Here is a 72,089-nt window from a genome sequence, read left to right on the forward strand (position 1 = left end):
TTATGGAAGGGGAGAATGGATGTGAAAGAGCACAATATTTGCAGTGACATTACCTCTGGGTTGATGTCAATAAGAGCTCTGTATCTTCAGATTAAGTCTAATGCAGAAGTTGACAAAACTCAAAAGGGAACCTGAAGAGACAGAATCCCATCAAAAGAGGGCATAGAATTTCTTACCAGAAAGGTGATGCCATCTGTGGAGTGTTAAAGGAAATTACAGAGGCTGCAATGGTGAAAAGCCCAACAATTAAAGGCTCCATGATGATGACATCCTACTGCTGTATGACATTTAAACAAAGATAACACTTTTAGATAACACATTCACACCAGCATATGGAAGACTACTATGAGGTAAAATAAACCTTTCAAAAGGTGTAAGTTACAGTAAAATGGAAAACAGAGAAAAAGAAACTTGGGAAACCATATGTAAAATACAGTGAAGCAAGGCAATATATATCTCAGGGAAAAAAAAGGCTGCAAGACATAAAAACAAATAATAAACCCTTTTTCAAATGTATCAGGAATGAGAATATGAAAGTGTCTGTATGGCTAATAACGAAGGTGTAAAAGGTGATTTCAAAGCAAACAAGACCATGGCAGATAATTGAGTACTTTGCATCTGGGTGCGCCATGGAGGAGGTCAGGGAGGTTTCTACGCTAGAATCCTCTCTGTGCACACATAGGTGATGTGCCACAGCATCTCTCTGACTTAAATATCTGCTAAGTTGGTAGGAGAGTTTTCAATCAGTAGTAAATTGCCAAAAGCAGAAAATTCTCATCTAAAAGGTTGAAAAAATTAAAGCTGTGATTTTGCAATAACTCTAGCATGACTTTGCTGACAGAGAGGGCCTGTAAAAAAACCCAAAATTTATTTCTGTGTACAGGTTTCTGTACAATGGGAGAGAAAATTATGTTTTTATTTAAAATAGCTTCCTGGATGGAATTCAGTCTTCCTTCAAAACAGATGTGTTTCAGTGTTAACAAGACTGTTACGAATTATGCAAATATTCTGAGATTTTAAAAGTCCAGCCAGGATCACAAATTGCCTTCCAGCTCTAAACTCTCATGGGGGAGCATATCCTGGACACAGAGAAAGCCCTAGCTTTGCTCAGGAAATTTACTTGTCAAAATTAAACCAGCCATAAAGCAGCCAGGTGCCATTGATTCTGGAAGAGAAAGAAAACCATTAGCTCTGCAAGTAAAGCTGGCAACAGCTCTGAAAGCAGAAGCAAAAGTTCTATTTCCACTTGTGGAAATAATGGTCCAGATGTTATTCTCCACCAAGAAGGGGAAAAGTAAAGTGTTAAAAATCACTTGTTTTCATCCTTCACAGTGATGAGGTTGTGCTGTACTGGTTGGAGTCTCCAAAAGACACTTCTTTTCTGGCTGACACCACTTTGGCACTCATACTCTAGATTGCGGGGTAGGGTAATGACTGAAATGAAACGTGTTTTGTTTTCTCACCTTATGATTTCCATTGCTCAATGATTTCTTCAAAGGATCAGGTTCAAAGGAGATAATTATGCATAAAACCATCATTTACACATATCTGTAAAAACTGGGATTTAAAGGAGGGAATCAGAGACTAGAAGAAACAGAAATGGAGTATTAATACGATATATTCCAAGGGTATTACATAGATGTGATTTGGGAAGAGACTACATCACAAGAGACTTTGCTGGCAAAATTAAGTTGTCATTATTCTTAGGTAAACAGAAAAGAAAGGGACTGCCAGAGAAAGTGGTCTTCCAAGGATTTATGGAAAGAAAGGACAAGAAGAGTATGGTTAAAAATCACAGGGGAGACAACTGAGCAAGCAAGTTGAGTCACAGACATTAACTTTGCTTTCAAACCCCGCATCAAGGATGGTTGATATTCCTGTCACAGATGATCGTAAGGAGAATATTACACTTTGAAGGTATCTGGGTCAGATGGGCTAAAGTGCAAATGAAATGAACTTCATAAAAGGTATCACTGCAAGAACAAAACACATTTAGTTATTTACCTCATTAAAATACTGACCACTGAATCTGAAATTAATTTATAAATACATAGAACAACATAAGTTACAGTAAATCCTAGAACTTATCATATGCAGTAGTGGTGGTGGCTAGGACCCAGTTGTATTCTATTGTCTTCAGAATGTCAAATTTTTTTATTAAAAATATCAGCTTGGGCTCCCCACTAATGTCTTCAAGATGAGATTTACCTTGGAAGTTTTGTGTAAATACCTGATCTGTCAGTGATACGCCATATAGAGGGTCCATTACTGACATGGTTCATATGATCTCAGAGAAAGCTGTGCTTGTGCCAAAGTGGGCAGAATGCTTGGAAAACTGCTGGAAATGAAAGTCAGGCATGAAAATGTGAATGAGAGGTTGCCAGTAAATAATGTTTGCTGGAAATAGATTCTACTTAGGAATTCAACACATCAGTAAGAAACAAGGCCAAGTAATTTTGCTAGGGTTATGTAAGGCCAGAGGAATGCCTCAGCCCTTCTGCTGATCTCACTGCTCTTCACTAGGCAACTCTGTATAATACTGTATTTGTCCTTTAATGACAATTCAAAATACTATATTGGTCTTACCATAGCACAAAGTGCAGAGCTGAAATCTTTGTAATGCTTCATTATATAGTCCACCACAGACATTTAGCACCTGAAACAATCCAGAATCATCCATCTAGAAAGAGAATATAAAGAAAGCAAGTAAGTACCACTGAGTAAGTGCTCTATGACCTCTTGCTGTTGTTGAAGTGTAAATTTACTGCATAAACTTGGCTCAGAAGACCCACTGGTGGGGAGGACAGGGATACACCGTAGACACTGCACATAGCCTAGCTGTGGTAATCTCATATAGAATTGTTCCTCATTAAGCTCTAAAATGAGATAAAATATTTTCTAGTGTCTTGTGAAACAAACAAAATATGTCATATCGGTGTCTATGCTAGATCCTCAGTTGACAGATCCCAGTGGAAATTCTGCATTCTCAGAGTTTGATAAAATGCATGACATATAGAGATTTTAATATGTAAAATCAGGTCAAATAAAAAAGCTTCAGCTAGAAAAATCTAGCTGAAAATCTATCTACAGAAAAAGCAAGCTAAGCAATCTGAGTTGATGGCTGTCTCTCTGACATGCAGTGACCCCTTGCAAAGTTGGTACCCATCTAAAACACTACCAAGGGTTTCTGATACCAGGTTTCTTGTCCTCTTTAAAATATCACTTCAACACTATGATTCAAGGCTGTTTCTTCTCAGAAGTACTTTAAAAGTTACCGATGGACACAAAAGGAAATGAAATCACATTATTGACAAAAATCTTACATATTTCATAAACATTTATCCATGTGTTTAGATATATAAACTTATACGTATACATTGTTTCCACACATTATTACATATTACTAAACTGTGAATAAACTCTCTCAAAATCTGCCAGTGAAGTCTGCCATGAAGCAACCTGCCTTCCTTTCCTTCTTTCCTTTCCGTCCTTCCTTCCTCACTTCCTTTTTCTTTTTTTCTTCCTCCCTCCCTTCCTTTCCCCCTATCTGTGATTACAGTTCACCTTTCAGGAGTTACCACAACAAGTCTTCTCTTCAGAATAAACAAAGGGAAGATTTTCGAGTTCAGTCATAAATACAGGGAACGTAATGACCAGAATATCAATTGTCTGGGTCAAACCCCCTGGGAGACTTCCAGGTAATTTGGTACCAGCTTTTTGGATCACTTTCATCCTTGCTTATGAACTTCATGTCCAGACATCTGTTATTTGTCCTTACAGAAAAAGCTGAAACAGAAAAACTAGTTCTTTGGTTTTGCCAGTGCCTTGTCTTGAATTTGCCCTCTCACACCACTTTCTCTGCTTTAACAGATGCTACTTGAAATTCACTTCCTCACATTTACAGGAGCAAGAAAGACAGCAAACTTCCTATCTGCCTAGGATGTAACTCCTCACACAGAGGAAGAAGCAGCAATGATCACTGGCACCTGGTGATCTGCAAGGTGAACAAAGTTTAAATCTGTGCTAGATCCCAGAGTACATATACCTTAACCAAACTACATAATCTTTTATAGCTACATTTTAAAGTGATTTTTTAAATCCACTTGTTTTAGAAAGAGGTCACACCTTTTTGGATAAAGACAATGAATGCTTTAGGAAATACATAAAATCTAAAAATCTGAAAGAAGTGGCAGGTCAGATCCGGCTGGGCTTGCTCTCAAGAGGAGGCCCAAGGCATATGCACAAGAACAGAGATAGTCAGTAAGCTTCAGTTTCTCACCTGTAAACCTCTAAGCTGAGCATGACACTTGAGGAAAAGGAAGAGTTTTCCATTTCAGACAACTCATCTGCAATAGTAACCACAGGAATGGGATTAAATAATTCAATCTTAATGAGAAACACTGTCTCCCTTTGGGGTTTTCCATGAGTCCTAATGTACCTAATGTAGTCCTTTAATAGACTATGCATGACATGGAAGTCTTTTTCCCAGATAACATTAATTATGCAAGTCAGAATAAAAACCTAATAGGCTAAAACGATCTTGGACATGGCTCCATGAGTTTCAACTGCATGTCAGAGAAACACAACCTAATAAATTTTTTTAAAAAACAGTCTTACTTTACAAGGTAGGGAAGAATGGAAGAAATATATCCATTAAATTCATAAAATCCTTCCTATGCAACAGTATAATAATTTCTGCAAGGTCATAAATTATTTTTGGTGAATGTTAATGCAATATAAATCAATAACTCCATTTTCTTAATGTAAAAATCTTCCATTTCTGGCTGATAATTATTTTTCATATATCCCTTCTCTCATTCCTTATCAGACAGAAAAATAATTTACTCTCAACACAAAATTTATAGTTATTGTACAATCTTTTCTACATTATTCCATAGAAATACACCCTCACTCCATAATATACTCTTTAATGCCAAGTATATGTCACTGAATTCGGAACTTTCTTGGACATTAATAATACACAAATTACATTTCCCTGTAAGACCACTTGGCAGTATTAAATTGGGTGCTACAGTTATAAAATACTTTCTAATATTTCTTTATAGCAAGTATATATACCAGAGTATATCATCCTTTCAGAAAGTAAACGTCAGAATAATAAAAATTAATCCCTACTATACTGTACTTGCAGTAATAGCAATTTATTTTAGAAGATAAAGTCTACCTGCTGTACTTGTACAAAATGCCTTACTAAGAGCGATGTGACTACTAACTATTTTGAGTCTTATTACTTAAAATACAAGAAAAAGGCAGAACACCTCAGAACATGTTTTAAATTTTCATTAGCTGCTCAATGGGAACCATTGATTCACCTCATACTTTGCAAGAGAAACAGTGTGTTGGCTTAAGGATTTTGAAGTCACCCGTGTCATCTACCTTAATAACATAACTCTAATACAGTTATTGCAACAATGGATAGGAGAGATTTGCAATGTGGATCACAACATCCAGCCGAGTAGCCAGGCTACTCAGCTGAACTATGTCTTCCAGCTCCAAAGACCTTCTATGCTCACGCTGTTCCAGTTTTTCCTTTGTGAAAACAGTGCATGAATTTTGTCAGATGCATTGCCTCACAGTATGTCTTTTCCCAGCATCCCTTCCCTGCACCGTGCTCCTAAGGCAAGATCACAGAAGCCCAGTTATCAGCCTTTCATCCATTTTCTTTAGAAAGGTGTCAGAGAAAGGGCAATAAGATCACAAGCAGAAAGCACATCAGGTGGGAATGTTCTCATGTGCTTGTGAACTTATTTTGTAAAGTGAATGTGCATTCACTCATAGGTAAAAGTAGGACAGACACATCTACTTATAAGAACATTGCTCTGCACCAGAACAGACAAGCAGAGACATTTTACATTTTTTCTCTTGAAGCAGAAGCTCCACACCATTCCTTCTTCACTCAGTTCCTCATTACAAGGAACCTCATCCAATATGAGGCAGCACAAAGCAAAACAGGACACCTAGCAGACATGCAGCCTTGAGACAGAGTACCCTCTTAACAGTTTTTTCAAAATGATACCTCATACGTTCAACTTCCCAGAAGCCCATGAAAGCAGCAGCAAGGGAAGGACTTAGCACCATTCTTGATCATGAACACCTTCACAAATGATAAGATGATGCTAGATAGAAATGTACCTTCAAGATGCACATCTCCACATATCATGAACACTGGCCTGTTTTATACATTTTGTGTTTAAACATCCACCTAGGGGTCTTTGGCAAGACAGTGTTAGTATTGTGATTTAACCTCAGCCAGCAACTAAGTACCACACAGTTGCTCAGTCCCTCCCTTCCCCTCCCCCATTGGGATGGGGGAGAGATTTGGAAAAGTGAGAAAACTCATGCATTGAGATAAAGACAGTTTAACACAACACAAAAGGAAGAAAATAATAATAGAGAAAATAATTTCCTTATGATTCCTCTTTCAGTTTTAACTTTACTCTTTTTTCTCCAGGTAGGCCATATCCAAAAGCACCACCTTCTCACTGTAAACAGACCATTTTTATGTTAGTATTTGCATTTATACTCTTCTTGCCTCTATCTGCACCTTTTTTCACTAACTGGGTGTTAATTTATATGCCTTGGAGTACAGGAATCACAGTAAGTCTGATGTAAGAAAAGGGAATACATTGGGGAGGAGCAAGATGACTTCTACTCTGTTTCACTTCATACATATGCAAACTGTGCCCCTGAACCGATCCCAAAAGAAGACAAATCTTTGCAGTCCATGGGAAGTAAGGTCTGAAAAGCAAACACAAGGGTGGAATTTAGTTCTGGTTTGATGCACAAACAGGAGGAATGGTGGGAATATGTACAACATTGTCTCCAAAGCTGGCTGAGTCTAACATAAGGGAAAGTATTACACGTAGAGGAGAAACTCAAGCCCACAAACAAACAAACAAACAAAAACCCCAAAAAAGCCCCTCCTGCAATAATTGACTACTCTGAAAATACTACTGCACTGTCTCTAACTGTACCTCAGAGCAAATATTTAGAAAATCTAGCCTCAAAAGCATTTTTATACTACTACTCGAAATTGATCAAACTCTCGTTTATGCTGTCTTCACAATCAGCAAAATTAGAACCAAAATTACAAAGTATCAGAGACACAAAGATTCAAATTCAAAACCTAAAACCACATGGTCATTCTCTATTTACTAACTCAAATGATATTTCTTCCCAATACTATTAATAGAAATATTGTGATATTACAGTAGAATGTACCAAAGGTTTAGGGTCATATCTGCAGTTGTAATTCACACTTGTATTCATTCAGAATTAATATAATTGTTAGGAGACTCAGAGCAAAAAGTAGTTCAAAATTTATATTATCTCAGTTATTCTGAAAGAAAAAAAATCTATATTCTCTCTGTTATTACACTTGATATCAGGCCTTAATTGACCAAACTGAAATTCTTCTTGAGTTACATGTCTTTTAGGACAGGGCAGAACTCCTGCTTTAGGCCTGGTGTAGCCAAAATAAGCAGCATAAAGATGAAAAAAGAAAGTACAAACTTGCCTTCCACACAAACCATATGGACCTCTTTTTCCTTTGGGTCCTGGATCAATTGGTTGTCCCAATTAAAAAAAAAAAATTGAGCAAACCATCCCCATGCTCATTTGAGTCATGCTTATTTAAAGGGATACTGTGAATTTCAAAATGAGGTTCTACTAAGGAAACCTGAATTAATGTATTGAACGTCCTTCTTCAATTCTCTACATACAGACTGAAAGGAAGATTTTCACAATATGGGCAACTAGGTTTTTCAAACAATATATGAATTCCAAACCAAAGAACAAAATATTTCTAGTATCAGGTCAAACAGCCTCTATTAAAGGATGAGAAATCATGAGTATTGAAGGGGTAAAATCACTGGCTCCAAACAGTCAGCTTACAGTCTCACAATCCAATTCCAAAGGCATGGAAGAATTTCCTTCATCCTTTGGAATAACTAGCTGACCATACCAGTTGACAAACTTCACACACTCATCCACAAATATGAAAGGATTTGCTAATCTGAAAGAAAGAAGATAAACCAACACTATTACCTTCAAGCTACTTACGATTTATAAAATCAGATAAGCAGCCTTAAACCCAACTTCTGTGTTAAAACTTTGTATTTATCCTTTACTTAGATGTGCAAATGCTAGACTGAGTGATCTTACCCAAAGGAAGTTTGTGTATATCCTGAGACACCTGAATTTATGCCTATGAAAATTATGATTGTTTACTTTTGAGATCTCCTATGCAGCCTAAAATGCAGCAATAAAGCATTTCAAATATCTTACACTTCCACCATAAAGATTGCTACTTTTAATTTTGTCAGGTGTTTGTCTTTTGGATTCTTGGCTTATCATGATTCTGAAAGTTGGAGTTAAAAGACAACACTGAAACGTTACTATGATACTTCTATTGGAATTCTTCAGGTCTCTGGTTATGTGAAGCTTTCCCCCACACCCTTTAATAGCTATTTTAGTCTGGCACAGAGCTTACCATTTTTTTTCAGGAGGAGTAGATCAAATAAACATGAACTGGTTAGGTCCTGAGGGAAGAACTACACAACACAACACGGTTTACCATGCAAATGATACCAGCCTTAAACAGCATTTACAAAGACTTTATCAATTTACAGAATGACCAACTATCCAGGGGGGTAAAAGTTACATCTAAAGGTAACAGATTAAACAAAATTAATATAAAACTTTGCTTTCCTGAACTTTCTGGTCCACACTTTGGCAGAAAGAGGCTTTTCAAATAAGTCCAGACCTAAAAAGCTTACACTCTTGAAAAGCTCTGTGCAGTGTGGTCAGAGCCATTACTAACATGCACACTTTGCTGGTTGTGCTTTCCGAGTTCTTTTTCAACAGAATTTAAGTACCATACAAACTGCAATCCAAAAAGGAATGATAAAGCTTATTTAAACTTCAATACTCCATTGCTACTCAGATCAAGAGAAGGATCCTGCAGGCATCCCTTGAACCTTTGCCTGGGAAACAGGTCAAGATGTGGATTCCAGGAACAGAATTGACAAGCTATTTTTAAATCAACAACATTAAAAGAGGGAATTAAACAAAATTAATACAGTAATTTAACTAAGGAAGCCTTATTTTAATTCCTGCTTTCCCAGGAGCTCTGGGAGTTCCTGCCAGACCCAAAGCTCCTGGTTCATTCTGAAATAAACGAAAGGAGACAAACACTACAATGTAAATTAAGAAAACAGAGAAATCAAACAGATTCTTTCTCAGGCTGGACTTACATTTTATAAAAATTGACTAATGCCATAAAATTTGTAGGCTACATAACCACTATTTATGCCTCCTTTGTGCCCTCCCCTAGAAAGGAGCTCTCAAGGTTCCAGGAAAAATTCTCATCTTCCGGATAACACACAAGATGACGTATCAATAAGATCAGCTTCTACCTCCACTTCAAGCTTCCTGTTTGATTCTGGGATTCATCTGCAATCCACAGTTGAACAGAATTACTAAGAAACTAAACTGGAGGAAACTAAATGGAAGAAAACTGTAGGTGCTAATCTATTACTTAATAGAATAATTTGGCCTTTTTTTTTTAAGTTAAGGACACTGATAGAATTTGTCTTGAAAGTAGGTCAGAGAACACGACCCTATTTTCTTCAGGACTTCAATCCAACGTAGGTATTTTTGATATAACAAGAGTTTTAGCTTACGCAAACTGCCACATCCTTTAATGCCCTTTCCCTGAAATATCTGGCTGCAGAATGACAATAATTAACTCATATAATACCAACTAAATGCTTTCCTCCATGCATTTGGCAGGGATTAGTCAACCAGTGTGGACAAAACTTAGCTTCCTAGTTGTGAAATAGCACACTCCTTCCTTTCCCCTCCTTTAAATAGCAGAAGCTTTAAAAACATAGAGAACATTATTACTTTCATTGGGATAGCGCATTTTTTGTAGTCTTCATCATGCCAATCTTTTATTCTGTCAGTTCCAAACAAGTGCTATTATTTGTCCTTATAGTCTATATTTAGCAAAAATATCTTAGCAAAATTGCTAGCAGCTGTCCATCAACATAGCCATTCAAAAACCTGCAGGGCAAAATACTGATCGCTATTACAGGAAAGCCTCAATGGGAACTTGGCTTGAGCAAGCCGGGTTAGCATCTTGGCCTCCTATTTGCAACCAAAGAACAGCTGCCACCTTATTCTAAAGAAAGCCATAGTATTCTAAAGGTATTCTGAGGAAAATCAACACATGTGGGGTTTGGATGATACCTCAGAGCAAAGGCAGATCTACCCTCCCAGCCCTTCACAGCTGGCTTCTAGAAGCTGTCACCGATGCCTTCTCTTACTGAGCGTGACCACGGACCTTTGTACGTAACAGAACTCAAAGGTCAAAACTAATGTATTTCTGAAGAAGCACATGCCTTTTTTTCATTTTTTTTAAACAGGTGTAGAAAATGCATAGACAGGAAGACAGAGTCCACTCCATTTCTTTGGCATCTTTTTAGACAAACAAGTCTTATTACAGGGTAATGAGGAAAAGTATTCTTCTGTGTTCTCTTTACAATGGACACAGTGACAAGCACAATTTTCACTATACAGGACATATACTTGGAGATTTCTATCATCTCTCAGCGTATTTACAAATGCACGGAGTGTGGCTGGAAATTGGTTTGACTATATGCTAAGTAAGGCTTACACTAGTGAGAGTACTGCATCTAGGGATACTACCCATAAAGCTGTCAAACAGCTGTAGTAACTTTATTTCTTTTACAACAGCAATAAGGAAAACCCAGCAACACAGAGTGGTGTTCAGTGGATGTAGGTGAGGTTGGAATGGTGTGAATTAAATATTTGCATTCTAAAACACAGAGTAAAAATATCAAAAATTCTCTGTATCTTGCAGATCACCGAGTTCCTCAGGTAAGGGACATGAGAATGGGCAATGTCTCTCCAACACCCAGACCAGCATATCACATAATATGTGACACAGAAATGAAAACTATAACAGTTAACTTGAGTGAAAAGATTAAATGACCATAGACTGGAATTTCAGATAATAATGTCATGAAAATAGAAGAATAAAATGTCTTTCCGTAATATCAGATTGTGTTTTCAACTGAAATGCATCAAATGACATGACATCTAGTATGCAATATTTTAGATTATAAGGAAATTGAGTAGTTTATTTCCAAACAAAAGTGACTTGATATGGTCAGATAATAAAAGTATTATTGACAACAAACAGCTTTGTAGATATAAGGAACTGTGTAACCATGTGAAATTCATTCCTGGGGGGAAAATGATATTACCAGAACAAGAGGCAGTTTCCTTGTGGCGAATTACAGCAGGAAAGAAAGTGGGACCAAACAAGGTCTAATGGATTAAGCAATCTGACTAGGCCTTTGCTCTTAATGTGGTTCTGTGACCTGCTCTGTGCTCCTGGGAACGTCTACCATTGGCTTTCTGCTTCTGCCTCTCCTTCTTCTGCTGCTGATTAGCCTGGGACTAACTATTTGGATCTCAGATGTTTTTCTTTCTAACAGGGTGCACCTCCACTTCCTAGAATACTGGCAATTCTGCTATAGAGGGAGGAGAGGAGTCACTAGAGTCATCATTAAGAACACAACAGCAGTCCTCAGTGTCATATACCAACACACAATGTATTGTATAAAAATATTCTGAGACAAGATTTCTTTAAGAAAAGGTTTTCACATACTAGGCCAGGAAAAGAAGTGGTCAGACATGATTCTTAGTCACTAGCTGGTGGTTGTGATCCATCTCACACAGCATGACGATTTGAGTGCTAATTGGAAGACAGGAAATCAATTCCCTTTTTGGTCACTGAACACCACATTTGCCAATAAACACCTACACAGCATGTTCAATCAAAATGCCTAGCACTGGTTGCAAAACACTGAAGACAATGAGAAAACTGGACACCTTTGGACAGAACCGACAAAAATAAGTGCAATTCAATCACGACATGCTTCGTAAGTCAAAATGAAGCCTCCTCAGCTCACTGTTGGCAGAGGAAGATAAAGATAAGGAGTTGGCTCCCATGGTAACTGTTTGCTGGGAAACATATCTTTAAATAAGACTGCATATAAAAAATTAATTAACTGTCACATCAAGGAAGAATTCAAGATATCTTTCCAAAATAACAGCAAGCATTCCATGCCTGCAGAAAATTCTGCTGCAACAGCCTTGTTTTCAAGACAAAAGGACACTATTTTTATGCATAAGCACACAACAGAAAAAATATTATCCAGACTTAAATGTTGAATGGCCCCTGAAAAAAACAAGTGAAAACAGTTTTTCTTTTCCATGACAATCTTGGAATTTGGCACCAGAATAGCAAATAGGACATATGTGAGTGGTGTATAGGACATTTACAGTTCAAAAAAGTCTGTTGCAAAGTTTGTGTCCACATCAGAAGCAGAGTAGGGCACAATAGTCCCAGTGTATTGTATTTGTTTCTAAAAAAGCTTTATGGAAACTGTGACTTTGCAGCACCAAAGTTGTCCACAACTAAAATTCAGCTTCAAATTCTATAGGATGAAGTTCTAAAAAAATCAGGTGTTAATTTTGTAGAAAACACAGAAATATTAGCTAGAGAGCAGCCTTCTGCTCTCATCAATACAACCCCTTCCATTCATGTAATCATATTTTCAACACTGAAGTCTCAGGGAACAATGTTACAATGAAAACAAGACTCATCCTCTATAAACCAGTAATCAAATGGCATTCAAACAGACTGGAGCCACGTAAGAAATTTAGCTTGTACTGCCTCATACAGAGCAAAAGACACCAAGTAATAGCAAAGTGAGGGACAGAGGGAGATCTGGGAAGGCTGCCATGGGTGACAGCTCAGCATTGTCCTCCTAGCGTACCAGACAGCTGCTGATCAGGAAAGGGGAAAATTTCTATAGGCGAGGGCTACGCTGTACAGATGAGCTGGGTGAAAAAAATGCCTTCAGAGAGTAACATTCTTCACCCCTCTCCTGCTTTCTACCCAGTAGCCCTGCCAGTGACTTCGGAGTAAGGGCAATCGGACCAGAAAGCAGGAGGGTGACTTGGTTTCATGGCCATTAATCTGTTCAGTACAAAAGACAGAAGGTATATATACTTCCCTTGCTCCACATCCCTCTCAAAATGTCTGAAGTACAAGGGAAGGGAGCTCATGAAAACATATGGCTGTGTGGGAGGTGGGAAATGTTTGGCAGTTGACAGAGGAGAGAATCATAGTTTCAGAAGAAGAAGGGAATGAGCAAGGGACTCTCCAGGGATTTGAGTGTTACTGGGAAGCCTATCACCAGGACGACAATAAGAGGGCTTATGGGAACACACACTTGAGAGGTATTAGTTCATATATATTACTTAATGTGTTTAACCACCAAATTTTAGTCTGTCTTGGCCAAATTATTTTACTCTATTGTGAAAATCAGTCTGTCTGCTTTTGAACTGAAGTATTCGACTACAACTAAACAGATCAGTTGACAATGCACAGGGGGTTGTAGGAAGTCAGAGCATGACAAAAAGGTTAATACACTCATAACAAAACATCCATACCATCACTGCTCTTGAATGCAAGCCCTTATGAAAAAAAAACATTCCATTCAGACAGGGTTCAAATTATAGCCAGGACATATGCCAGCCTTGTTACAAAATGTAAAATTTACCCCTTACATATTTTAGATGAGCCAGTCTCCTTTCTCATTAGAAAAGCTGGCCAATTTACCTGTCAGATATACAGCCAAATTCTGCAATGGGAGCTATAAAATAACACAGAACCAGAAAGCTGGATCTTTTCCCTCAAACATGCTTCAGATCTTTTTCCTAACACTATCTGGCCCAATTAAATTAATTATGATATGTATCACTAGATCTAATTAATATAAAATGCAATCTGAAACCTTTTAAAAATTAGTACTAGCTTATGGGCATTTTCACATCATTGTAACCCTTATAACAAAAAATAACCAAGGGCGTTAAATATACTCACTTTCATTCAGCAGAGCTCACAGGCAGTGTTTTGGTCCCAGGGACATCTGTTGTCTGTTGATCACCTTCCTTTTCAGAGGACTGGGCCTCAGAATTCAGCTACACTGGATCACAAAACTTGAAATATATGCATTTGGACTAACATATGGCAGTAGCAGTATTAAGTTTAGTAGATTACCGTCTTTTAATTTTTAAACTGCAAATCATCTTAACTAAGGCCCTCACCAGCATAAACATCACACACAGTTTACTGTGGCAAAACTAAATTGCTCCCTAAACAGATTTATAAGTGTGTCGCTTGATTCTCTAAATACAGCTCTGACAACACCCATAGAAAAGCCACTTCCTTGTTACTACTAAGAGGGTCACGTTTCTTTTATAGTTTGGGGGGAATTTAAGACTGAGCAGGGGGAGGCTGTTAATTCACTCAGCTGAGCAGTGGGCACATCTTCAGAAGACTGCTTTCATTAGAGGAGAGAATGTTGTCTCATGGCAGACAGCCATACCCCAGTTTCTACTCTTAATGGACAGCTATTCCTACATTAATTAATTTGTCTTTAAAACACAGGGTTTATTAGCACTGGCACAAAGGTCTTGAGCTATGGGGTTTAAATTGCTTTGAAATTGCAGCCAGCTGCAGGAGAAGACATATGGTAGCACAGGCTTTGTAAAGGCACCTGGGGAACAGAGTGGGAGGAAGGGCATGTCCTGACCCAAATAGATCACTACGGGCCACACCATACGCTAGAGATCTTTGAACAATCGCACCATCCGTTTACACCATAGCCATTCAAAAGAATGCTAAGGGTTCAAAAAAAAGGTTCTAGGTACTCCATTACCTACAGCAATGTTCTGAAGTTTAAGCACCCACAGCACCAAAAGTACAGTATCAACCCAGACAACGTATGAAATTCAGCACCTAGATTCCTCACAAAAGCCTGTTAAGTGCCTAGAAGCAGCAAGACTTGAATTTTTCACTGGTACTAGAATTAAACATTTCAGAAAAATATTCTACCATCTGCTGAATGCTGATGTTTCACAACTCAGTAAAACACAGCAGTCAGAGAAGTCTGGTCAGTTGCCCACAAAATAGTTCTTTTCATATGTTACCTCGTGAAACTGATCTAAATTCCTATAGTATTCCATATGTCTGGAGGGAAAAAAACCCAAAACACAGACCCAAACAAAGAAAACCCAACCAAAATAATTCCTGAAAATGCTGCTCACTGGAGCATTTGACACAACTAGAAGGATGAGAGAGGCGTTAAGACAACAAATCCCTATGCATCCTATGGTAGCTTGCATATTCCTCCCTCTGGAAAAGAGTCCAGTAGATTTATGCTAGGGATGAAAGCAGAAGGGAAAACAGGTAAGGAGGCTTTGAGAATCATTCTTCAAGGTGGGGACAGCTGGTCGGTCTTATCCTGCATTGTTCCAGAAAGAGGATCATCAGCTAGCCTGTCTGAAGTAATGAGGTGGAAGATGTGTGTGTAGAAAGCCAGTCAGTCCACACAGACATATACATTTCTACTTATCAAGGAGAGAGGATTCCATACACTGGGAGTCTTCCCTCATTGAAAAACAAGGATTTTAAGCCAGCAGCAAGACTAGCCCCAGATAACAAGAGCCAACTGAAAGGAAGAGATGGATTGCAGGCAGCTGAGATTCATCAGGGGACTCCATATCCTCTGGGCCAAAGAGAATCCAAGATAACAAAATTGCTTCTGCTACGAGACCAGAAATGTTTGATTTTTTACTTTTATCTTCTAAGCAAAAGAATTGTTTACTTATCTGAACAAAATGAAATTAGGGTATCAAACTTTGTCCAAAAGAAAATAGGATATCAAACTGCCAAGCTGCTCTGTCTTAGAGACAAGATTTCTGCAAGTCTCATGTAAAAAATCACCTAGTCCTCCAAAAAAGGCAAACTCCCTTCTCATGTACACCAGTCTTAAGGGAAGGGAGCCATTGATTTTGAAAGAGGAAACTACTGCCAACTGGCAGCATCTGTGGAGAAACACCTATTAGACAGACAACAGCATTTTACAAATATAGATATTGAAAACTCAGATTTAAAAACATCATACATATTGCAGTAAAAATCAAACCCAGGTTCAATTTATTGCTTCACAAAATGAATAGACCAGCTCTAGCCACCAAACAGACAGCAAGTGCCCTCCTTAAGTATGATTTCCCAGTCACAAATGTAGAAAAAGATCAGAAGAGAGTGGAGTATTTCCCACTCCATGGCAGTCCCATTCTGTCACTTGCAAGAAAATCCAAAGGTGAAAGACTAATGGCTTCATAAACTCACCTGTCCCCAACTCAGAGTTTGGGTCAGTAGCAGTAACCCATGAGACATTTTGACCCTTCCTCAGCTGAGCTAACGGTGGCTCTGTCACCTTTAGCATTGAGTTGCTCAGCATTATTGTAGTCCTGAGGCTGGCAGAGCATCACCAAGAGTCCGGTCTGTTCAGTCACTGTTCACAGTAGATTCCCTCTGGGTGAGCCAAAAGCAACAGACTCTGGAAAACCAAGTTCATATATGTTCCTTAAAAGTTTGTTGAGGATCTCCTGGCCAGCACTCCATGAAAACTTATTAGAGATATTTTCTCTATCCTTTTGTAGACAAATACAGGGAAGAAAATTCGAGGTGAGTACAGCCATCTCTACAAATAGTGGCCCGAGGTGGCAAAGTTAGATGCACCATGACTTCTACAGATATAAAATGGGCAACAGTAGAGTTTGGGTAAGTCAGCAGAACGTGAATGCTCAGCTAAGTTCCACCCTTCTGCAGGGCACTGCATTTATTATCTTTAATCAGAATGTATCCTCGGGATTTTTTCTTTCCCTCAAAAGCAACCACAAAAATCTAACGTTTGAAAATGAATACAGTTGTCTAACCTTTGGTAACAAGAGAAATGGACCAATGCTTATTTACGTATGAGATGCCACACTATGAGAATACACTTCTATTTGTTTTAACAGCTAATAGCAGAAGTGAAATATTTGAGAATGGTTGTTTTTATTCACACGTTGGATTATTCAGAAAAGAATTAAGAAGCCAAGAATGATTCTATGGTAGAAAATCCTCTAAATCAAAGTGAAGTAAATTCTAGTAAGTTTATGACATTTGAGAGTTAAATGCTTTGTGGTATTTTCTATAAGCAGGATAAATGCAACTAAATGTATCAAAAGCATTTGACACTAGTGTCTTGCATCCAATGTTATTTCATTAAAATCTCTAATGTGTTGTTTTATTTATTCAGTACATTTTGAAAGAGCACATTTTGGTGTTTATGGAAGAAAATCAAGTTTCAATACTTTTATCCCTTTTAAACAACACAATGTTGACTAAAGAAGTTTCTCAGCACTCAATATGTTATATCAGATCAATTGATAAATACTTTTGATTTTATTTTCACTATTAAGTTACTATCTAGTAACTTCACAATCAAGTATTTCTTTCAACTGAAATGGAGGAGCCGAGTGGCTACGTAAACCTTTCTCTTTCAATTCCTTTTTCCCATCACCCTGGTAGTATAACTGAAGAATTAAAGTAATTTGAGAGTATCTGCACTAGGAAGACTCTATACACAAGAATCCACATTCTTCTTGTGTTTCAAATCTGTTTTTACTGCCTCCATAGCCCCCGTACCAGAACTGACCACACATTTTCTGCTCTTTGTCATCGTACCACTTCAGGACATAATTCTGACATTCTCCACTATCTTGAACAAGGTCACATGCCTCTGGAAAAGGGAAATAAGAGACAGATTTAATGAAAGGAAGAAACATCCTTCTCAGCATTGTTAATTTCAGGGAAAAGTAACATTCTTTGCAAACTGGCAGATGACAGAGGTAGTCAGTGTTCAAGGTCTTACAAAGATTCATAGAGTATTCATCCACAAACCCACAGTGCTAGAGTGGTCTGAAGCCTCTCTTCTTATGATTGATTTAATCAGAAAATGTCTAAACCAATTAGATTTTCAGTGGCATAAGCAGGAGGAATGCTAAAAGGTCTTTAGTCTTCCAACATGGATTTCTTACTAAAATTATTGTTAAATGATTATAACTGGTCTATAGGGACAAGGTAAATAAAGCTTTTCAGAATGTCCCTCTTCTTGATTCCAACTTGTTATACTGGTATCCATTAGTAAAATTTCATAGATGAACATACATAGATGGTTAAATTATCCATTACAGTCTCTTAGCCAAATCCTGGAATAATATAGATCTAAATTGCATAAATTAGCCCCAAAGTAAGTGAGAGTAGCATACTTTGTAGCAATCTGGTATCCAGTAAGTACAGATCTAATCAGCTTTTTCCAAAGTAAATTCCGAGTTACTGAAATGAATCCAGAAGAGCAGCTCTAGACTTTGGTATCTGTACGACATCCAAGGGGAAGCACTGAAAACTAAAGCAAAATACTGATAATGCTATGCAACCTAAAGATTTGAAAGGACATAACCTTCTCCTCCTAATCAACTGAAAAACAATAATCTCAAGCCATAGATCAATATATAGCACATCTCTCAAAAGGCAAGTTCAGGAACTGTGCTACATGTTTTTGGAAGTAAACTGCTAGGTTACTGATTACAAGTCAAGATTGGGAATAGCAGTTCATATGTCTCCCATAAGCAGCTTAGGTCACTGCTCACATCAGTGCAATGACCCTGACTACTTCCTTATAGGAAATCCTTTATTTGTGAAGTATAAACACTAACCTATCTTCATCCTACTCAATTCTCTGTGTGACCACAGAGTTCATGAACTGTTCAATGGGAGCACTGATTCAAGATTGTACACATGCAGTTAGGCAACAGAACCAATTCCATCTGTGCTGAGCATGTCTGTCATGCACTGTGGATGTATGGCATTCCCAGAGGTATATTTGCTCTTAATTAAAAATCCAACATTAAAACCGTTTTGCAAAAGCATTGTTCCTTTCTCATCAGGGATGGGGCTAACAGACATTCCTAGAATCATTTTTGAGTGCAGAGAGATGAAAAACAAAGGGATGGCAGCTGTAGACATGACCTACCGCATGCAGACAACATCACATTTTTTTCGCAGAAATTCTCCCCAGTTATAGTCTAAACAATAAAACATTCAACAGTGTTAAAAGAACGTTGGTGATAAATTATCTCACAATCAGTTTCCCATACCTATTGTATCAAATGGCAAGTCTGCAAAGAAAAATGCGTAATTAGGAAGCAAAGTAAAAACCATGAAGAATATCTATTTTGATAGGATACCTCTGCTAAGAGATCCTATTTTCCTACAGAAACAGACTGTAGCAGAGATATATTTAGTTCCTCCACATCAAGCTAAGTTAGCAGCAGGAGTAATCCAGTAATTATAGTGCAACTTGGGGATTTAAAACAATCAACTGTTTTAGTAAAGGGGATTAGAACTTTATATTTTATTATTACAAAAAGTTACAAATCAAAGCTAAAGTCATAATGACACCTGCAGTTCAGCCTTTAATTACAAATTCTTACTGTATAGATTTGGACTTAATACAAACATATGGTGACAAAACACTTCGGAAAATGTAATTAATGGAAATGCTTCATACTGTGTAAATATTCAGCAGAGCCCTTCACATTCTAGAGTCTTTTTACTGGATTAAAAAAGATTTTCATATTTTAAAATCATACCCTAGTCACTACAGGTAGCTCTAGTTTCTACTGTTGCCTCTAAGTTTGCCTTGTTCTTCTCGTGCGCTTCTTCATACTCCTGTGGCTTTTCTTCTCCAGCATCTTCCTCTGCAAAATACTCATTCTCCTCATAATCATATCTGATTTCTTTCTGGCATTGTATATACAGGTTCTGTGATGATCTCTTTAATATTCTCCAGGAGTCTACTTTCAGCTCTTTCAATGCTTTCTAAACCATGACTGTAACCAGTTTCATCAGTTCCAGGGAAAGGCATCCTTTCCAAGGAGAGGGGAAAAAACCTGAAGTATTTAAGCACCAGTATGGCCTTGAAAAATGCAACTGGTTCATTCCTTCTGAACCCTGTAAAAAAAAAAAAAAAAAATTGATCCTTATACTGTTTCTGTTAAAGCTACTTTGAACTACTAACCCAAAGGGAGAAAACTTATGTTCAGAGATACACACTAGAAAAGCTCAACTGGCAATTCCAAACCTTTCAATCATAGACACTTGCTGTTGTGTGTCTCCCTGATCTAAGTCTTCACACTCTTCTTGAAGTTCAGGTGAAGGATAACTGTTCGTTTCTTCTGTGGGGAAAGCACAGATACCACAGGTGAATTTGAAAGTCCTCCAAACCCCAGTATGTTTAATAACAAACACTACATGATTTTATTGTTGTGAACTGGAGTTTGCATCTCTCAATAGGTAGCAAACCATATCTAGAGTGACTGGCACTATGTCCAGGAAAATGAAAATATATTAGAGATAAGCTAGATGAGAATGACTCCTGAACCAACCTTTTATACTTTTGTCTTGCTCTGTAACACACTATTTATCCTTCTATAGAGAATTTGACATCTCTAAGTAAATGCTTCCGATGAGAATTTAAAATCAATGATTTCTTTCTTGATATTCTCTTGTTTGTATTTCAAAGCATCTAAGACCTGCTAATCTGCATAAATGTATCTTGAAAAGGAAAGTTCTTTATTCTACAGAGGAGGAATAACTGCAGTAAAGAGAAGTTAATGACAAATCTGCTAAATGTTTAAACCTGTATCTGCCCCAAAGCCCAAACAGACATAAACAGCTTAGTAGATCTGGATCTGACAATCATCAGAGGAGAAATGTAGGCCTAAATCAGGAATATAACTGTGTTCTCTTAGCTGAAGAATGGGGTTTCTTTAGTGAAAGTGGCCTCATCAAAGCCACACATTAAATACAAACTTACGGGGAAAAAACTACTTAAGACTTTGGCCTAAGGCACCATTAGAATATAATGCTGTTCTGTCACTACTTGCACTTCAATCAGTGTCCAGCATCTGCGGCAAACTAAAGATGAAAAACTGGCTAGCTAAATTATGACTAGAAACTGAATGATAGTGCATATACACTGACTACCTTTTTCTATACAGCATTTCTCTTTCTTTCCATAACTTCAGTAAATGCCATCATGTGCTACTTACGTTGTAGAAGATTCAGAAATGCCCGGCTAAACCTCTGAGCGTATACCATTTGAGGCATTGAAACCCTGCCCAATGTCAGTAAGTGCTGGTCTGTGGGGGAGCTTGACAGCTCCATCAGCTGATCATCGCTCACATCAGTGCCAAGGGCAAGAGTGAACAAGGTGAATCCTTGGCACTTGGCTCCAAGTGAAATCTCTCTCAGCTTCTCTCTGTCCCATGCGCTTGTTTTGCTTCCAACTATTGTGAATATGACCCTGTGTTTTCTTTGTCTGGGGGCTTTAAAGAATACATTTTCAACTGTCCACTGTAGGGCAGAAGCAATGGCTGATGGCCCTTCCAGTTGGTGAACAGACTCTTGAATATGCTTCTTCATCAAATCTTTATTGCTGTATGTGACTAGATCAAACTCCAAGGCCACAGGGGTCTGGTTTCTGTCAGGCAGGAAGCCCCTGGGAGCCTGCTGCACCAATGCCACTCTGATGCCTCCATACGATTCATTTGGCTGCGAGGAAACAACAAATTGATCTAGCATGTTGCTCACGAAGTCTTTGGCTCTCTGAAACTCTTCACTGCTGATGCTGCGAGAGCTGTCCATGATGTAAGTGATATCCATATCCATTAGAAGAGGGGGAGAAAAGGGTACCTCACAGTTGGTGCTTGGTTTACATTTATCTAGAGAGGAAGAGTCAATAGGCAGCAAACTATTTCACAATACAACAAAAGCAATACTTTTTTAAATTATTTTGCACCATCCTATTAATCTATTTTACTTAAATTTTGATTTTGAAAAATAAAATCAGTTTGGCAACTTGAAATCTTGTTGTTCTAGTAAGGAACAACAGATGAGTCTTGCTGAGCAAGGTTTTGAGATAACATAGGAAATTATTCATGCATGAAAGTAAAAAATGTTCACAAGGTACAACTTAACAGATAAGAGCTCCCTTGAGAAATTTTCTTCTGTCAAAATCTAAACACTGTAAAATACACTGGAAAAAATTCTATTTTTGATCTCAGACCATTGTTCAGCATTCTGAAATATTATCAACTAGTATCTTCTCCCCTCCTCACAATGTAGAATTTACAGTAAACAACCCTGGTTGCTGAGAATCATAAAGCTCTCTTAAGTGCATTTCTGTTAAAAAGGAAATGCCAAACAATAACTCATTTCACGTGGCTGATACAGCAACTAATTAAACAGCTTTTGTGGTTTTGAGAATCTAATTCTTACTATCCACTGAAGAGGAAATTCAAACTGTGAACTTCTCAGCAGCGGTAATCTGTAACCAAGGAATGATCTGGCATGGAGGGCGAGAAGGTGGGGTTAAACTGACTGGAAGCAAGAATGCCAGAGACAGAAGAACTCCCTCTAAGGGAGTGGTTTCTCTTGGTGGTGACAAGAAACAGCCACAGCACTGTCTTGTAGCCATTTTAGAATGTGAGCCCTTGGGGGGGCCACCTTTGGGCCGCAGAGCTAGGGTGAGTCATCGCACGCTGCCACTCATGCGATCAGTGCTGGTGCACGTGTATGTAAGGAATCAGCTCTTAATGCATTTCTGTTGACTCTTTGTAGAAACACTTATGGCAGTAGGACTCTGACCAATGCATTGTTTGTTAACTTTTTTTAATATATTTAAGCACAAATGTGTTTAAGGCGTACCATAAAAATTCCCCAACACCACACTGCAAAATAAAATCGATAGGATTTCTTACTGAAAGGGTAAAAAGATCAATACAACAGCTGGAATTTGTAAAATATCTTACCAAAGCAAAGAGTACAGTATGTGATGCTCTCCAAACTTTCATCCTGTTGTCTTTCCCAAACAAATAATTGAAATCTTCTAGTATCATCAACCTATGTTTTAAAGCAGACAAAAAAGTAACATTAAAAAGATAGGTAAAAGATACTGATTTTTTGTTATATACATATATACATTTTTTGTGTGTGTGTGTGTGCCAGTTAAGGGCTATCACTTTTTTTCTTTTCTGAGTAGTATGCTACAGAGAAAAGGGCAGGATCTCCTATCTCAACTCTTTCTGGGACAAAAATAAGTTCTCCACAGTGAAGATGTTTTCTTGGAAGAGAAAATGCTGTCCTCAGAAAATTCTAGCATTGGAACAACCTATGTGTTGACCATGATCAGCTGAAGAAAGACAATCTTCCCCAGCAGATTTGACTACAGAAATGTCTGAGGAACCCTGAAGAAGCTCCAACAACATCCTACAATTTGACTGACCCAACAACATCCAAATGTGATTCAAGGGAAAAAACATTTCCTTGTGGACTAAGATAAATAAAAATGGCTGTAAAAATACCATAATATTGCAGGAAATGAACCATATATAAGGATAAGCTAAAATGCTGAGGAAAAAAATAATTACTTCTTTGCATTAAAATTAAGCTTTGTGTGTGTTATACACAACACAATTAACATCTGATTAATGTCTATAAATGATGTTACAGATAGATCTCTTCAAAGGAGTTAGAATTGGCAATGACTGTTTCAGTCTCCAGACTGAGACTCCTAAAACAAACTAACCAAAGCCAGTAAGTTTCTGTGGCTACAGGCTGGTAGGATCATGAAGATCAAACAGCATCTCAACTGCAAGGGCAGAAGTCCATCTGAAAAAAAAAAAAGGGAGGTTGCATTTTCTTGGATGGTGGTGGTGAGGCCGGTTGCCTTCCCATCAGTGTAACCATAAAAGAGAGCTGGACAGTGAATTTTTTGCCTTTCCCCCTGCTAAGCAGCCTTTAAAAATTTTTCTACTCTGGAAACTGATTTATGGAAAGTTGGCACCTTTGTAAATACCAGATGTCATCATATGCATTCAGATTCATAATCTGCTTATACTAAGTAAACAGAATACTGCTGCTTGCTCCTGTTCATCCTGTAGAGCAACCCAGTAAATAAACTCTAAACTTCCTTCTCATATGCCAGCAGAAATTTTTCATTCTGCTAAATTAACATTCAGCGAGCCAAACATGTGAATTGACTAATAGATATGAGGCTGCATGATAATAAATACAAAGATTAAAGGGCTGATTTGATGCTACTAGATCAGAACTTAGATGCCACATTTTGCACTTTCTGTCATGTGTATGTAAACATAGTTTCCTTCTACAAGGATAGTTTTGAAGAAACAGCAGCTAGATGGTATTTTATTTCCAAAAAAGTTAAAACTGAGCACAGATGATATAAAAATGAATTGAAAAGCAAGAGACCATGGAATCCATATTATGAAGCCTTAAAGAATCGTAGAATTGTTTTCCTTTGGTACCTGCTAAAATGGATTGCTTATTTCTGTTTACTATCTTTTTATATTAAGTCATATTCTAAGAGAAAAGTTGTTAATTTTCTCCTGTACTAGTGGCAATACAGCTATCAAAAGGGGCTTTGCTGAATTTAATTTTCTTTTGAAAAAAAAAAAAATGGTGCACTTGAAGCCTTCTACTACTTTTTTTTCTAGAAACTAGGGCCAGTTTGTTAATTAAGTGGTTAGTACATGTCACAACACAGAAGAGAAATGGCATAGGTAACCAAATTAAATTAACACAATGTTATTGAAATTCTGTGATTTGGCCTAAAAGCACAAGTCATAAATAACTGATGTGCAGAAAGAGGTCAGATGGTGATCATTATGGTCAAGTGAATCACTGTTTCTCTGTTAAAACAGTAAGCTTTAATATACCACTTTCTAATAAGGGATTGGAGAGTTCCTGTAGAACTTACTGGCGTGAGAGAATGCTTTACTCAGATAATAGTAGATACCAAGCAAGCAGATGACTGACTCAATTTTCCATAGTCTATCTACTTACTGAGAAGGCATGTCTGACATTTGGCACTTCACTGAAGGCAATAACCACTGGAGTGATATCCAAGGCACTCAACTCAAGTACAGCTGTGCTGATGGCAACATCATCCTGCGATGGACCATGGGCAAAAAAGAGGGCAACTTTCCTTGTGAGGATGCCCTGACGAACACGTTTGAAGACATTTCTTGCAACAAATCTCATGGCTGCCCCAATATTACGTTTTCCAGTCGATCTTTCTAGCGGTATTCTCTGGACTGCTTGTAGCAGCAAGTGGCTTTTTTGGAATTCCGAGAATCGGATGAGGTAGCGCATATTTGTATTGAAAGAAACTATGGAGACACGAGCACCTGTTGGGCAATTGCTTTCACTAATCTTAATGGTTTTCAGCAATAACATAACAATGTTCCTCATTCTTTCAAATGCAGCTGGTGTAACATCTTCAGACATATCGAAGGCAAACACCACTTCAGTTGGATAAACTGGACATGTGTCTGTGTATTGAAATAAAAAATTTGTGTGAGCACCTTTCCACAACTCAAACACTGTTAGTTTTTTCTTCAAGTCTGTAAAAGACCAGACATGCAGAGGCCAGATGGGCTTACCTGATGAGCAAGCTGGAATGAAGAGATGGAGAGCAAATTTACTTTGTACTCATATTCAATTAAATACCAACATATTCACTTGCTTTCACAAAAAAGCCTGATCCAAAGCTCAAACAACTGACAGCATATGCCAGTGAGAGATGCCTCAAAAATAGTGCCATTTTACCGGATGAGAATTAAAAGAAATTGTTCCGGGTTCTGCTGAGCACACAAGTCTGAGAGAGAATGAACACACCAAACGTGGAGGGCAAGTAAAATACAAATACTGTCTTGTCTCAGAGAATTTCCCCAAAGGGGATTGGCACAATGCCAAAGAATTACTTTAATCTTAAATGAGGCAAAGAGACATTTGTTACAGGTTTTGTAATTAAGATAGGGAAAATGAGCAAAAAGCCTAAGTCTGTTTCATACACCTGCTGGAAACTCCTCACAGTTAACTACCAATCACCATCAAGCTGAACCCAGATACAAACTGCCTCTCTAAACGGTTTCCAACAGAGAATATTCTATTTAAGAAGAGTGAATAGGTGGAATCAGAGGTAAAAAACCATGCGGCTCCCTACTTACGGCAGTTTTTTCGTGTAAAATTCACAAGTTCACAAGGCTGCAGGAGCAAAACAAAAAATCAGTTAATGGCAAATCCCAGACTATCCCAGACTGGCAATCTTACTATTGCTTTGAGCTGAAGGTCATATCCCAGCTTCTGAGCTGACTCTCACTACGGTAAATCCAGAATCAGACATTCCAGTTTCTATTTCAGTGCTACAGGGGCTCTACCCCTGGTGTAGAAACTACAGGGGTTTTTTTAGACATGCTCTGTTGGCATTTAATCATGCTTTATGTAGCATTTATTAAGCAACCATTTGTTTATTCTTTTATTTTGTGTAATCATCTGATCCAGGAGACAGGCAAGAGCACTTTCATAGGAGAACAGGCATTTCAACAGCAACTCACACAGGAAGACAGAGGTCCATGAAGGAGGAGAGGACCCCATCTGGACATAGAACACATCTGCAATAGCATTGCCTGCAGGTAGGTATCCATGCAAGGGTTAGATGGAGCCTTTACTCAGCAGCGTTCATTTTACATGGGATTGGGATTCTGAAGAAATCCTGCCCTGCTATTCCCAGTGAAAATAGCTGCTGCTGAGGAAATGCCTTCCTTTACAAGAGGATGGAAAGTAACCATAAACCTGAGCTGGTGTGTAAACTGGTGTGAATGAAGAAACAGATAAAGGAATATTAACAGTCCCACAGTTTGTAAAAGTTTGGACTTGGTGTTAATCCGTATGAATAATTGTTTCTCATTCCTTCTTTATTTGCAGAACTGAAGAACTCACTGCACTGTGACAAGTATTTGAACAGCTGATTACCTGTTTTATAACAGCTAATTGTGCTCATTGCAGTCAGTGCTCATAAATAGAAGACTAAAACAGTTAATTTCATGCAGTAGGCGGTTAGCTCTAAGGTGATTACTTACCTGCATTAAAATGGTGCCCATTGGTCCCTTGGCACCCTGAAACAAACCAACACATGTCCAGAAAATCAGACCTTGATACCATATTTCCATCTATTACCCTGTAGCCCAAAGAAAATGCAGGCATACAGATGCAGGTGTCTCCCTGACAACCATTTGTGAATTTGAAATTTGAGGAGACATCAGTTACCAGCATGGATTCCTGTGAATCTATCCCAGAGTTGCAGACTACTTTTCAAAGCTCAGTCCATTTTCCTTAACATCTTTATAAACTTTCAACACTTGTTGCCCCTTAGGACCAGTATAATCCAGAATGAGATTTCTTTTCTAAACAGCAATTTCTGTGCTGTGGTTCAGTTATCTACACCTTACATCATTTTCAACATCTGGTGTGTAACAGGCTTGTCCTCTCCTCTTGCAGGGTACAATCTCCACAGTTCTAACTCAAGAGGTCCTGCAGACCATACATATATTACGACTGCTCGACCAGTAATAGCTTTGGCTTTGGCCACTAGCTTTGGCTACTCTGCACCCTTCTTGGGAGCTGTGGGCAAATGCCAGGATTCCAAGCACCTTTATTAAAAATAAAAGTATTGTTTAGCCTTCATAATAGCAATAAAATACAGGGAAAAGAACTTTTCTTCAAGGAAGCTTGAGAGTTTTCATCATGTGTGCAATTCAGATGTGTAGCAACACTACTGAAATTTTTCCCTTACAGGATCTGCAGTGAGACGCACCATAAAAATCTGAACTCCACATCCCATAATCTTTACCTTAGTCTCTCTCTTTCGTAACACTACAATTTACCAGTATCATACACTTCCTTATGTCCCCAAATTACACCCAACTCCAGATTTCTTCCTTCTCCCTCCAGTTAACTTTCCATTCCTCCATTTCCTGCCTGAGCTACCTTCCTCATCCCCTTTGCTGTCTTGCTGCTAGCACCATCACAGCTATTCCATGCCTGTATCTTCTTATGTTTCCCAGCAGGTCCCAGTTCTTCTTTGGTACTATTCAGCAACAGTTAACTGTGAATTGCCTAAGGCCCAACGAATGGCACTTGCAGCAGCTTAAGGGTGGTGACTGAGCTGTGCAGACTTGACCCATATGGATAATCATGCCATCAGATTAGGAAGGATGGATAAAACAGGCCTGTTTTGGCTAGCCCTGCCTACTACCTGTACCTCTTCCTGCATGCTTATCTCTTCCACTCCCCACAGAGTTCCCACTTCCCCATTTCACTGATGCAGTGCTACTACAGCAATCCCACCAAGCCCAGACCTCCCAAGATCCACTCTCACTTCTCTAACTCAAGAGGAGGATCTTGCGCTTGAAATCTCCCTGAAGACTTCCTGGACCATGGATTGGCAAGGCCAACAGCTATCTGGCTCATCAGCACACAAGGGCTGTCTATCTGCAATGTATGTGAGAGCCGAGCAGCAGGCAAGGCAATGCATTCCAGTTGGCACTCTTGGCTATTCTTGTGCCCAGCACCATACAATAAAGTGGGCCAGGTACATTCATTGACCAGCACAGCTTACTGACAAAAAAAAAAAAACAACACCCCCCCCCAAAAAAAACCCCCATATTGTTTTCTAATTTGCATGTATGCCATGAGCCATGTTATACAGGTAAAGATACTGTTATCAATAACATTCCACATTCAAACTAAAAGAGCAAGCTTAAGAAAATTTAACAAGAAAACAACAGTAGAGATTGTTTCTGTTCACTACTGAGCTAATTTGCAGCACTGCTGCAAGATAAAGATAGAGACATCTTCCTAACTACAATGTTAGTCCTAAATCCTACTGAAATCCACAATCCTTTCCCCTGCTTAGATAGAGAATAAAAATTTTTGTTGTATAAAATGCAGATCACAGACACTAGAAAAGTACATCAAAACATCTATTTATATATAAGGATTAACAGCTTACAGTCAATTTAAGCTTTAAGTATGTGCCTGTAATTTCAAGTCTGCTTTTAAATGGCTGTTCTTTTTAAATGAAGAAATAAATTAGCTTTCAGCAGAACAATCCAGTTCTACATTTTAGCACTCTCTTCTTCTTTAATTAGATATTTACCCAGCCTACAGACAACACCAAATACTGCGGAAGAAATTCTGCCCTGCATTGTATCGTTGCAGTTCCATTTCCAACTGCAGGTGCTCTTGTGCACATACATCCACAGGCAAGACATAACTCTATACAACTGCCAGGCTGATTAAGCATAGTTTACTACATTAAACATTATTAAATATTCCATTAATCTAACATCAAGTTTAAAAGCAATCTAAGAGTCATTTTTTTAAAATAAAGATATATTACCATGGCTCCTGATGGCCCCTGGTCCCCTGGATCTCCCAGGGAACCTGGTGTGCCAGCATTACCCTAAAAAGAGAAACACAAGTTTTATTCTTTATAATTGCACACACAGGTGCAGAATTTCAGCAGAGAAAAAACTCTAATACTATTGTGAGTTGGACCCTGCATTCGCAAAAGATATACTACTACCCCTAAGAATTATTAGCAACTAACATCTCTAAAGATTTAGACCTGCATTCTCTCAAGACCACTTGCCCAGGATATGGCAATAAAAGATCGGAGTGGGAGACAATTTTAAAAAAATTTGGTGAGGAAGCACTTAAGATATAAGGGCTTTACTTCTAGAATTCTTCATAGAGTTAATAGATTTCTAATTCTTACTCTTCTACCCCTAACTCCTTTGGGTCCTTCAGCTCCTGGAATGCCTGGGTCTCCATCTTCTCCCTGAAAAATAATGAAATCCTTAACTTTTAAGAAAGGAGAAGAGAAGAGAGACCGAAAGACATATAACCACTTCCAAACAAGAATGATGTAAAACAAGACATAAAGAAAGCAAACATGCCCATTTAATCATACCTCCAGACCAGGATATCCTATGAATCCAGATTCTCCCTGCCAAAACAAAGAGCAAAGGCTTCATAAGAATCTAGAACTTTGTGATCTGCTAAGTGTTTGATGTCTTTAAAGCAAAAACAATTTCAAAATTATTCTCAGCATTCCATCCCATTCAAGTAATAGTGGCTACTACTATGGTCTCAAATGACACCATTATAGATTAACACCTTGTTCATCTAAAGGAAGACCATTTTACAAATTTCCAACAACTTCTGAAATTTCAAGAGTATTCCATTTCTCAAATAAGTGTTTTACAAAAACTTATTTGTTTTCTAATGACATATAGTGGAATTCATGTTCAGCAATTGTAACATTCAGAACTCAGTGTTTGAACGCAGTTTCAAAATGCTGTACCCTCCATACTGAACAGTGATACCATAATATTTTGTTGGTGTATTAGAAGTCACTTCATCAACTGTTTTCAGTTACTTCAGGTTTTGGTGTGTTCTTTGCTCACATACAAGAAATATGGAAACTCTCACAAAGACCAATCAGAATTGAAGTGCATCTTTCCTTGACAACTATCAGAATTCACACTACTTATGTCCTTGTTTTAGAAGTTCCCTCCATGAAACTGGACACGCTTGCCAAACATCATATGACTTTATCATACAATTTCCAGAAAATTACATACACATAGGCCCCACATTACACCTAAGAAAGTGTAACATGACTGTGAACCTTCATAACTAATAGCAGCCTTAAGTAAAACCTATATTAAAGGCTGTTCTCTTAGCTGTCAGGGGAAACCAACTCTTCCCGGACCACTATTCTGGGGTGAACTGGGGTTTTTTTTGTTTGGTTTTATTAATTTTTTTAATTCAAGTCCTGACAAACCTCGGGCAGACATGTCATTGTATAAGAAGGGTTTTAAGTCAATCCTTTAACACAACGAATAATGACAAGAAGATTTAGCAGAAACTTTTTTCCTCATTTCTTGTAACAAAGAGGATTTTCCCTAAAATGAACATATGGGAGATTCCAAGAGATTAAAACAACTAGTCTTGCATATAACGTATGTGTAACCTGTGAAACTCTCCATCAAAGGAAAGTGTTGGGGCTAAGAAGGTAAGAAAGAGATTAGATAGTAAGAAACATCAAAAGCCATTTTAATAAAAAGCTATTTTAGAAAAGGGAGTATATCAGTTGGAGAGACTCCTGGGAAGCCTTTCATATCTTTTCTGCAGCATTCTGCTTCTCCCACAAAAAGTGAGAGTGAAACAGATTGGCCTCCAGTGAGATCCATTGGACCACTTCTGTTTCACAAGCAATTGGAAAGAATTAGTACTGTAACAATACACAAACTCTTTGAAGGGCGGACTGCAGCTGTTTCCAACATCCTGACCACTCTGCTCATAGACTGACCCATTGGTGCCATGATTGTGACCATATCCTTTCCGCATACTTTTTATTTTAGCTGGATTCTTGTGTGTTTTTAGAGAAGCAGGCATTTCACTACTATTTTTTGCAGGGCTGTGAAGGGAATGATAAGAATTTCTAAATATGTAACAATCCAGATGTGAATCCTCAGATCTTACTGCTGGCTATAGAAGCACAAGGAAGAATATTTCACATTAAAACAATGAGGATGTTTGGAGAGTATCACCCTCACCTTGGTAGTCCAGGAATCCCTCCTCTGAAAGAAAAAATAAAGGCTGGCCCAGCAATACTTGCAGCAAAAGTGGCTAGTCAAGCAGACTGAACTGGGGGAGAAAGCACTGTGTACTCCAAGAAATACAATCCTCCATATCCATATAAACACATACACACATAAAGGGAAAGAATAAGACAGAGTGGTTCTCAAAAGAATATCCTATTGAAGAATTTATCACAAGAATGGTTATGGGAAGCCTGAGCCTCTTCCTGAACCTCAGAAATGCACTGTGGCCATGTCTTGCATTTCTTTTAAATTGATATGGATGGTCATGTTTTATTTGATGCTGCAGAACAGAGACGGAGACACCCTGACTCTAAGCACTCACCTTTGCTCCTTTGCTTCCTTCAGAACCATAGGCATCTCTGCCACCCTTGCCCTGCATAGGTTGAATATACCACAAGTTAGTTTTTAGTAGAGGATTTAGATCTACATCCAATTCCATTTCAGAATAAAGACATCACATTACAATGAGTCGCTCAGCCTGTTAAGACTGGTGAAGTAGGGCAAGCTATCACAACACAGTCTAAAAACAGTAGAAAATGGTGGAAAAATCTGTAGAGAAAAAGCAAGGATTAAGGCCACAGTTCCTTTCCACTGCGTGCCCTACCTCTAGCATATTCTGAAAGAAAGCGAGGGAAAGATAATCTCTCTAGCCCTAAGTAATCTGGTGTCCATAAGGAAACTGAACACCAAATGTGAAATAGAGAAAATAGAAGGGAATGAACTATACTGATTCAGCTGGATGCATATTAAACCACAGGGGCCCTGAGCTAGGGCAGACAGACTCACAGGCATGCCTCTCAGTCCAGCTGGTCCCACTGGGCCCTTCTCTCCAGGGTCACCAGGTTCACCCTGTTATAATTGAAACATAAAAGGTAGTAGTTTGGCTCATTGAGGAGAATTCTTCTTTCTGAAGTGTATACTTGTCTGCTAGACTGAAGTGTGCTTATACATTTTATAGACTACTTAATGCTGGTTGAAAGCATTCCATTACAGACCATGTTTCATGGAAGGCTCCTTGCAGCGGAACTGGAAAGTACTTGGCAAATCAGAATATGCTAGGCATTCATACAGCTAAACCCCAAAGGCCTTTGTTCAGTAAAACTCCCATTGTTATACAGAATTATCAGTGAAAAGAGTGTTTTCTGGAAAAATTTATATTAATGGTAGCAGGACATAGCCTGGAATTCTACCAGCCTGAAGCATCTGTTGATAGATGATATTTCTCAGGCAGGCTGTTCAGACCTCTTACATGTTTTCTTTTCTTCAGTTTCTTTTTTTTGGTTTTCACTTTCTTAATGAACTTTCTTCTAATAAGAACCCCATCACAAAACCAGACTGAGAAAAAGGAATGATGGATTAAATTCCTGTGACTCTTCCCAATTTTTGCCACTTGTTTCACTGTATGTTTTCTCACAGAGACTCTTCATAGTGGTGCTCTGACCTCCTGATACCTCTCTGTCACTGGATGTCATATACTGAAGGTAGTAACCCTTTCAAAGAGACTGAAAGGCTTAGCTAGCTGGTATTACTTATGCCTTTTAGATTGAAAGATGCAACAACACCTAAAATGAGTTATGTTTATTAAAGTAATTCTCCCGTATCAACACACATCAATGAAAGTAAGGGATAACATTGATTGTAAGTGAACCATAAAGTGGGCCACCTATTGCTATAAGCCTTTCTGTTTAACTCCACGTTCATTCAGTTCTCAACATATTAATTCCTGTATAAGACATTGTAACAGTCAAGGTTGCTTGAACTTGTTAGGAATCTTTAGAACAAAAAGGTTAAAATAAGCAGCTATGCTTCATTGAGCTGGGAAGTTGGACATTAGGAAAAGGTTCTTCACTGAAAGGGTGGTCTGTCACTGGAGCAGGGTCCCCAGGGAAGTGGTCATGGCACTGAGCCTGTCAGAGTTCAAGGAGTGTCTGAACAATGCTCTTAGCCAAATTATTTAGTTTTAGGTAGTCCTGCAAGGAGCAGGGAGTTGGAATTGATGATCCTCATGGGTCCCTTCCAACTTGAGATATTCTATGATTAACTGGTATGCATTTTCAATATATTGGACAGATTCTAGGAATCATAAGACAAGCTCAAGGGCCAGCACTGCTTTATCCCTACTACATTTTATGAGAAGCCAAGCCCCATTGAGAACCACACCCAGCAATTAGAACAGCGGTCATGGCAACACTGGAAAGTATAGTTCTGACACCTGTAAGATTACCTTGAACACATCACTTGCCTTCCTATGCAATCTAAAATTGACTATAAAACTTTTCTTCACATGTTCCGTAAGAACAACACAAGTGTTAGTCCATGCTTCTTCAGTCAGATTCTTGAATGAAAGATACTGTTAGACTGCTGCAATTAGTATCTTAAAAATTCTTACCTTTGGTCCTCTTGCACCTAACTTCCCAACAGAGCCAGGTGAACCTGGGGCACCCAGACTAGCCTGTAATTATAAGTATCAGTTAAAAGGTGCACAATGAAGAAATCAACAGCTCATTTGCCCTGAACCACAGCACTGTACCGCTATATTTATACATACTGCAAGCCATGCTGTTAGTCCTGATACTATAGAACTGAGAGTGGCATCTAGAGCTAAGGCTTTTCAGTGCAATCACACAAAACCTTGGTAACACTTAAGATCCCCTCCTATTCACCCATCTAAACTTATTTTCAAGGCTGTTATTTTATCATACGGGGCTGCAAATCAGTTTCCTTATACTATACTGTAAATATATATATCTCTCTCTATATATCTCCTTATACTATACTATACTGAAAAATCCTCAGTTTCTTCAAGTTTTAAAAAAACTCTTTATAAGAATAATATCAACAGCAAGAATGAAAAGTCCTAACGCATACAGCAGAAAAATATTATTTAAAGCTAACCAGAGGTCCTGGCACGCCTTGTGGTCCTGGAGGTCCTTTGATCCCTTCTAGTCCTCTTGGGCCCTGATGTAAAAAAGCCATTGAAAAAAGTCAACTCAATGTTGATAGCCTTTCAGTGAAGATTAGATTGCTGCAATAACTAGAATCCAAATGCCTGTTTCACAAGCCTTAATGCATGTGTGAAACTTCTGGCTGTTTGGTTGTAAGGATTTGCCTGTGTGAAGCAGCTCAGAAAGTCACTGCCTGAGGGCCGCATTCAGAGAGCCACTGCAGCATCTAGGATACCAAGGAAGTCATAAGCAACCCACTATCAACTAGGCACACTTTCTCCAGATGCCTGTATCTTAAAGTTAAGAGTATGTTTAGAGCATCTAAGAGCATTTTTAAACCGGAAGGTGCTGTAAGCAGCCTATCACTATAATTGTCTTCAAAATTACTCCAACAAGCAAATTTTTAAAACACAAATCTTTCCTCACTGGTTTTGCCAATCAGTATATAATTTTCATCATTTTAATGCACCCTGGAAATACAGTACCTTCAAGAATGCAATAGATTTTCCATACTTCTTGCTAACAATTTCCAATTAATTCAGTTTGAAGATATCTGACTGGTAATATCCCATAAGCTAGAGAGGTGTTGGTTAAATTACTCATTTCTGCTATTCACTTTCCTTTTTTTCATTTCACTAGAAGATGCACCCACTTAAAGCAAAAGAGAAAATTGCCACATTTAATTCCTCAGGGTTACAGAGGAGAATTTCCAAGAAAGAATGTTATTCATAACATTCATTACTTGAAGTAAACAAAACATTCCAAAAGAAAAACAAAAGATCAAGACTGACACAGCAAACACCCTGACTATTGAGAAGTTCTTTTAGTTACCTGTGGTCCTGGAAGACCAGAGTCTCCCGGGTAACCTATTTCTCCCAGATCTCCTTTCTCACCCTGCCAGAACAAAAAGAAAAAACCCTGAACAACCAAACCAAATTAGCACCTATCATATGTACATCACAAGGTAACAATTTTGTATCTATAGAGTATCAGTTGAATGTTTTTCAATGCTCCCAAACAGCTTTCATGCACCTTCTAATTCCTGTTGAAAACTCAATTAAAAAGCAAGAGTTGAGTAGCTTCTTTTGTTGTTCAGGGTGTGCGATGACTATAAAAGCTGCAGTGCAAGAGGTCAGTTCCATCTGCTTTGCATTTTTCCAAGTGCATTTTACACCACAGTCTAAGCAATTTTCCTGTATTACTTTTGTCGTCCACTGTAGAGATTATGAGAAGTCAAGAAGTCCCACAAGGGCAGATCCTCTTCAGCCTTATCCATGGAGAACTACTCTGACAGAGAACCATGACTTCATGCACCATGGAACCATAACTAAATAGGTATACTCATATTCTTTCAAGTTACACTGATCCCTGTAAGTAGCCAAAGCATGATGCTTTCACCTTACTGGCGGATAGTATCAAAATCTTCCAGTCTATTCCTATTTGCGATATCCCAGACATTAAAAACTCTGGATTCTCAAAGTGAAATCCAGATCGGGATTTCAGAAACCAGGTGGGGCAGAGGTTTCAGCACAAGGCCTACCTGTGTATTGGATGAGGCTGGGATGTGACTGGACTGTAGTTTGGTGAACTTGCAGGACTCTCACTTCTGACTGTCATTTCCCAGTGAAAAATTAAACTGAATCATCTTAAATGTAAAAAAAATCTGTGTTACCTGGCTGCTGCACATGGGAGGACAGTAATAAAGGTATACCAAAACTCTGCTCCTCTCAATAGCAGAGGGACAGGAAGCCCAGAAATGAGAGTCAAATCAAACACTGTGCTGCTGAAGAAATATTACTGCCATTAAAGACACTCCACCCCTCACAGCAGTCTTTTTCCTTTGCTGAAACATATGTTCTATATTGCGGCATCATGGCTATGCTCACTGTTATTTATTAACATTTTACACTTGGCCTTCAGTTTAAAAAACTGTTGCTGTTGCAGAAAAAGCATTCAATCAGCGCAGGTTTTATGAAAAATCATGCACCTTTTACCAAATTAAGAACACAACAAGGACTTCAATTCACATACTGCATCCACAATTAGAAACATGAGAAACGTATCAAATCTATCAAACTCTGCAAACTATTAACAGGTGTCCTCTAATAGTATGTGCTGAACACTTTCAGATTGTGAACTTTGACAAAGGAAACAGGGCTTTGGCAGAGACTTTGAAACAATTGCTCCTTGAGGACTGAAACAAAGAGGGCATGCACTTCATCTTGTCTCCTCTTTGATACTAGGACTGCATCGGAATTACATGAGTCTGACTTGGAAAGATCATAGAATTACAGAATGGTTTGGGTTGGAAGGGACCTTAAAGATTACCTAGTTCTAACACCCCTGCCATGGGCAAAGACACTTCCAGTAGATCAGGTTGCTCAAAGCTCCATCTAACCCAGCCCTGAACATTTCCAGGGATGGGGCATCCACAATTTCTCTGAGCAACCTGTTCCAGTGTCTCACCACCCTCACAGTCAAGAATTTCTTCCCTCTATCTAACCTAAATCTACCCTCTTTCAGCTTCAAACCATTACCTCTTGTCCTACTGCTACATGCCTTTGTAAAAAGTCCCTCAGCTTTCTTGTAGGCCCCTCTAGGTACTGGAAGGCTGCTAAAAGGTCTCCCCAGAGCCTTCTCTTCTCCAGGTTGAAAAACCTCACCTCTGTCAGCCTGTCTTCATAGGAGAGGTGCTCCAGCCCTCTGATCATCTTTGTGGCCCTCCTCTAAGTTTGTTCCAACAGGTCCATGTTCTTATGTTGTGGGGCCCAGAACTGAACGCAGTAATCCAGGTGGGGTCTCATGAGAGTGAAGTAGAGGGGGAGAAGCAACCCCCTCAACCTGCTGGCCATGCTTCTTTTGATGCAGCCCAGGACATGGTTGGTTTTCTGGGTGGCAAACGCATATTGCTGGGCCATGTTCAGCTTCTCATCCACCAACACTCCAAAGCCTTTCTCCTCAGGGCTGCTCTCAATCCATTCTCTGCCCAGTATGTATTTGTGCTTGAGATTGCTCTGACCCACATGGAAGACCTTGCATTTAGCCTTGTTGAACTTCATGAGGTTTGCACAGGCCCACCTCTCAAGCCTGTCAAGATCCCTCTGGATGGCATCCCTTCCTTCCAGCATGTCAACCACCCACGCAGCTTGGTGTCGTTGGCAGACTTGCTGAGGGTGCATGCAATCCCAGTATGGACCCCTGAGGAAATCATTGGTCTCCACCTGGACAATGAGCCATTTACCACAACTTTTTGAATGTGACCATCCAGCCAATTCCTTATCCACCAAGTGGTCCATCCACCAAATCCATGTCTCTCCAGTTTAGAGACACAGATGTCACGCAGGACAGCACTAAATGCTTTGCACAAGTCCAGGCAGACGATATCATTTGCTCTTTCCTCACCCATCAACACTGGTAATCCCATCAGAGAAGGTCACCGAATTTGCCAGGTACAATTTGCCCTTAGTGAAGCCATGTCAGCTGATGGGATAAACCTGGTCTGAATTTTGCCCTGACCATGCCTGTGAGTGAAGAGTTGCATAGAACAATCACTACTCAAAACGTTGCTCTGCACATTTATTCAGAAGCTTCAACTCTCCCCATTCCCCAGACTCCAACACTGGGCAGGACTTCAAGACATACTCCATCATACAGATACTGACAGTGTCATACACAAAATTGTAATGTTTCCCTGGGTTTATATGCACTAACATAAAGGGAAAATGCTATACTAAGCCACATACCATCTTACTTATCTGTGTTAGCAACCCTGCAGAGAGACTGGGTCAGACATGAACCACTTGTACTAATCAATGTGTTTCCTGAAATGATCATATAAACTATACTCAAGAAAGCAAGCAATAGGATAGAGATAAGGGGTGTATCCTGCAAGCAGATGTATGGGAGTCATGGTTTCATATGTTCTTATAGACTCCTGCCAGGCTGACAGACAGACAAAGGAAAATGTTTATGAGAGAGAGAGGGGGTGTGGGTATGTGTGTGAAATAAAGGAAGGAAATCTGAGTCTTCTCAGGTTCCTAGAATTTAACTTTTACTTGCACTAATCCACTCTTGAATGTACCTGCTTTTAGATTTGCTTTGATAACTATTTTGTAGTTTATACCCTGCGACAAACAAGCTTCCTTTGCCAAGAACATTATTTAAAACTTCATTTCATTTAAGAGAATGGTATTGATGTCTTTACCAATTAGATGTCAGGAAGGTTTCCTTTCATTGTGGCTCCATGGGGTATAAAGGCTAGGAAAACCAGGGCTATCACCTAACATGAGAGAATTTTCTATCAGAGGATCTTTCTGGAATGATGAGTCAGCATGCATTGGTGTTGGCCTACTCCTTACATCATATACAAGCATTCAAACTACACTGTATTCCCCTAGGTAATTACTTTGGAAATTAAATTGTTTTCAAAATCTTGATTCTTGTGTATGCTTTGAGCCAATATGCAAAGCTGCAGCTAACACTCTGTTACGTTTGTGGTTTAGCCAAGCACCATTTAGAACTTACCTTATTTTTGTCTCTGCTGCATATGTGCCATGCATGTATCTCTGTGCATGCAGCAAAGGAATTAAAAACTGTGAGACTTCTGGCCTTATGTTTCAGGAATGCAGCTTGACTACTCATTCCCATCACCTTTAGTGACAGTTTCTTCTCTGTTTGCATTCCCACATTTGCCTTAATAATAAAAGTAACTGTCTTTTTACTTCAATGGAAGCTGCTTTCCAATTCTAAATCATTCAAGTCAGGAAGGCCTCTGGTACATCCACCTGAGATCCAAGGGTTGCCTTGGCTTGAAATAGACTTCTGATTGTTAAACACTTGTGTCTTGGATCACACAGAAATTTCTCCCGTAAAAGGAGCAAATGCTCAGGCTGAACTTGTAGCTGCATATAGATAGGAAGCGGTAGGGTTACCCACTCACCTTTATACCTGGAGGGCCTCTTCGACCTGTTGCACCCTAGGAAAGAATGGCATGAGAAATTAGATCCAGAACATTGAGCAATATGTGAAACAGCATCTTATAATAAAACACATTATACATACAATCAAATCAAATACAGCTTACAGAAAGCAGAGATTGTTTCCAAAGAAAGGTTTAGAGTAAAAATGAGAGAAAAGTGGACTTGGGATAGAAATTCTTACACAAGTAAGCTTTATCAGGAAAAAAGGCTTTAGACCGACCCTTAGTGACTGCAGAGGGAAGGCATCTCAACAAGGTTCCGGAAAACACTTTCCCAGTCAGCTGGCCCTTGGCAAAAATAGAGAGAACAAGACCCCTCTTTCTCTGAGCTAAGAGGTCTGCACCCTGTCCCACTGCACACTGCTCAGTATGACTTGTGAATGCTACTGTTAAATATCACATCACTGGAGGCCTTTAGGATGTTTCTGCAGCCTGACTGAGGAGGGATCATAATTCCAAATTTTGGCATCAGGCACATTTCTGACAGACTAGAAGAGGTGCCTTCAAGAGTTCCAGTCTCCAGTGGACTAAAAAGAGCAGTCACAGGGAGGAAAAAGGGATAGATTAATCTATGGTGAAATTATGAAGCAATTAAGGCTCATAGAAAAGGTTGCATTGAGTTTAAGGCTTGTGACTTCACATGAATCAGAACTAAAATTAACAGGACAGCAAAGTCCGGATTTAAAAAAAAAAAAAAAAACAACACAAAACAACACAACCACATTGCAATACACATAAGCTACTAAATTTGAAGCCAAATATGTTTCACTATGAAAACTTTAGAAGATTTTTGTTCCCTCTCATTGCAGGAGTTCTAAGTGTGGGTAAAAAGAAGAGAAAAGTTGGGTTTTCTCAATGGGAACCCCATTCTATCTTTTATCAATTACTTCCACCCTGTACTGATTACTCTTCTTACATCAGGGCCAGCATCACCCTGCTCTCCTTCAAGTCCATGTGGTCCTGGGTCTCCCTGAAAAACAAAGTAATGAACAAGCTCTTTAAATACTCTCTTTCTCTTGTACTTACACATTCTTCTTTATACTTTCCTTCTTTGTTTCTTCTCCTAAGTAATTTCATTGCAATCAGTTGTATCATGCTAAATGCTGATTCCTGTTCCCTGCAAATCATTTACAATCAAAAATTATAAACCAGAGAGATCATGCTCACTTTGGATTTCCAATCCATCAGTTACTAACAGCTGATACTTGGTCAAGGATTTTGTGAAATCATTTTTGTTAACTTCAGCTTTTCAGTCAGACTTCTTAAGATGAGAAAGTTTGATGAGGTTTGTTTCCAAAAAATCATCAAAACACAATTATTCCAAAAAGTGACCCTCACAGTTTTTATACGGCTTTCAGCACACTCTACATAGACATATATGCACACACGTCTGAACATGTGCACACAACCCTACTTGTTCAGAGAGAATAAAATTTCTGAAATGGTTCATTTTTCTCACATGTTGCTAGTTCTCTCCCTCTTAAGCTTTCATCCACCATCACTTATATACTACTGTCCAACTACTTATCATCTTTGCTTATTCCTTCCAAACAAAGTGAGGTGGTTAAATGGGTGGTGCTTTTCTGTTATGTTTCTTTTCTTGCAGTATTGCTCAAACACCTCTTAAGAATTCAGATGTCACTATATAAGCGCATATCCCAGCTCTTATCCTATATTCTAGATACAGATCAAAATGGAGTTTGTCCACCACCCTCAGGAAATAGCAGTTCCATAGTGAAATGAGTACACCTGTTGATACTCCATGCATGTTTTCCAGCATGGCTTTTAATAGTATCCTTACAACCCGTTACTAGAAGCCTCTCAAACTGGTGATGTAAATCTGTGGTAGAATAACGTATTTATACTAAAACCATCTTAGCTCTATATTATGAAAATCTTTCCATAGTCTTTGTTAAGCTTTTCATATTTTTTTTTCAGTATCAAGCACTTCTCAAAGCTTTCTGTGTTGCAGACATAAACTAAACGTAAAATACAAAAGAAAAGAGCTGCTTAAGTCACTGGACAGCCAATAGAACTTAGCAATTATGCATATCCTCTCTCCTTAATATAAAATTACTTGTTTACCTGCTGTGCTGGGTTTCCCTTTTCACCCTTAGGACCAGGAACATTATTGCTAATCCCAGGATCTCCCTGGAAGAGTTAAACAGAAAGCTCAGCATTTTCAGTGACACCAGCTCTATTACACTGATTACAGAGGCAGAATATGGAAATAGGATCGAAGAGATTTGTCACTGCAGCCAACAAGAAATGCAGAGGCTATTTTAAATGAAGATGCTTGTAAAAACACTATATAGGAAATTCTGCAAATCCACAAGTTTCTTTCACAAAGAGATGAGAAGAAATATTACTAGTGGGCAACAAAATAAACCCTGAAAATGTGAAGCTGTTCTGGCTGTTTGGGTGTAGTTAACTGAGTTAAGATCATAGCTAGCTAGTGAGTTTCAGATGGAGTTACACTAGAATGGAGGTCCATTTAGTCACAGGTGAAATCCAGATCTCTCAAAGAGGCAAGTTACCATGACACCTGATTTTATATTTTTTTTTATAAGCATTAGGAGACAGGAGTCAACACTATATCTGACTGTTTAGAACAAAGGCCTTTGAAATATGTGTGAGAAGACTTAAAGCTGTGATATGAGAAGCGTGGTGTCTGCACTGAAATTTCCATCCTCAAGGACTACATTTATATAGGGCTCCAGAGCATGCGAGGAAAAAAATGTCAGCATGAGGAAGTAACTTGCCTTTGCATCATTACAAATTGCTAACCAAGAGTCAGTGCAAAGGATTTTCAAGGACTAAGTAGCTCCAAAAGGAGTTACACTGCCCAAAACCAAATAAATAAATAAAACAAAAATGCAAGGAACAAGGAGACCTGAAGCTTAAACATCTGCTTCCGAACAGCATATCAAAACACATCAGCCCATCTGCATCTAAATAATTCAGGACTTCTGGAATATGCCATACATCTTTGCAGAACATTGCACCATCTAGGATTGTGAAAAAATCTTCAGATCACATATATTTCAGGCAGCTCCATCACAAAATCCAGGCATAAATCAGTGCAACCTAACAAGAAGGAAGGATTACACTTACATGATCTCCTCTTAGACCAGATTCTCCTCGTTCACCTGGTTCTCCTCTTGGGCCTTTTCTGCCCTAAATTCATAAAAAGAGCACAACAATTTGGGTACAGACAGAAATAATATCTGTGGTAGAGGAAGGCCAAGTAAAAGAACACAGATCTGTTTTAAGTCCACGGAGCTACACTGATTTACAGTAGGAGACACATGATACTAGAAAACAGGCAGCTATTAAAAACAACTTACAGGGATTACAGATAGCATTAGACTTTTGAAAGATGTTGCCATAAAATCTAAACATTGCTATAAAGGATGTTTCACCCATTTTCCTGCGCTGCCTTTCTCTCCAGAAGGTCCAGGAAGACCATGTTCTCCCTAGACTCACAAAGGGGGAAAAAAGAAGAAAAAAATTAATGGTTGCTCTTTCTGACAAACGTGGTTTCTGAATTTTGTCTGGCAGAACCCAGCTTCAATCAGATATGCAACTTTAAACAACAGAATTTCTGTTCAGGTTTAAAGCCCATTCAAAGGTGCAAAAAGCTATACTTTTGAACCCTGAGGTAGGTCTCCTTAATTGCACTGCACATTTAAAGCAATGATTACCCGCTCTCCATCAGTGCCATCAGATCCACTCTCACCATGTTCACCCTGTAGCAGTAAGCAAAAAAAACCCTATTAGCATTAGTCCACTGGCCTCATTGAGCAAGAGAAGTATTCAACTTACTTTTGGAAACTTGAATAAGAATACTGGTTTTCAATGGCTAGCAAGAATAATAATTATAAATAGGAATTAATAATTCAGATTTTAAATGAATTATTATCTTTTAAAACAATTCATAGTTAAGAATACTTCATAAGAACAATGGTTATTAAAATTATAGATCTTCATCAGGATTTAAATTCTGCTTTTCCATCTGTTAGTTTTCAAATCTTTTTCCCACCTGCAGCACCATCAAAATATGGATATATTCCAAAATACAACTACTAGTATCTGATCTAGCATGCTGATAACCTCATAATTCTGGTGTCAACCATTGTATGTGTTTGTATTGTGCTTGCTTTTTTTTTTAATAATAATTTTATACCATGAATGGTGTATTGAAAATTTGGAAAGAATAACCATAATAAAAACAATTACAGAAGGCTGATCTTAGGCTTTAAGACTTGTTAAAGAAACTTCATTACTGTTTCAGCAATGTAATGCTACACAAACAGCAGTCACATTCCCATTCAAACACACCTTGCTCTTCTTTTTGTAAGCAAAAACTAATCACCATATTGCAATCATTCATGCAAGCCATTTTCTCACAAAACCACCATCCCAACCTTAGGGAGTCTGCAATATTATCTTGTTGTTCAGATGAAGAGTGAGATTTCTGGTTAGAGTTATAACTGTGAGAACCTTATTTCATTTATGTATGATGATCTGTTTCAGACCTGGCCAAATAACACAATTTTTAAAGAATATTTTTAAGTGCTTCTTCTGTCTTTCTTTACTTGGACAAAAATGAAGGAATTAATTGTGATGTTTTTATTTGTAGTAAGAAATGAAATTAGCAGAGACCACTACCCTGAAAGCTGAAATGACACTCAACAACTCACTGAAAGCGGCATAAAAGCTTGTTAAACCAACAGGCATCGCACTCTAACAGGGGACACATATACAATTGCTTTGTAGGTTTTATGCTAAACTGATTTTGCAAAACCACCTAGTTAAAGCTCCTGAGAAATATTTTCATTCGTTTATAACAGTTTTTTATGTACTACAAGAAAAAATGGCTGGCTCTACATTTTATGAGATTAATATGTCACTCAAAAAAGAAGTTTTTGAGTAAGTATTCCACGAAAATTTTGAGCACTAAGTAAGCAATCATGACTTCTATTCAAGTTCTAATTTTTCTCTCCCTCATTTCCTATCACAGAAAATCTGAGCCAAACATCATAGTATTAAATACTCAGTATTGCCTTTTTTCTCCAAATAGCTGTACTAAAATGCCTTGCAGACTTCAATAAACCACCTCAACATTACTAATTTAGCAGTACTGAACTGTACATTTTTTATGTGTTGAAAGTTTCATATTTTTAGTTAAAATAAAATTAGTAGATATAATGACACAACATAATGAAGACATTCACATATTCATTTGATTTCGGTAGGGTTTGTGCTCCTGATAAGTCCTACTGTACAATTCAACTTGGACAAATCAAAATCACCAGCAAGAACTCTCCCTCTTCTATAATCAGATGTTTCAGATGTTCCAAGGAGGGCAAATTACTTCAGGGAACAGAGCAGAAAATGGAAAAGGGAAGAAAAAAACATGGGAGCATTAAAAAAGTCAGTACAGAGCAGTACTTTAATAGAGCTGATGTATCAGAAACACTCTCTGAACTTTCTCACATGTGTAGCTGTGCACGTTTGGAAGCAAGTATCTTCTGAGTCTTTGAGGCTCCTGTATCTTTCCTAGGAGTGGTTTTCTATCAAAGCACCCAATACAATCTGAAATCCATTTTTATAGCTTTAGCTTGGGAGCTAATATTGCCATTACAGATCATTGTCTTCCAGGTGTCACATTTTATTAACAAATTGGTGACAATATCTCTTTAAAACACAGGTATGTTTGAAAGGTTAAATAAGCAGAGCTGCAAGATCAGTGGATGACAACAACAGCTGAAGAGAAATTCGGCTATTGAAAAGACGTCAATAACAACTCCGGAAAAAAGTTGTCAAAATCTACAATAAATATTAGTCACAATCTTTTTTTCTCCCTTCCTTTTTTTCCATCTTTCGGAGGAGGGGGATCTCATTGCTCTCTATAACTACCTGAAAGGAGCTGTAGACAGGTGGGGGTCGGTCTCTTCTCCCAGATAACAAGCAACAGAACAAGAGGAAATGGTCTCAAGTTGCACCAGGGGAGGTTTAGATTAGATATTAGGAAAAACTTTTCTGAAAGGGTGGTCAAGCATTGGAACAGGCTGCCCAGGGAGACAGTGGAATCACCATCCCTGGAGGTGTTTAAAAAAATGCGTACATGCGGCACTCAGGGACATGGTTTAGTGATGGACTTGGCAGTCCTGGGTTAATGGTTGAACGTGATGATTTCAAAGGTCTTTTCCAACCTAAATGATTCTATGATTCTGCTCTGCTTCCTCAACAATTCGAATATGAGATTCAGCTGATCAGAATTATCACCTTAACAGATTATTAAAATAGCCACTAAATAAATTCCTTTCTTGTCAATTAGACTAAATCAACAATGACTGCAACAATGCTAAAAATACAATTAATAAGACTGCTGGCTTTTAGCAATGTGATACCTAATGGCTCATTTAAATCTAATCTTACACAACCACAGCAAAAGTATATTAAATACTCTGAAGTTTTTACACTGTTTTCCTTCCTTGTTGATATTTTCATCTTACAAGGTAAGAACTTAAAAGGAAGCAGAGTACTGTTGTCAAAGAAAATTGATCACACATGAAACAACATACCTGACTCCCTCTATAGCCTCTGGACCCCTGAAATAAAAAATAAATATAGATGAAATTTGGCAAAAGTATTTTTATTGAGCTTGAGAAGCAGGACACAATAGCTTGCTGTGCAGAGGGCATGCTGGGCTCAATATTTGTAGTCCCTACCATACAATTCCCTGCTGCCACATATGGGATTGATCCCTTTTCCATGGGAATGCAGCACAGCTTTCATTTTCATTCCCATTCTGTAAAGCTTTACAGCTTTCCTAATGCCAGTCTGGAGCTCGTGGTGGAAAAATCACTGGCAAGTTGCTGAGTCAGCTTAGCCATTTGACCAAGCCATGATTTGGTTACACAAAGTACCTCCCAAAAGGAGACAGCAAAAATTGTCTGCTATTCTTACAGCTGGGTCTTGCTGTCCATTCAAGCTTCATGGTATTTGTCCTCAGTACAGAAAACAGGTTTGTGGGAAACAAAACTAGAAAATGCTTCTAAAATGACATACTTGCCTTACGGCCTCTGGCACCTGGGCATCCCCTGTCTCCCTGAGTCCCATTGAAACCAGCTGGGCCTCTCTCCCCCTAAGAAACAGAAGAGAATGTTGAAACTCATCCATACAACGGCCATTCAAAGGCACAAAAGGCTACGGGTTAAGTCATTATATAAAATTAAAGCAACACAGAATTATATCACCATTCACTGACTAAGGACACAAATGGAAGTCACCTGGAAATTTTCATACTGGCCATAACAGAACAGTCAGTTACTAGTTTGAGTTGCACCTGGTTCTCTGCTCTCATTATCATGGGATGTTTTAAAATTGCACTACCAATCTTTGACTGAAATTGTACTTGAAGGAAGGCCTTTTGGTGGACTGTTTTTTAACTGAATATTGAATTACTTTCCTCCAGTCACTGATCTCTGAGAACTTCTATTCCAGCTTTCTATGGATGGAAGTTCTAAAAAAAATTAGAAAAAGAGCGCATCTCACAGCAGATTCCCTTAAAACTGCTGTCTAAAAAGGTAAACAATGACAAAATGAGAACAAACACACAGGAAACATGAGAGGTTCTGTACTACCATGCAAAAGGGAAGTCAAACTTGAAGAGTCTAAGATCAGAAGAACAAAGACCATTCTCTTTCTGTAAAAAAAGGTCTCTAAATTAGCCAAAAAGCAACATGGATGATATTCTAGATTGTTAGACAATGGTGCCACAAAAACACCCCATAATATGAAAAAAACCAGAAGTTTAAGCATTTTGGTACAGCTGCATTCCCTATGTGAAACATTAAGACTAATTCCTGAGCTGAGTACTACACCAAGGTAAACCAAAGCTGTCCAGCAGTAGCTCCTCAACCTTCTTTTGTGGCATTTTCTGTAATCTATAATCAGCAGCCTGCTTTCTGCTATGTATTTACTATATTCAGCTGTTTTGGATGATTCAAATTTTTATCTTGTGGCTGGAAAAAATTTTAGCATTTAGCAAGGCAAACTTAAAACATGAAAGTCACCAGTAGGCTTCACACACAGGAGATGGAAAAAGTTTCAGGAAGTGTGGACATGACTTCTTCTCATCCTTCCACAGTAAAGAAAAGGAAAATGAAGGGTCCAGAAAATTCAGAAATAAGATTTCTGTAATTTATCTGTCCTGGAAGATTATTCTGTATCCTTAGAGGGTCAAAAATAAAAAATCAGTGTTATACAGGAAAAAAAATTCAAAATTGTTTTCACCCCTTCACCACTTCAGGCAAGATTTAGATTCTTTCAAATAAAAATGCTGTGGTGAAAAATTTTGGGCATTCCCTTTCAACATGTTCAAAATGTTTCTCAATTTTAAAAACCCTCGCTGTTTGAAATTTAATTCCTACTTACACCATGTCATTCATATCTTTGAAAGGATGTAAAAAAAAGAGTTCCATTCCTGAGTAACGTATGTATTTTTACGTCATTCTGGAAATTACTTATATGGAATTTTATTCTATTGTTCAACAAATCAGGCCACCTGAAAAAAGAAATATTCTGATGGAAGCTGCTCCAGTAGTTTAAGCCAGTGATTTCCAAAAACACTGTAAAACCACCATCACAATGCACTTTCCTGATAATCTTAGAATGACAACTCTTCTTTTCCACTACCACCTTTCTCTGAATAGACAGTAAGCTTGCCCCAAGCTGCCTCACCAAAGACAAATTCAGGCTGACCAATCTACTGTGAGAACTAGAACTACTCCAATGTGGATTTTACAGTTATGTACAGAGAGAAATCCTTACTGGTTCTTAGTTTGAAGGCTTCTCACCTGTATTTAGGAGTAACATCCATGTCATGTGTACAGTGTTCTGTGCTTGTGGTGCTAAGAAAATTATGTCCTATTCTTTATGGAATTTTTGTTGGTTTCTAGACAGCAGAAGAGGAAGAAATACTCCTAGTGGGTTGGGATTTGGCTTATGCACATTATGTTCAAGTTTATGTCAGGAACAGCACACCACAAAGGGTTCAGAAATCGCCAAAACACACTGCAAAATTTAGCTTTGTTATCCAGTCATAAGATATTCACTCATGCTAAGAAGGGAAGGTGTAGAGAGCTTTGTGGCAGGTGCTGGAGACCGCGATGCCTGTGAAGTACTTTGAAGGCTAAAGAAGAAAGAAAGTAAGATAAGGTTGGCTGAATGCCTGGAAGAAAAATGGGATATGAAGTGAGGCTGGAGCAGATGCGCAATGCCACGTCGAGCTGGCTGAGAACATGAAACTCACACAGATGATAAAGAAGAGAGAAAAAAAAATGCAGTAAGTTCAGTGTGTTTGTAGCTTAGTAATTAACCAATTATATGTAGCCAAGAAGTGCGTGAACAGTATTGATTAACCAATGATATTTTAGTATGTTGTGCGTGAACAGCAAACGAGGATATATAAGCGTGGGGTTTGGACTAATAAAAGGTCTTCCGGTCAAATTCAGAAGTCCGTGCCTCAATCTCCTCAGGAAGGGATGGCCTTTTCTAAAACTATCAGCACAGAATCTGGTACAGACTGTAATGAAAAATGAAGGTATGAGTTAGCCATAAATATGCCACATAAGATGCTGTTGTGTGATTCTTTCTAATTGATCCTGTTTCTGCATTATAAGTTATTACTAACTATGGTGAGGTGCAGAGGCACAGAGAATCAAGTCTGTATATTTACCTTCAGATACATGTTGCTTAAACACATTTTAGGTTCACATTGATGAGCACTGAGTGAATAAGTAAGTGAAGACAGGTTCACACATCAACCAACAACATCTTAGCAGGAAGGAATAATGATCACTTACAATCCCGCCTTCCTCACCAGGATGGCCAGGAGATCCTTTGTAACCTGTACTTCCCTGAAAAACAGAAACTTCAGATATAAGTAACATTGTTCTCAAAGCACACTGGGTTAATTTCTATCAGATTACTCGGCACATAGAGATAGAAAACATTTCCCAAAAATTCTTTCTCCATTTCCTGATCTGGTTATGCTGAAGAGGGCAAGCTTCATCAACTACGGTTACACAGACACTCTGCACAATCCTATGTACTTGACATGGCTGTGAAAAAAACCCCACAAACTAGAAAACCAAAACCAAAACCACAAAACCCCTCAATATTCAATATAAAATTTCAGTATGTTATTTCAGGAAACTGCCTGATGGGTTAACAAAGCTCACTGGGATATTTGGTTGATTTATCTTCCTTAGTGATTTGGGAAAGGAAGCATTACACAGTAATGAAATTCTAAGGTGAAATGAAAAATACAAGGAATCAAAAACTTGTTAGGATGACGATATTGCAATACTTACAAAGACTTAGCAATAGTACAACTTCGCATTTGAAGTCATACAAATCTCATACCCTCCTCACAAAAACTTGAACAGAGAAACTAGAACAAATGGAATTTCTAGGAATGAAAATGAACAAAAATGAGACATGAATTTGTGCTGCAAAAACATGTTTTTACAATTGTAGGCTGTACAACCCAGGCATCACGTCTGTGCCTGCAAAACTACTATGCCTTCATCCTGAACACTGTTTTGTTTAAGCACATTAACCTAAACATTTCAGTAGAACAGGAAGGTGTTAATAAGATGAACAAGACTAATGGAAGAAATCAATAAATTGGTTTATGAATAAATATTAGAAGACTATACTTTTACTAAGAGAAAAAAGAAGACTATATTTTTGCTAAGAGATAACCAAAAATTCATTTAACTGCAACCACATAACTGAAGAGCGTGAACTGCAGATATAATTCACTTAGTATGTTACTGGAGTAAGTAGAAATAATGGAATGAATAGTAGTCAAATGGGGCCTACATATTCTAAAAACTTCAATAATGATGTCTACTAGCATAGTGTAGAAGTGGTGATATCTGTAAAGGCTTAAAACAGACAATACAAAATCTTAAAGGAAAAAATGTAAATTACTACTGTATTGGATCAGGAGAAACTTACAGAAGAGGATATTTGCAATAGCCAGAGGCACAAAAGGATAAGGCTTACACCTAGTGAAAAAGGATTATTTTCTACTCTTGGCTTGGCAACTGGAAGTTTCTCATTCACAACAGCTAATAAGACTCTTGGTTAATCAGACTTAATTTTTTAAATCCTTCTCCATTTTCTGCTGAATTGATGAAGGAGAATGCATAATATTTTTTATATGTATGAATTACTTTCATTACAAAAATACTTTTGCAATAGTGTACTTCATGCAGCAGAGAAATGACCACATTTCATGTTTCTCCTTCACCTGTCCTAAGAGCAACGGTCATGGGCACCTGCATGCATGCTCTGAAATACTAAAAAAATGAACCCACTATAAGAAATAAAGCAAATGTTAAGTAATGTCTGTCTTAGCATTCCTACCTTCCTTCCAGGACTTCCCTGGCCACCATGGTCACCATTTTCTCCAAGGCATTTACAAACAACCTTACAGCATTTCCTTTCTGCAACAGTATCCTGAAAAATGACAAGAAATATTTAATTTATGTATATTAATCACAAAACAAAACCTGGGGTTTTTCCCCCTTTTGTTTATATTACAGAAGGACTTACAAGGTTTCTCTGCAAGATGTTTGCAATCTCTGCGAATCCAACACTCAGAGGTTCATTGTATCCAAACCCTCTGCCAAACTCTATTTCCCGAAGTTCAGTCAAATTCTGTGTACTGTCCAGGCCAACTAATAGAAGTGCATCAAGACCTTCAATGTAAGCATGGATTTAAATTAGTGAATGCCTGAACTATATTAGTTAACCAACAATATCACTGTGAGTAACAGCAGTTCTCTAAAAGACTTACAATTCGTATCTTCAACACAGTAGTTAAAAGAAATCAAGCTATTGAGAAAAATGTGTAAGAGAAAAATCCAGACCAGTAACTTTCCAGTTAACTTCTCTCCCCAGTTGTCAGACCAGACTGCTACTCAGTGCCCAAACACAAGAGTAAAACTCTTTACTCTTGCAGAACTCAGAGTTGAGTCTAACCTCTGGTACTGCACTTATCAGTGAGAGGGGCTGCCCCAAACTGCCTCAGCTGCTGGAGCTGGACTCCAGAAACCAGAACCATCCCAGGCCCTCTACACCCCTAGGAGTGTTCCTTCCATCATTTGCCAACTGGTGACAAGCCATCATGTACACTGGTTCACATGAAGAAGCACAGACTCTTTGAGTGATTCCTGAGGAATGCCATATGAGCACAGAGAGGCAATGTTATGTGGAAAAATTGCAGTGGGGGAGCAATACATTGGGCAACTGCTAGCAGGAGGCTGAAGCATCAATGTGGTACTGTAATACCTTTAAAGCGAAGTGAGTCAGCTGCTTTTCTGAGGTCTTCCAGCGAATCATCCAGCCCATCTGAAAATACTAACAGAACCTGTTCAGAAAGGGAGTAATGCCAAGTCAATTAAGAAGAGACTAAAAGTCAAGTCATTGGAAGAAGTACAGTTTGCATTGAAAATGGCTATGAGATGGTCAAATTGCACTACACTGTGGTAGATATGAAAGTGTGCTAGGAAAAGTGCTGAGGAGCAAGGAGAACAGAACGCAAAAGCCTCCCTTCCCTGACAGCTCTCCCATGTGAAAGATATGTCTTACTGACCAGTTCATAGCATTGCTATTAATTTTATCTGTCATCTTCTTAGTATGCTAGGTAGAAGACCAATTCTGCTGTGACTTATCCACTGAAAAGCTTTCTCTGATACCAGAAGAGTTCTCCTATATGTGAATGTGGAGAAGAACTTGGTGCAAACAAAAATTTCCCTTTCTGCAAGAGCAGCTCCAGTTAGCTGTCAACTGAGCCACACCAAGAACCGCATCCCCTCTGGGTCAATACTCCCTCCCTGCAGATTCTTATACCCTCTTGCCCTTTCCACATAGGCAGTGAATCATCCTGCTCCACTCTCTGTCATACTTTTCCTTGTTAACACACAAGGTTTAGCTCATGTAATGATGCTAATCCTGACCCTTTGTATTGGCTACATTCCCATCTTTTCAGGCCAAAAAGCTATAGTTAAGCCTCTTTCAGGGCTGAGGAGAGCACAGTTTCTTACAGCTCCCCTCCAAGCTACTAGTCCTTTCCCATTTGTCTCCTCACCTTCCTCCTTCAAACCAGCAGAAGACTTCCCAGGCTCCACTCATCCAGTGGATTACGTTTCCCAGAAAGTGGCTGCACAGGTGAACTGTCTCCTGCCCCCAGTGGCAATGACTTGAAGTCCTCCCAAACTCTCTGACCAACAAGTGAAGAAGCACAGCTAGAACTCCTTTCCTCCCATCCTTCTTATTTTACATGCCCTACACAATGCAGGGCTTCAACTAATGCAAACTCTGTTACTTCTGAAAAAGTGAATTTTTCCCACAGATGGCAAAGGCAAATGAAGTGACTGCCACAGCAAACGTCCCACTTCTGTGCTAAAGCAGCAAGGAGACCAGAATTCAAGTGTGGGCAGAGCTAACTGGTTTGGGTGGTGGAAAGTTCCCAAACATCCCATACAGAGGCACTGGTACTGATTCTACATTTGCTTAAGCAGAGCGTGATACAGTGGAGAACTGGACCATGGATGGGTAAATATATCACAGACTGTTTGAAACAACACTGTAGGGCCTGGGCTTGATGCTTTTTGTTGCCAATATTTTAATTTTAAAAACATGGGGGGCAAGGAATGTGGGGTGGTAGCATGGGCATTATACAAGTTTACAAAGCTTTCATTTACATGAAGCTCTTGTTGGAATGCATCTGAGTCTTGTTTTGACAAAAATGCTGCAATTAGGTCCAATTTTTGCTGAAAACCAAAAAAAAAAAAAAAAAAAAAAAGAAAAGAAGAAATGCAAACAACAGAGAATCACTATCCCTGATGAGGTTGATAACTAATAATCTTTACAGAACAAGCATGTTATTGCTCATGATCCTAGGGAGATTAAGTTGTGATTTCGTGTGCATTCTACAGTCTTGTATTTTAAATTTGCACATAAACAGTATCAGAAGGGAATATTAATGCACTGGTAAAGTGCTGAGGTATGCAGGATATTTATTTCTAATAATAATGCATATGGAGAAAGTCTTGCTTGACTCTAATCTTCAACAGAAATTTAACAGAATTGGCAACTAGGAGAGAAAAAGCACTGCTTTTACTTATATGTCAAACAAATTCTCCCTACTGAGGCCCAAAAGAAGCAAAATCATATGTGGTCATGTTCTCCATTCAGAATAAAATAACATTTTAAGAAATATTTGGGAACAAAAGTATATATGCACCAAATTACAACCTAAATTGGTAAGTCATACCTATGCTTGTAAATGTTTGTAAAAAATGAATGCCAACTTTCCTCTGAAAGCAGGGGAATTAGTAACAATATGGCTTTCTCACTCCACATCAGATTAAAATTATCATTTTATAAAAGTTAAAATAAGGTTCGTAGAAGAATCATCATGTATTTTGCAAGAGCTAACCCCTCCTTCCTCAGTAGGAAGGTCTTCCTGCATGGAGACCTCAATGATTATATTCAAACAGCTACTACAGGACATGCTCAGTGCTTTACTGAGTCAGTGCCTCATTAAGAATAAACTGTAAGAGCAATGACCCTGAAACAATCCAATGAGATCTAACTTTTTTTCACCTAAGCAGAAATATTCCCCATTCTCTTCAGAACAGATTAGATCAAGCCTTACGCTTCTCCCTTAACCTCACTTCAAGATGAATTAACTGCAGTTTCTCCTGATCATCAGTTATCCATAAGCCATAAGCATGGCTTTTTTATGTGAAATTATTTGACAAGTTAACTACACAAACAAACCCCTGTGAACAAATTTCTTGAATGATGTTTTATGTGACTTCTGCTTAGAGCTGTCATTATTCTGGATAGAGATTCAGGATCAGGATTTTCAGTTTCTGAAAGAGAACTCTTACCACTACTTAGAGAACAAAGACATTCCATGGTAGATATAAGAAGGTTTTCTGTATGAATATTCATGATCGTATGTATTAACCCAAATGTTCTGGGTACCATCTCACTACAGGAGTGCCTAGGGAATTGGAACTCATGTATGCAGTTGTATCAGGACAAATGAAAGAACAAGAGGTTCTACGTAAGTGTAAGGAAACACCTTTTTACCATGAGGGTGACTGAGCACTGGCACAGGTTGCCTAGACAGGTTGTGGAATTCTTGGAAATACTCAAAAGCCATCTGGCCATGGTCCTGGGCAGCCTGCTCTAGTTGACCCTCCTCGAGCAGGGGGTGGAACAAGGTGACCTTTAGAGGTTTTCTTTCAACCTCAATCATTCTATGATTCTGTTTCTTGAATACACCAACTACCTTTATGTCTCCCTGGAGTACCTAGCATCAGAGTCTGTAAATAACAAACGAATTTTCCAACATATATGTTCACATCATTCAGTTACCTTAACTTTAGCAGAGGTCACACTAAAGAACTTCTCTTCAAGTGCCTGTAAGAAGTCTGAATTTAGGTAGGTGTCCACAGTGGTCTGTACATCTAAGAACTTCTGGATGATTTCCTCATTATAATCTTCAAAATCAGAGTCAAAGATGAATTGTTTGGTCTGCGCCAACACTTGGAACTTGAATCTAATGTTGACTGGAGAGACAGCACTACAGCTGGTATTTGGCAGCAATTTCATCTGGAGTAAAAGTCTGGGGAGATATGCTTGCAATTTCAGTTTCAGAAGCACTGTGGATGCTGGCCACATGCGCCTTGAAATATCAATTGCTATAGAAAGATCTATGTCGCAATCTGAAAAAAAGTAAAAGAATCAGGAAACTATAAACATACACTATTTGTGATCTTGTCTCTTTTCAGAATCGTGGGAGTGGAACAAAATTCAATACAGTAGATTTAAAACCAGAAGTCATAATCAGTGAGGTGATATTACGAACTTGCAGATACTAAGGACTACATTATTGGATATATGCACATACCCAAACTGCAAAACACAGTTGTCCAGCTGTCAAATGTCCTCAAAGGGCCTAATCTTGTTAAGGTTTCCATGAGCTTTGCTATGATTGAGAATGTGCAATACATATTCCAATTGCAATGGGAAGCTTGAAGCCTGACTGTGCTTTATCACTTTGTCACAAGACCAGGTGATACATACAAACGTACAACAACAGGCCAAAAACAAATGTGAGAGAAAGAAGCAGAATTGCCTACCTGCAATGTCATATATCCACTGTGAATAACAGCTGCTGTAAGGTGAGGGCTACCTCAGTTACGTAATTGCTTGCATTGCTCCTGATAGTAAAGACTGTAATGTGGTTAATCACTCCCCCCCCCCCCCCCCAATCAACTTGCCCTCATTTAGCAGCTAAACCACTTGGCTTATTTCTTCTGTACCTTGATTCTTCACATGTCATGCTGAATTTTATTCTGTGCCCCAGATACATTATCATCCATTGCTGTACTTCTGCAAGGAAGTCAGAAGCATGCAATTTTTTCTGTAAAACAGCACTCTCCCTAATTTTGTTCCTTCTTCATCCATTGACTCTGAAACACTTACCAAATATAAGGTTGTTTTCCATGTTTGCTAGTTTGGCCTAGTTCCTATAGACCATTATTCCATGAAAGCTTCATTACAGTTTTCTGAATTTTCCCTCACCCATAGGAAAAGATTAATGCGTTCAGCTCTTTACTAAATATATCCAGAAATAATTTCATCTCAGAGTTGCCATTGTTGTCTCAGTATTTTCACTTGTGGTACAAACTGCCCTCTAGAGGGTATGATTTGCTGGTAAGCAGTATGAAAATCTTTAAACGTAAAAAGTCACATTGAATGAGATTTTACGGCAAAAAAATTCTGACATTCAGGCCTCAGAGCAACTTAAGAAATCTATACAGCTTTTCTGTTTAGTCCACAACAAGAACAGTTAAGTGTATCTATACAGACATACATGTCTACACACACACCCCAGCCATGCCCCTCAGCCAAGTTGTAAGGCTGCACATGATTTCGAGATTCACAGAACACCTGTGATGCAAAGGCCATCATCAGTTCAGGGAACAACTTTTTTCTAATTGGTAAGGGATGTTTCTGATTAAACATTTCCATAATTCCACAAACATAAAATTTATTGTCTATTTCTTCTAGTATGTGTTCATGTCCAGCACACACAGTATGGTTTCGCTATGAGATTTTTCGTAGATCTGGGTTTTTTAATAAAGTTTGGAGGCAGTGCAAAAGGTAACCAGCAGTTTAGCCCTGACAATTGGTCATCCACACTGCCCAGCTCTTAAATCATTCCCTGCCGACTCCCATCTACCAGCAATAATACCAAAACAGCAGTAAAGCATTCACTTTTGTGCTACTGTGTTGTGCATGAGAATGTGTAAAACAGCTTCTGGTAGGTATTCTATACTCTGTAGATAATATCTATTTATTTGCAGGAGTTAACACCTCCATGTAGCTAACCTGTTTCTAATCACCTGTTCTCCCACACACACCTACACTGTTAAACTGCCTCATCTTACTGCTGCAAAGGTATCTTTTTACCCTGTTGACATTTCATACTTTGAATGCAGTTCTTCGAATTTGAAAAATCTGACAGTTTAAGAGAAGGTGACTGGAGAAAGGGGAATTAATAGGTTTATTACAGGAAAGAAGGTCAGAAAAGATGGGAAACCAGATAACAGGACAAGATAAAACTGGCTTCAAAGGAAGATGATCTTTGTTTTATGCGACAAATTTATGCAGAACTTAACAATTAATGGATGCATCGGTGAGATCAAAGCCAATATGCTTTCCTTAACTTCTCTCTCTCTCACTCTAAACCAGTGTGCCTGATACATATTAAGTTTAGGCTCTATCTCCCATTAAATATCCCTATTCTCTGGCCATGAGACACAAGGAGGTGCTACTGCGTCAGCTACAGTCACACTTTTCATGGCAGTGCACTCCACTATCCAGAGCAGCGCTCTCTCTGCTTTCAGGAGCCTTGGGATGCCTTTTCAGCTGGAGGCCTGCTCAGCTCTTCATGGGAGAAAGAGGGGATGGGGTGCAGAGCTCATACTGAAACAGGCCCAGCTGTCCTCCTCTATGAAAACCAGCTGAGCAGGTGTCATTCACACAGACAAGTAGCTTCTGACTTTAGGAGGGAAGGCTCAGCTCTTCATTTTGGCCCCCAACACCCCGGCAAACATCAGCCAGTTTTGGGGCTTTTGACCCTAGTGTGCAAGACAGGCAAAGTTATCTTATTTGTTCAGCTGTTGTTACAAAAAGCCTTGACAAACAGTGTGGTCATCCCAGTGTTCCTTTCTCACAGTAAGTTTCTGGTCACTAAGGGAACGAAACCTGGAGAACTGGGTTGGATTGATTTTATGGCATAACAAACAGAATAAAGTGCATGTATCTAACACTTGTAAAACATCACCTATATGGTGAAAACCCAGGGAAGAGAACAAGGAGCTTTAAAGGACAGTCAAAGTCCCTGTAAGGATGGGCATAAAGAACTGCTCCAGAACTGTCTCTTCCTGCTATCAGTGCCATCCGCTTACCCCACAGTATGTCCCTCCCACCTTTCCGCAGAGGAAAAGCTCAGCTTTTTGATTTGTAATTCACTACATTTTTCTTTTTGCAACTCATCAAACACATACTCTGTATTGTCTTACTACATAACTGGCATGAATATGTCATTTTAAAGAGCAACTGTGCATGTTTTCTTCTTCAGTCTTCCCTGAATACTGATACTTCAACTGATACTGCAGCACCGAGTCAGAATAAACTCAGATACAAAACCAGCATCTGATATCTGATAAAAGGCTGAATCTCAGGCTGTGTGACATCCAAGCTACTGTTGCCACCAAGAAGATGCAATAAGAGATATTACTTTATGTTTTTTACACAGGGAAAGCTTTGCAGTAGTGTCTCAGCATTACTGTGGATTTGCTCTCACACCTTGCCAATGCATCTCACATATCCAAGGATGGATTTTCTCACACCCCCTCTCCACAGTGCCTCTGTGAGACAAGTTTTGTCAACAGTTGCTGCTGACAGTCCCACTGAAGCAGCATGGTCAGTTGCAGATGACAAAGTTGGGTTTTAGGAAGGCTCTTTTTAAAGTAACACTGAATTACCTGTTTCTCTCTTTTGATTAGGATACCTTGGGTATATCTGCACTGGTTCCTTTCCAGACACTAAGGACCTATGAATATGAATGCTAGATGTGAAGCACTGAAGCTCAGCTGCGTTCTGGACACCAGCTCCAACAACATAGAGGGAGATGTCTCTGTTCTTCAGTTTCCCGACAAGCAATTCAACTTCATCACTGAATTCTCCACCAGTGATGAGAATGGCTACCTGCGGGACATAGCCCTTAGCTTTGCTACAAGCAGGTTCAGTGAAACACTCCTTGTTGACAAAATCCAGAGCTCTCCCTATGTAAGTTCTCAATTCTCTCCAATCTGCTCCAACACATCACTTTTCAAACACTAATTCAGCAAGAGATAATGTCATCACCGTATTGTGCCAGCCCAACTTGGATTGCATCAAGGCCAACATGAAGACTTGAAACCAAGGTGGACAGGAAGTTCTTTACCTTCTGAAAGGTTTCCTGGACAATACCTGTTGAAGTATCCACTAAAAAGACAACATCTGCGAAAGTGGCTTTTCTGCAAGCTGTCCAAGGAAGATCACATTGTAGAATTAACTACTACAGCTTCTTCTCCATCTTTGTTCATGAGCAAGGAAAACCGACTGCACATTTTATCATTCATTAAATGAATTGCAACTGTGTTGCACATTTCTGCCTTCCCCTTCCTCCCCTCCCCTTCCCCCCTCCAACTATTATTTTGAATATTTTAATGGTAGACAGGTACTCAAAGTTTACCACAGTTATGATATTATTGAAATCTAGTTAGCAATAGATGGAAGATGCAAAAAGTTAAAACCCGTATTTTCGCAACACACTGTGATTCCATGTACTTCATCTATGAACAGAAAAAAATAAATGTGGAAAGAAAACAGCTCTTTCAGGACATAGCACAGGCAACCTGGGTGGCTGGACCATTTACCTCCTCTGGCATAGTACGAAGTACCTGTAGAATACTGAGAGTCTCTACAGAGAAGCAAAATCTTCCACTTCATAGACATGCTTATCAGTTAGCTCACTAGTTATTTCTTGAAGCTCAGACAAAGCAGAACCTTTAACATCTCTAGCATACAATGTGAAGCTAGCATCTTGATTGCTGTGACTGGGTTTCGAAAAGTATCTTCAGCCTGTTGTCCATTTGTTATCACAATAGCAATCTGAGGAACCCCTTCTTCCTTTTGGCTACCAGCACTTAGATTCATAGAATCACTTAGGCTGGAAAAGACCTCTGAGTTCATCAAGTCCAACCGTTAACCCAGGACTGCCAAGTCCATCATTAAACCATGTTCCTAAGCGCCACATCTACATGTCTTTTAAATACTTCCAGGGATGGTAACTCAACCACTTCCTTGGGCAACCTGTTCCAGCGCTTGACAACTCTTTCAGTAAAGAAATTTTTCCTAATATCCAATCTAAACCTCCCCTAGTGCAACTTGAGGCCATTTCCTCTCATCCTATCAGTTGTTACCTGAGAAAAGAGACTGACACCCACTTCACTACAACTTCCTTTCAGGTGGTTGTAGAGAGCGGTAAGATCTCCCTCCCCTCAGCCTCCTTTTCTCCAGGCTAAACAACCCCAGTTTCCTCATCTGCTCCTCATAAAACTTGTGCTCTAGACCCTTCACCATCTTTATGAAGTGATTCTCTAGGATAAACTGGAGGCTCTGCCCACTTTTGGTGCTTCCTCCTTTGTAATATAATTTCTGTATCCTCTATAAGGTATCATTCCCGTTATAGTAAGAGTTCAACAAGAATTCAGTGTATGGCACATCACTGTACTGAATCATACCAACACAGATTTTATCTTGCCTGATATAAAAGTCATTGACCATTGCGTACAAGAAGTCTTGCGTGATCTTAAAGCTTTTTGTCCCTATACTTCAGGATCCATCTGCCATGAAGATGTCTGCCATAGAAGCTTTCCTGCAGACTGAAGAAATGTTTTGTAACTTTCCTGTTTTCCTACAGGATATGTAATCTATTAGAAGCATAATTTTGCATCCTGATTGCTTTTCAGAACCCAAGACCCTTGGGCCTTTCGCAGAAAAATCCTTCATCTATCCTGATAAATTCTCAGCACCCACTAGTTCCTTCTTTTCATCATAAAGTTCATCATAAAGAGGGTCAGAGGCTACATCCTTCTCCAACATCACTCTTACGCAAAGGAGAGATGTTGAAATTCACACCAACGTGATTTCCATACACAGCCTGCACAGAACTCATATGTAGTAAATGCATATGGTAATTGCTTTACACACTTCCGTATGTAAACAACAACTGTAAGAATGTGTTGACTGGCTATCAAGTGAGCCCAAGGGAGAAGTTATTCATGCACTTTCAGCTCCATTCTGCAAGCATACATTACTAATAAATATTTATTATCTGAGGGGAAACTTAAACAGGACCGACCACATTTACTTGTAGTAAATACTAAACCCATGTGTTTCCACACCTTTCAGAAGCATATGACACTAGCAGGGCATGGATGAAACAGTTATTATTTCCTCAAATCAACAGTCATGCAGAAAATGTTCTACAACTGGACAGAACACTGTCCTCATGCAGATCTTCCAGAAGACCTGACTACTAAAATGAAAATGTTAAATCCTGTGACTTATCTTGCTTTTGGCAGTCTTACAATTGTAAGAGTTTTTCATTGCTTTTGAAAATATGGAACCTCAGCATGCATGAACAAAAACAAATTTTAATGAGCTGCTGCATTTTATTTGCATTTTTTTAGGACAACTCTCCTAACTCTCTCATTAGTATATGTTTCATAAAAACATACCACATTATCCCTAGTTATACAAAGAATAATGTGTCATCAATTCTTCATATCTCTCTGGCATTGGATATAAATGGAAAAAATTAATTTTGTTATCAACTAGAAGAAGAGTAATTTCTTTAGTGTATTACCTGTCTGCTGTGCATCTATAGAGCAGAAGGTAGAAATAAAGAGAAGAACAAGAAGCTGTTTCCAGTCATCCATTTTGAAAATCTCCCTAGAAAAAAACAAACAAAGATAGTAAGAAATAGAGAACATAATTTCCTCAGAAAGAGATTTTTAATTGTGGAGGAAATGGGTCAGTGAATTTTGTTAACAACACGGAGGCTTTCTAGCTGTATGCAATTTAAAGTAGCACTTTAAATTCATATTTTATTTCTTCAGCTTTGAACACAGAGCTGTTAGAGTTTGACACTAAGGTACAACATATAACTGAAACGAACTGTTCACTGCTCTGCTTTCACAATCATGCTTTGTTCTGATTCACACAACTACATTAACTACAATCCAAAATTCAACTAAGAGCAAGCTCTTCACAATGCAAGATTCATGGGAGTTATGCTTCTAAGATTCCCCTCTAGCCTTCAAATTCCCCACCCACATACTTACTTAAAAGAAAAACTTGGTAGTGGTATCTATATACAATACATGTAGATAAGAACAAGCATTCATTTACAAATGAAATATGCCAGTTGTCCAGTAATGAAGACACTTGCCATATAAAAGTGCCACAGCTCCATGCTGCGTGAAATGGAAATGAAAATGTCTCAGCAAGAAAGTATAAAATTAAGCCACATTGAGCTTAAACACACTAAACAAGTCAGAACAAAACAGTTTTGAACAACTTTCAATTCTAGAACACAGGTACACTAAATAGCTTAAAGAATAAAACCAAGTAACACACCAGAGCCTTGGAGGCCAAGCATGCAAAAAAGGATGAATATGAAAACATTTCATATGTTGTTTTTCTTTGGAGCTGCTGAAGTTGTCTTTCTTTTCTGGCTAGTTCCAGCTGCTTTCCTCCTAGTTTCACCCTCACATTCCGTCCCAGATCAAAACTGATGTCAGCAGGTGGATGACAATATTTCTGGTAAAATTTATGAATATAAAGGCCAAATGCTTCTGCATGGTGACACGATTAGCAGAGAGCCAGACTGGCTAGGTATGTCTAGCAGGAAGGAGGCCTCCAAACCACACCTGTTGGCAGCAAGGAGTCTGTGGAAATTACAGTGAGGAGGACAACTGAGGAATGAGAGTCACTGAGGAGGGCCAGGTAAAATTCAGCAACCTGACATAACTCAGGTATTATGCTCAAATGCTCAGTGACTGAAAAAGGCATCCTACTGGGGTTACCCTAAGAATCTCATACTTAATATACAGCCTGTGTTAGAGGCATATTCTGACTTTTATGTGCTACTGCCTGTTTATTACTAGAATTTTATACAAACCACTGTTGAGTTACCAGTCATATAAAATAAGGCACACACTGCTCTGTCTCAGGCTATCTTTTGAACCTGTTGGTTGATCCTGGCAGATGCTCAGATCAGAAGATATAGCTTGAGCCACTTCTATTCCAGGCTTGGGTTTGACATAGAGTGCAACCTCAGCAACCCCCTGGTTTGGCTTGTTTTTTGTTGTTGTTTGGTTTGGTTTGTTTTTTTAAGGTTTCAGGGATTCTGGAATTTTGGTGAGAACAATGAATCTAGAATTTCATTTTGGAGCCAATTTGCACACAAATATCCTCAACATCTGTGTGTCTACCACTGCTTAATGTCTAATAATTACATTGGCACAAACACTGCCTAAACTTCTAAGTAACAGAGAAAGAAATGTATGTGAAGACACACAGAAGCAATCAAGACATCAGGCAAAACACAAGCTAGTCCACCCTCCCAGCAACTGCAAGGCTTCCTAGGCATGATTCTTGGAACCCAATAGCATCCTTCTCAGGATCAACTAGTCTCAGACACAGGTAAATTCCTCTTGTGGAAGGATGTAGAACTGAACCTGTATAGAGGGAGAGGATATCCAAGCAATGGCTACAGCGTAACAGGTTAATCCACACATTTTTCTTTTCAGTATCTTCAAGGTATGTGCTGGGGGCAGGGTATCTACCTATACATGCAGATTGCTCCTCTATTTTTGTCACTCTGGTTTGATAAATTTCCCTTTGACACCAGTCACCAAAAAAGTCCTAGTGATCAGAACAAAGGCCGTTTTGCCCAATCCCTTATCTTTGACAATGGCCATTAGCTTAAGGAAAGAGCGTAAAAAGAAAGTTGAGGGAGGGAAGTATCTTCTCCCTTCCATACAGACTGGTTTAAAGGTTTCCAGGCATTTGTGTGAAGACTATAATTCCATAAATTCTTCTAATCTCTTTTGAAGCCAGTTATACTTTTATATTAAAATCACAAACCAATTAGATTGTTTACCATATTGTAAACTTCATTCATATTCTACTTAAAAAGCAAGCCAAGTATCTGTGAAAATACAAGTTGACGATCAAATGCTGGAGTTAAGAATTAATTACACTGTTTTTTATACCTTGGATCTGCAAAGACAATTTAGTAGAAAGGCTACAGCTGGTCTAACATCATAGCACAGGGTTCAGTTCCAGGTTCTTTGGATAACAATATGTAATACCACCCTTGGTCTTGTAAATAACAAAAAGTGAATGGAAATAATCTGGTTGAATCTATATTCTACCCTCAAGCAATAGCAAAATTTCATTTGCAAGTATCACCACACCAAGCCCCATTGTAACTCTTGAAGGGTTCTTTAAAACCTTCTCCTGTGGGGAAGAAAAGAAGCCTCATTTCCTATATTTCAAGACATTTATCATATATGGGTACTCTTTACTATTATTAGTACTGCTGTAACACAGAGATTCTGGATGTAACTGAGGTCTCTATGCAACAAAAGGGATTCCAGGTACGATGCAGCCCGTAAAAAGAACAGAAGGCAATGCTGGGGTTTGTGCATTGTGGAAACCTTCACGCCTGTGCAAATCACAGTTTTCTTTAACAAGCATTTCTAACATAACAGAAACTGTGGTATGTAATATATGAAACCACAGCAAATAAAAACATTTTGCAATCATCTTATATACCATCTTCACAATTAAATTTTGTCTTGGATTTAATTAATTTTTCTGTATATATTCCTGATAGTTACTGAACCTCTTAAGAGCTCTCCTTGATCACTTCAACAGACTTCTGATTCCCAGCTAAATATTTTCACTACTATGCCTCATGACATCAGCCTCTTTTTTAGATGTTAATAAGCTAAATGTTTAGATTAAGAGAGAATTAAATATTTTCATGGTATCCAAAATAAAAATAATCATGATTACTAACTTTCATTACTGTATTTGGCAGTACCTACTCTAATAGCACAGTTGTTGTGCCAAAGGAGCAGTAAGCATCTTGAACTACCTGGTTTTAATAAATTGCATATAGATGTATAGACGCAGCTAGAAACACACATATTCAAGGGCAGGTAAGTAAAATGCTGCCAGTATTTCCAAAGCCTCTAGTTAGTAGTTTGCTCTAAAAACTTCCACCACGATGATGAATTTGTGAAAAACTCAAGGACCCCAATATCACCATGCTGCCAGGGTGTATGTGGCTGCCCACAGTCTGACGAGCAAAATACAGTTGCTGTTTTAGCAAGGGGCTAGACTTTCATCAGTAATATAAACATTCAAATTTTGTACCAAAGTCTAGTTCTTACTGTTATACCATAAATAATAATCAGTGATTGTTGAGCTATGCAACTATTTCCATACCTCCTAACAGCTGTAATCTCTGTTTGCCTCCTTCAGCTTCTTCCAACCTCATGACTCATGAATGTTCCCTGCTCCTAGGGTCAGATAAGCTACCCATGCAAAATCTCTTCTCTTCCTAAACAGTGAGTGCAGACGGGAAGGTATTTCCCACTTGCTTTTTATTTTTCCTTTCATTAGACCCTGTTGAGATCAGACAGCTTCTCCAAATACACAGGGGCATTGCAATTTAAAAATGTGTGCAGACTAATTTCCCTACTCGCACTATTTATTTTGCCTTATCTTCACATAGGAAATTCCAATCATGCACTACAAGCTGCATAAACAGAGGTACTTAATGCCTTCTACGTTCATTCTTGATTATTTGCTGAAGTAAAATGAAAGAAGTACTTTAATAGAAAACCAATGTCATACTCATAGATGTTATGGATCAAAGCCTCAATAAACTCACTCAGAAACATGCAGTGTCACAGAACATTACCAATTCTGTATATTAAGCTAGCAATATATTAATTCCAAAACTTATTTGAACATAAACCAGTATATACAAGGTCCTAGCATAAGCTACTTAAATATGCATATCTGTACTGGTTTATGTAAATATATATAGGCACAATCTACGTAAGATGCTAAGGCAGCAGTTCTCAAAAATCTAAGACTTCTTTCCACTTTTTTGCTATTTTAGGAGACAACAGTATGAATAAAATTACTAAAACCCCTTAAAAAACAGTATAAAAGCATACATATTTTAAAGCTTATTTTACTGCCAGTATTTTTCCTTGTTTCCAAAGACCGACCAATATGTACACAATTAATTTGAATGGAAGAAAAAGATCAGCAGTACTCCTGAATTCTTTAACTGTTTCTACAAAGATTGCTTGCAACTACATTTTGGTTTTTTCCTTTTTAGTCAACTAATGTCCCGATTTTATCTTCAGCTGCTTCAATATTTTATGCAAGAAAGTCATTCTGTAATTCTCTGCTGCCAGAGCAAAATGCATGGTCAAATGTTAATACACTTCCTTAAGCACACTATCAAAGGCATGGAGATTTTGAGGCAACATCTATTTTTTCACCTCAAATTTATAACCATGTTACATGCAGACATCCCTGCACAACCTGGTTTGGGGACGTTTTGCCTTTTCTGTTTGTATTTACTATAGGAAGGAAAACCAGCGACAACTTTATATCCCATTTCTACCAGTACAAATGAACGTGATCATGTAGCTTTCTCCTACCTACTGAAGTACTCCAGTTAGATTTCTTCAACTTTTACATGCTGATTTCATTCCTTCTGAAGCCTCTGGAAAAAACCCGAGTCCTGGAGTGCAGCAGACAGCTGCAGCTCACATGTCCCGGTTAGCTATCCCTTTCCTCTGTCACCCGCTTTTCTCTCACTAAAGCAAATTTAAAGCCTGGATTCCATCTGTGGAACGTCCTGGTTTCACAAGGCAGTAAAATCAAGGGAAATCCATCCCACGCTCCGACCTCATCACTCTCCTCATACATCCACATATTGAACTTTCACCACTAAGACATACTAATACCACAAGGACGATAAATGTTGTTGCAAAAATAATGCAAAATATTTACCAGGTATCAGGTCTTTATGTAACTGATACAAATACTTCTTCATTTATCTCCTCTCTCCAGGCATTCCATCTTCCTATTACTACTGAAATATCTCAGGAAGAATGTTACAACTTTATTCACTGCAGGTTTCTCAGAGAAGAGTTTTCTAATCATTCCAGGTACAATCACATGGCCAGACACTGATTCAAGCAATTAGACCCTGGGTGACTTACCTGACTTAGGAAGTCAATGTGATCAACATGAGGTTCAAGATCTTTCAAAGAGTGGTTTTGTTTAGAAGGGCAGGCAGCCACAGCTGGGAAGGATGTGGCCATAAGGAGAGGAACACTCCCACATACAGGCATAGGTACATACAAGCACACAACAAGCCCATTAGGTGTCTACACTCAAACTTAAATGGATAAAGTAACTGACACCAGAAGTCAATTTCATTTACTGTTAGAATTGGTGTCTGCCTGTCTGCCAGCTAGTGGGCTAAATGTTTACTTGCTGACTTGATTTTAAAGAATGGAGAGACATAATGATTTTCCATTTTTCCATTTCAGTACTTGGTGCCCTTTTTATAAGCCTATTGCCTATTTTTCTTTCCTGAGTAAAGCTTAATAACTAGCATGTTATTATTCTGTAAGCCTTAAATATTCATTATCATTCATACTTGCATGTTCCTGGTGGCTTAAACAGCACAAATTGCAATGAGTACACATAAACAAAATTTTAACAACAGACCCTGGTATCCAAGCAGTCTCTAACAGTTCTTAACCTACCATGAAATTAAAAATGAAATTACAGTCTCTCTTTTCAGTCAAGAGGATCCCCTAAAATCAAAGCATCTACCACAGAGCCCAGCTAATTGTGATGTCTCCATATCTGAAGTAACTATACCCATGCAGTCCCTTCTGAAGTCCAATGTGTTGAATATATTAAGTACATATTTATATTCCCTCAGGATCAAGACCTGAGCTCTCAGCACCTTTGAAAAACCTGCTCTAGTTACCCACCTTCCCTTAATGCAACATGACCAGCCTGCACTTCCCACAATGTATTATAGTCTCCGCTCCTCCAGGAAAAGATAAATCAGGTAGACAAGTGCAACTGCACTTGATGCCTGCCAGGTATCAGAACCAAATATTCCATAAGATTCAGATAACATTTCTAAAACTGCTCTGTTGCTTGCCCCAATCCCCCAGTGCTTTGCTTTTGGTAAATCTTCAGTGAGAGGTTTTTCCACCAGAAAGCTAATCTTCATCACAGAATAAAATAAAACAAATAGCTGAAAATCCAATTAGTTGAAAATAAGATATTTACAGCATCTACCTAAGACCACAGCAGAACAATTCTGAGAGCCTGAGAAGCTTTCACTTCTTCACTTGGCACACTCTGTAAATAGCTATTTACTAATCACACCCTAATTTAATTGCTAAACTTGGTTGAAGCTAATTAAAGCTTGCCTTTAGGTGTATGAATTCAGTAAAACTATGCCATGTTGTCATTAAAATATGAACATCACTGTACATGGAACCATGGTTTTAGACTTTTCTCCTGGTTCAGCCTCCTCAGGAAAAAGGTCAGGCTGAATGTTACATTTCAGCTTTCATCCCAGATGGTGGAAAGAATTTGAAGATCAAACCCTGTAAATGGAGTTGTGAAGCTGAAGAGTCTCTTAACCTTGTTAAATTAATTCTTACCTAGCAATGACTCATTCTGACCCAGAACAAGTTCACTTTCAAATTACTAAACTTTTTGTTCTTTGGCCTCTATAAAAGAAGGGCAGAAGGGGACATCATGTGATAATTTGGGATGGTAATGAATAATGTGTTTGTATACATTTATATGTATTTCACAGCAAGCTGGGTTTGCCTCCTACTAAGGGATTTGTTAAAAGGGAGTAAAGGAGGTCAAATGAGCTCCTTGGTACAAGGAGTACTCTTCCCAAATCATAAAGTCCTTATGGAGCAGGAGATGCATTTTTATTGTTTTTCTTTTCTCTTTCATATCAATCCTGGTTTTAGACCTACTTTGCTTAAGACATCAGTATCACATCAGTACCAAAGAAGTATCACGGCAGTACCAAAGATCAGGTTTTTCTGCTTATAGAAAAGAGTACAAAGATGACCAATAAAAAGCACTAAAGCAGGAAACAAAAAAGATTTGACAGGCCTTGTAAAATAGGCCAGCTAAACCCAGAGGACGATACAATTAATACGTCATATCCTTGCCAGTTCCTTTGACTGGAAAGTAGACAGATGTGAACAGCATAAAGGCTAAGAATATCAACTTTACCCACATGTGTTTCACTGACTCATTTAGTAAATGATATTAAGTGAACTAAACACAAACATTTCATTCATGAAAGCAGCTTCTCAAAGACAAAAGTGCTTAAGAAAACTTGCAGCTGTGACTCTCCTGCTCCCAAGAATACTGAGTGGGAAAGCATCCTACACACAGGAGTAAGTACTCAAACCCAGTCTCATCTGGAACAAATTATTTTTATAAAAAGTCTTGCTTTAGAATACAAATAGTATAAATCACCTCATGTTGAAATGCCACAAAGTAAGGAATTCAAAACTGAAGGCAACAGTTTACCTGTAATGTTTACAGAAGTTTTTGAACTACCAGTGCATTATCTGCTAATATATGCTAGATTTACCTTTGAAATAGGATTCTAAGTCTCCTATTTTTTGCCAGTTTTAGACTTATAATTGGTTATAACTCTTCTTTTAAGGTAAGAAAACAAAATTTAAAACAAGCTTTCACTGAGATGCAAGAAATACATATCCTATAATAAGAAATAAAGAAAGCAAGATGCTGTTCATTTTAACATCTTCTCTGAAACTTTCTAGCGCTTTTATCATTGACATAACTCCTGGAAAACTAAAAAGCAACAGCACCTTTTCTTGTCCTATCTTTCCTTACTGCAGACCACCAAACTACCATATTGCCCATAACTAGTTCAAAACCCATCATGCCTTGTCAAATGAAATATCTTTGCAATATCAGCAGAGACACATACCTCTTTCTGAAGCATCCTAATATTATTAGGTGTGTATTTTACTTTGAATCATTTAGAATAGACATTTGTCTATTTAGAATAGTCGTTTGTCCAACGACTCTTTGCTTATTCACTGAAACGAATGGGATTTGTCTGACTGAATGATACTATGTTTGGATTTGTATGTGTGGAAGAATTATGTAAATGATTGTATGCAGGAAAATCAAGAGCTGAATAGCTTTATGGCTATCATCTTTACAACTACAGGTGCTGCAAAAGCAATGAAAATTAAACAGTAAGTTTTACATATTGCCACATTGTGAGAACAAACCAAAGTAAATGCTAGAAGTATGGAAAGCTGACAGTTTCTCAGGTTTCTAAAGTACTTACACAGGTAACTTAGGAAATGTTTTTTGTGACACTCACCATGCACTAGATATAATATAATTTGATGCATATGCAAACACTCATTACTAATCCTCAGAATCAGTATCACTACATTAGAGCTCTTAGTAGGAAAAACAGTTTTGTGAGGAGCTAAGGAACTTTAAAATGTCTCTTCATCTAAATGAAAATAAGACCCAATAATTCCAATTACTCCTTGAAGGGAAATTAATTTTACATCCCTCAAAGTACTGCATTTTCTCAAAAAAGAAAATTAATTTTTAGAAATTAAGATAATTAATTTTCTTAACCAAGTTGTTAGGAACTAAAATATCTGCTAATACCATGTACTCAGCTTCATATATGGCATTTCAGAGTACCTAGCACTCAAAACACAGCTCTTGCTGATCTCAGTTAAAAAAAGCTAGTTTCCAGCATTATATATTAAAAAAAAAAAAAGGGAAAGAAATCAGGCACGTAGAGAAAAAGCCAAACCAAAACCCACAACCAAACTCCTAGAACACACAATGTGATGTTCCTGTGAAAAGTTTGTCATACATGATTAGTCAGTATCAAACAGGACTACCTTGTCAGATGCAGGAATACCATTTGAGTCTCTAGAGTAGTACTAAAGGTGCAGAGTTCTCTTCCTTCAAAGCCCTGTCCCTTTTGCCCCAACAAATTCAGCAAGAATTGTGCACATGACCTCCTTCGCTATTTTTTTTGTTGTTTTTAAATGCACAATGCCAGTTCTTCATGCACACTGAAGAACCTACGTAGGAAAAATACTTTCAGGTAACACACAATTAAACACTAGTTCATACTGCATATATAGTCACGGAATTTGGCCTCTACAGCATCATCTGCAAAAAGAATCATCTGTTTCCTTAGGACCACACAAAAGAAAACAACAAATATAGCATAACTGTTCTTTCCCTGAGCACTATGAAGATTTTCTGACCAATGTTTCAGTTCAAGACTACCATATGCCTTTATTTATTTACTGATTGGAATTCTTGAATGAGCAATTATGTTTCTACATACAAATTTTGCCTCAGAAGGTTGTAGGTTCATTTCAGTGGTTAAAGGGCTTCTAAATAGGTGCTTTTACTTCATTTGGTGGCAAGAAGAAAACTTGAAAAAAAGTGGAATCTTACACAGCATGGCATACAGATAATCTAACTGCAGTTAAGTCACTTTTTAAGCATGCTCATGACCTCCAAACACTGAAAGCAGAGCTCCTGGAATCCTCTGAAAGTTGAGCATGGAAGTGGGTCTCAGCAGCACCCAGTGATGCTGGTCTCAGCAGATAGTAAATATCCTTCCGAGGAAAGGAAGACAGCAACAACCACATAGTCAAATCTATATGAAGATGTTCTAGTAAGAAAAATGCTTCTATGTGCTGCAGAAATGTTTTGAGATGTCTCAGACAAATTGGAAGGAAAATGCTGACAGCTCACTTGCCAAGATCAGAGACAATGACTGAAGACAAAATTCCCAAAGGGGAGAGTGCACAAGCCTAAATCTTAAAAGAGAAAAAAAAGTTAATTTAATTTAAAATCCTTAACCTTCTATGGTATCAAAAATAGGTCCTCCCCAGGCATCTGCTCACTTACATACATGGTACACCGACCTTGTGCTGATCAGCTATACATAGTATAGCTACATCTGTATACAACTTCTCTTTCAGATTCTTTAACTAACGAATTGGGGACGGAAAAGCACAACACTCTTCAGATTTTTTTTTCCATAGGGGTTATGTTGACCCTTCACCACCTTTTTATAAGGTACTCATCAAATGCAGCATTTAGAAAACAGGTGTCCTGGCTTTCCACTCCCTATT

General features: G+C 38.4%; 1 protein-coding gene across 1 annotated transcript; it reads right to left on the reverse strand.

Moving 5' to 3' along the window:
- Positions 1 to 17,409: 17,409 nt before the first annotated feature.
- Positions 17,410 to 56,149, reverse strand: COL6A6 (collagen type VI alpha 6 chain). The gene is given in 32 exon segments (XM_055707634.1): positions 17,410 to 17,756; positions 19,669 to 19,816; positions 19,818 to 19,944; positions 20,160 to 20,253; positions 21,130 to 21,801; positions 22,891 to 22,981; positions 24,944 to 25,431; positions 25,543 to 25,554; positions 26,110 to 26,146; positions 27,022 to 27,057; positions 29,343 to 29,405; positions 29,721 to 29,783; positions 29,916 to 29,951; positions 31,937 to 31,987; positions 32,401 to 32,463; positions 34,004 to 34,066; positions 34,510 to 34,572; positions 35,391 to 35,453; positions 39,499 to 39,534; positions 40,454 to 40,507; positions 41,623 to 41,688; positions 42,652 to 42,714; positions 42,960 to 43,013; positions 43,242 to 43,286; positions 46,128 to 46,154; positions 46,619 to 46,690; positions 49,413 to 49,466; positions 50,986 to 51,078; positions 51,175 to 51,320; positions 51,913 to 51,991; positions 55,015 to 55,364; positions 56,128 to 56,149. Coding segments are annotated over 32 exon segments (3,504 nt in total). The 3' UTR covers positions 17,410 to 17,583.
- Positions 56,150 to 72,089: the final 15,940 nt, after the last annotated feature.

This window comes from Falco cherrug, chromosome 4 (genome assembly GCF_023634085.1).
Source record: "Falco cherrug isolate bFalChe1 chromosome 4, bFalChe1.pri, whole genome shotgun sequence".
In the NCBI taxonomy this organism is placed as follows: domain Eukaryota; kingdom Metazoa; phylum Chordata; class Aves; order Falconiformes; family Falconidae; genus Falco; species Falco cherrug.